At 39.1% G+C, this 72,089-nt stretch overlaps 2 protein-coding genes across 2 annotated transcripts; both read right to left on the bottom strand.

Annotated features, from left to right (window-relative positions):
- Window positions 1-449: 449 nt before the first annotated feature.
- Window positions 450-27,023, bottom strand: IL26 (interleukin 26). Its single transcript, XM_049883822.1, is given in 6 exon segments — window positions 450-543; window positions 633-691; window positions 26,420-26,551; window positions 26,727-26,783; window positions 26,854-26,903; window positions 26,906-27,023. Coding segments are annotated over 6 exon segments (510 nt in total).
- A 35,342-nt stretch (window positions 27,024-62,365) lies between these two features.
- LOC126075763 (interleukin-22-like) lies at window positions 62,366-67,946 on the bottom strand. The gene is made up of 5 exons (XM_049883820.1): window positions 67,761-67,946; window positions 66,847-66,912; window positions 66,578-66,721; window positions 65,544-65,609; window positions 62,366-62,443 (listed from the first exon to the last, which is right to left on the bottom strand). The coding sequence occupies exons 1-5, from the start codon at window positions 67,944-67,946 to the stop codon at window positions 62,366-62,368; spliced, it is 540 nt and encodes a 179-aa protein (XP_049739777.1).
- Between the last annotated feature and the right edge of the window lie 4,143 nt (window positions 67,947-72,089).

Below are 72,089 nucleotides of genomic sequence, written 5' to 3' on the forward strand. Positions count from 1 at the left end.
TCTGCTAAGAGCTAAATTCACACTGGGCATACTTAACAATCATCAAGCCTTTAAGTAAACAATGATCATATGCATAGCCATCTACCTACGTCTCAATAACTTATTGTATGCCAGAAATCTGCTATTTTCCCTCTACAAATATTACATGAGCTAACTCAAATTATACACCTTTAAGTTAAATTCATACAATGTACTTGTGAATAAGAAAACATGCTCACAGTGAAAATATTCCTTAAAAATACAAATAATACACTCGTTAGCAAGAATTTGCTTATTTCCAAAACACTATTACATTAAATTCTTCTAGTCTATTCTGAATCATTTTACTTTCTGTCAGTACTCTCCATAGAACTTTTAAAAAGAAATAAATACATGGTTAGAAATGTACTTCTCGTGGTTCTCATAGCATTTCAAAATAACTATCAAATTAATGCACTTGGCTTCTTGATTTACTTTATGCTTTCCAGGAAGTTTTTAATCCAGGAAAGAAGGATATCCAGTTCACTGATGGCTTTGTAGATTTCTTTATTTCCAATCTGCAGATAAAGTACAAATTAAATGCAGAAATTTTTCATATTTAAAAAAAATTGCAAAATTTTTCATTTATCTTTTATTAGAATATTTACCCCATAAAAAGCTCTTTTATCCTGGTAATGGATTCCCTCTCTCTAGCAGAAGAAGGGCAGAAAATCTAAGAAATCAACAGTAAATACAATAACGTTGTTGAAAAGGCACTAGTAATACTTACCCTTCCATCCATTCAACAAGTATTTGTTGAGCATGTACTATGTGCTGGGCCCTGGATACACACTGGCAAATAAATGATACATGATCTCTGTCCTCATGGAGTTTACAGCCTTATGGGGAAGGCAAATGATCAATAAAGAAACACGCATGAAATAAAATATTGTAAATTATGATAAAGCTTTGTTTGTCATGCGCAAGACTCTACGACTTACAGGGGCAACCTACTTCCAATTGGGTGGACAGGGAGGGCTCCTTTGAAGAAGGACATTTAAAATAAGACCTCAAAAATGAGAAGGAGGCACCTATGTAAGGAAGTAAAGGGAGGTTGAGGGAGGATACACAGGAGAGAATAATTAAGGCAGAGGGAAAGTTTTGCAAAGGCCCTGAGGCAGGAAAAAATTTAGTGCTTTCCTGAAACTGAGAGAAAGAAGGAATGGCTAGAGTGAGAAAGAGAAAGAGGCAAGAGAGATGTGGGCTTAAGTTAGGAGTTGGGATTTTATCATAAGTATAACTCACGGCATGAAGCATGGGGATGACGAGAATAAATTCATTTTTTGAGAAATAACACAGACTTCTCTATACAATGCACAGGACCATGTGCAGGTGTAGATCGCCAGGAGAAAGCACCCAGAAACTTAATGTTAGTTTTAAAATTAGGAGAAGTAGCAGCCTGATGTCTTGAGAAACTGGCTTGTGGGCTGTCTGAGGAATCTGCCAATCTCCTTTGTGGAGATGAATTTTCAAACCCTATCTGATCATTAGAGTCCTTGGGTACCAGAAATGTTTAAGCTCTCAACTACTAGCCAAAAGACTGGCAGCTCAAGCCCACCCAGTGGCACCTCAGAAGACAAGCCTAGCAATCTGCTTCCAAAAGGTCACAGCCTTAAAACCCTATGGAGCAGCTCTACTCTGCACGCATGGGCCCTCCAGAGTCCGAATCAACTTGACGGCAACTAACAACATCTGAGCATAGAAATTGCTTAGGAGTCAAGCATAGATAAATTAATGTCCTGCTCTATTCTCCCATAAATTTCCCATAGGGTTATTTAAAGAGAAAGGAAGAAAAAGTAAGAATGTCTAATTTGTCTATTTAGTTTTCACTCATAAACCTTAGTACTGAAATGGACCATGGAGATTGCAGATGCCAGCTCTTCTCAATTTGCAGGTAGGGAAACCAGCCCAGGTAGTTATATCACTCACCCAAGACTTCACAGGAGGTCCTGCCCTAGTGATAAAATAGCATAGGGCCATGTCAATAAAAATAACAGTTAAAACTCATAAAATTGAAGCAGTTAAAGGAAGCATCTATTAAAATGTAGGTCAAAAACCGTATATGACACAGTAAGGTGGAACTGAAACAAAGTCCACCTCCCAGTCACACTGATGAAGTGTCATCCATTAGTGCAGAGGAATCAAAGAATCTTCCATCATTCCCAGATACCCTACCTATGGTCTATATCAAGAATCAGCAAAGTTTCACTAGATAATAAATATTTTAGGCTTTGCAGGTCAAAAGACAAAACCAAGGATATTATGCAAGAAAGCAAGCAAATTCCTTCAAATCTTTTGTCGACAAAATTCCAAATATAATACTAATTTTTCTTTTGTAATGCAAATATACCAATGAAAGAATGGCATTCTCTTGAAGATAGCATTTCACTTAACTGGAATTCAAAGTTGGTCAGAATCAACTCGACGGCAATGGGTTTGGCTTGTGTTTTGTTTTTTGTATTATCAAATTGATTGCAAATGCTCATCTGTAAAAACCATTCTTAGCTTGCGAGCCATACAAAAACAGGCTGCAGGTCAGATTTGGCCTGTGGATCATAGTTTGCTGACCCCTGGTCTACATGAACAGCAAGGCTACAATGGTTAGGAGCTCCAGCTTTGAAATCAAGCAGCACTGTGTGGAAACCTTGGTTTTGTCACTAATCAGCTGTGGTGCGATGGGTCACCTTTGTGTGGCCTTTCTAGCCATGGTCTTATAACTCTAACCCAAGTGATTGGGTGGGACTGTGCAAATAAGGCAATTGTGGCCCACCAAAAAGGATTGGTTAGTTTTGCCTTAAAAGAGCCAATTCCAGAGCAGAGTGAGAATCCCACCACCACCAAGAAAGAACAGCCATGAGTGGAGAGCCCATACTTTGGACCCAGGATCCCTACACTGAAAAGCTCCTGGAACCAGGAGACAGACAGCTCAAGAAGTGGTGGCAGAGAAATGACAGCAGAAGACCACCGTGAGCTTCCCAGCCCACGGAGCAAGAAAGGTGAGTGCCTGGCGGGCCTCTGGAAACTTATCGGCAGGTGACAAAACAGCTTGTAACACTTGCCTGGGCAGGGCAGAGGCCTAGGGCCAGAGGGAGGTGTGCCTGTGGGAAAAAAAAAGCACAACTGAAAAGACGCTGTTCTGATGGAAAAACTACATCGTGAAGTGTTCCTGAGCCTGAACTGTAACCTGTTACTTCCCTAATAAACCCCATAATCATAAATGTTGTCTGTGAGTTCTGTGTGGTCATTGCAATGAATTATCGAACCCAGCAGAGAAGTAGAGAGTGCCACGGGAGGGACAGTTGGTGTCAGAACTGGTAAAGATGGCAGAGAAAGGAGGCATGACTGAACTCCACCTTATAAGAATCAGCTTTGGGGTGTTGATCTTGATTCTACTTCCCCGTTATAAAGTTAAAGCAGGTCAGACCCACTCCCACGCCATTTTTACACCAGCTTTAATTTTTTTAAGTAATAGTGGACAAGTTACTTTAACCTTTCTAAGTTTCATTTTCCTCATGTATCAAAAATAATAAAAGTGACCATTTTAAAGGTTGTTTTTTTGTTGTTTTCTTTTTAAGGAATCTATTTTTTTTATGAGATAATACATATATAGTGCGTAGCTTAATGTCTTGCAAATCATAAAACTATTAAATAATAAATGTTGGCTACTATTATTTTTAGAGCCCTGGTGGAGCAGTAGTTAAAAGCTCAGCTGTTAACCAAAAGGTTGGCAGTTCAAATCCACCAGCCACTCCTTAGAAACCCTGTGGGACACTTCTATTCTGTCCTATTGGGTTGCTATGAGTCAGAACCTACTCAATGGCAAGGGGTTAGGTTTTTTATTTATTTGTTTTTGGCGCTATTGCTTCTACATAACATAGCAAATTAAACTTTAAATGTAGTAATTTACAATAAATCCATTTGACATCCTCAAAAAGACCCAAGTAAAGAAGCCCTTTGAAATATTGTTCTATATTGTTGATGTTAGGTGCTGTCAAGTCGGTTCTGACTCATAGCAACCCCATGTACAACAGAACAAAGCACTGCCTGGTCCTGTGCCATCCTCACAATTGTTGTTATGCCTGAACCCACTGGTATAGCCACTGTGTCAATTCATCTTGTTGAAGGTCTTCCTCTTTTTCACTGAACCTCTACTTTACTAAACATGATGTCCTTTTCCAAGGACTGATCCCTCCTGATATCACGTCCAAAGTATATGAGATACAGTCTGGTTGTACTTCTTCCAAGACAGATTTCTTCATTCTTCTGGTATATTCATTGTTCTTCTCCAACACCATAATTCAAAAGCATCAATTCTTCTTTGGTTTTCTTTATTCATTGTCCAGCTTTCGCATGCATACGAGGTGACTGAAAACACCGTGGCTTGGATCAGGCGTGCGTTAGTCCTTTAAAGTGACATCTTTGCTTTTGAACACTTTAAAGATGTCTTTTGCAGCAGATTTGCCCAATGCAATGTATCTTTTGATTTCTTGACTGCTGCTTCTATGGGTGTTGATTGTGGATCCAAGTAAAATGAAATCCTTGATAACTTCAAACTTTTCTCCATTTATCATGGTGTTGCTTATAGATCCTGTTGTGAGGATTTTTGTTTTCTTTGTGTTGAGGTGTAATCCATATTGAAGGCTGTGGTCTTTGATCTTCATCAGTAAGTGCTTAAGTTCTCTTCATTTTCAGCAAGCAAGTCGTGTCATCTGCACAATGCAGGTTGTAAATGAATCTTCCTCCAATCCTGACACCCCATTCTTCCTTATATAGTCCAGCTTCTTGGCTTATCTGCTCAGCATATGGATTGAATAAGTATGGTGAAATGATACAACCCTGACGCACACCTTTCCTAACTTTAAACTACACAGTATCCCCTTGCTCTGTTCGAACAACTCCTTCTAGACCTATTAACAAGTTCCTCATGAGCACAATTAAATATTCTGGAATTCTCATTCTTCACAATGTTATCCATAATTTGTTATGATCCATACAGTTGGATGCTTTTTCGTAGTCAATAAAACACAAGTAAACATCTTTCTGGCATTCTCTGCTTTCAGCCAGGATCCATCTTACATCAGCAAAGATATCCCTGTTTCCATGTCCTCTTCTGAATCCAGCTTGAATTTCTGGCACCACTTTTGAATGATCTTCAGCAAAATTTTACTTGCATGTGATATTAATGATGCTGTTCAATAATTTCCCCATTCTGTTGGATCACCTTTCTTTGGAATAGGCATAAATATGGATCTCCTCCAGTCAGGTGGCCAGGTATCTGTCTTCCAAATTTCTTAGCATAGATGAGTGATCACCACCAGTGCTGTATCCTTTTATGGAAACATCTCAGTTGGTATTCTGTCAATTCCTGGGGCCTTGTTTTTCATCAACACCTTCACTGTAGCTTGGACCTCTTCCTTCAGTACCATCAGTTCCTGGTCATATGCTACCTCCTGAAATGGCTGAATGTCAACCAATTCTTTTTGGTGTAGTGACTCTGTACTTCCTCCATCTTCTTTTGATGCTTCCTGCATCATGTAATATTTTCCCCATAGAATTCTTCAATATTGCAACTCAAGGCTTGAATTTTTTCTTCATTTCTTTCAGCTTGAGAAAAGCTGAGCACGTTCTTCGCTTTTGGTTTTCTATCTCCAGGTCTTTGAACACGTCATTATAATACTTTGTTTTCTGGAGACCACTTTGAAATCCTCTGTTCAGCTCTTTTACTTCATCATTTCTTCCATTTGCTTTAGTTACTCAACCTTCAAGAGGAAGTTTCAGAGCCTTTTCTGGTATCCATTTTGGGCTTTTCTTTCTTTCCTGTCTTTTTAACGACTTCTTACTATATTCAGGTGGAATATACTCAAGGCGGTACTTTGGCTCTCATGGATTTGTTCTAATTTTCTTCAGTTTCAACTTGAACTTGCTTATGAGTAATTGATGGTCTGTTCCACAGACAGCCCCTGGCCTAGTTGTGACTGATGATATTGAGCTTTTTCATTGTCTCTTTCTGTAGATGTAGTCGATTTGATTCTTGTGTATTCTATCTGATGAGGTCCACGTGTATAGTCACTGATTATGTTGTTGAAAAAAGGTACTTGCAATGAAGAAGTCTTTGGTTTTGCAAAATTCTATTATGCAATCTCCAGTATCATTTGTATTACCAAGGCCATATTTTCCAACTATGGCTCGTTCTTTGTTTCTAGCTTTCACATTCCAATCACCAGTAATTATCAATGCATCCTGACTGCATGTTTGATCACTTTCAGACTGCAGAAGCTGGTAAAAATCTTCAATTTCTTTATCTTTGGCCTTAGTGGTTGTTGTGTAAATTTGAATGATAGTCATATTAATGGGTCTTTGTAGGCATATGGACATTATCCTATCACTGACAGTGTTGTACTTCAGGATAGATCTTGAAATGCTCTTTTTGACAATGAGTGCAACGCCACTCCTCTTTCAAGTTGTTATTTCTAGCATAGTAGGCCACATGGTTGTCCAATTCAAAATGGCCATTACTAGTCCATTTCAGCTCACTAATGCCTGGGATATCCATGCTTATGTGTTCCATTTCATTTTTGATGATTTCCAATTTTCCTAGATTCATACTTCAGACATATTTCACGCCCTGATTATTAATGGATGTTTGCAGCTGTTTCTTCTCATTTTCATTCATGCATGACTCAAATTATTCTATATACATACTTAAACCAGATTATTAATAGTAATAATAGGCAACATTTCCTAGAAACTTATTATGTGCCAGGCCTGTGATATGTACTTTATATGGATTCTCTCATGTACTCCTCATCATACATAATAACTTCATGACTCTAACTATCAGAGTCAAGATTGTGTGCCTGAGTGACCAGTTAAACACCTGCTTTTGAGAATACTCTCTGGGAATATTTCCTGTTATACTTCCATCAACTCCTGCTACATGGACTCCTCCTTCCCTGTGAGATGGGCAGAATACTTTAATCTGTCAATAGTGTGTATGTGAATTCACAGAAAAATTTTGTCTTCATTGTCAATGACGCTAAGTATCTTTTGATAATAATAGTGCCATTGTTCTTCTTGGTATAAAACTTCATTTCCCTCAAAAAAGTAAAATTACTTCACAAGTCTGTTATTTTCCTCACTGTGTTATAAGGTTCCCTCTCTTTCCACAGGCAATAAAATTGTATTATACTAAATGACTACACACCAGTAATGGACAAAGCTCTTAATTCAATACAATCAAAACACAATTACTTCCATTGAGGCAAACCGTGTTCTTAAAGTTAGTTAGTTAAGTAATCTAACCTGGTAGGCTCTGTTCCTACAATTCAAGGCTTAACTTTTCTATGTGAAAACTTGAAGAACCCATTGGTATTACATTAATCAACAAATAGATTCATTTATTTCTCCAAAGAAAAATGTTCCAGGTGCTGATCTTCATAAATCAGTGCCCGGGTCAATAGGCAGAGAAGTGATCCCACCCACTGTGGATGGTGCCAGCCAGTGTCAGAGAACACAGTCAGAGAATTCATTCATTAAACAACCTTTCATGAAGTGCCTGCTATGTACCAGGCCCTCTGCTGGACACTGAAGATATAATGATGAGCAAAGCAGAGTCATTAAACAAAATAGCTGTAAATAGGAAAATTAACAACCTACAAGATCAAGATCAGAAGGAAAAAATTCAGCAGTTCCAAAAGCTCTCTATTTTATTTCAATTTCCCTTTAAGGGAAGCCAGAAATACTGAAAAGACTGTTAGGTAAAAACGATCATTGTCAACATTTATTTTGTTAGTATTATGTGCCAGGCATTAATGTAAAGATTTTAATTATATTAGCTCATTCAGGTCTCACTACAATCCTACGAAGTAGTCACTATTAATATCTCCATTTAACAGGTGAGGAGATTGATGTATAGAGGTTACACTGTTCACACAGCAAGTGAAAGTACTGATATCTGAACCTAAGAAGTCTGGCTCCAGTGTCCATATTTATAGCCACTATGACTGGAAGTCCCTGGCTGGTGGGAACGGTTAAAACACTTAGCTGTTAACAATAGGTTGGAGGTTCGAGCCCACCCAGAGGCTCCTTGGAAGAAAGACCTATGTTTTGTTCTGTTATACATAGGGTCGCTATGAGTCGGATTGGACTTGATGGCACCTAACAACAACAACAACATATTTCATTGTATAGTTGCAGTTGCTGAAAAGGAGGCCAGTGGTTTTATCGTGAGCATGGCTGATCTATTTGACAAACTCAACTAAAGCATATATGATCAAGACTAGAGGCAATTTATTAGTGAAAAAAAAAAAAAGTGTCATTGAGTTGATTCCAATTCATAGCTATCTTGTAGGACAGAGTAGAACTGCCACATAGGGTTTCCAAGGCTGTAATGTTTTACGGAAGCTGACTGCCACATCTTTCTCCCCCAGAGAGTCTGTGGGTTCAAACTGCCAACCTTTTGGCTAGCAGCTGAGAGCTTAAACGTGGGTCACCAGGGCTCCTTTAATTTACCAGTAGTGCTAGAATAACTTTTTTCTTTGATGAGTTCAAAGTGTGAAATAATCATGTTAATAAAAAACACAACAGCCTAATTATTCATTAAGTCAACACCTATTTATTGTGTACTTACAATATGCTGTTGTAGATGCTGTCAATCCAATTTTGACTCAGAGTGACCCCATGTGACACAGTAGAACTTCCCCATAGGTGTTTTGGCTGTAATGTTTACGGAAGCAGATCGCCAGGTCTCTCTCTTGCAAAGCTGCTAAAGCAAAAAAAAAAAAAAAGCCAAACCTGTTGCCCTGGAGTCAATTCCGACTCATAGAAACACTACAGGGCATAGTAGAACTGCCCCAAAGAGTTTCCGAGGACAGCCTGGTGGATTTGAACTGCCAATCTTTTGGTTAGCAGCAGTAGCTCTTAACCACTGGGGCCACCAGGGTTTCCAAAGTTGCTAGGTGAGTTCAAACCACCAACTTTTCTAATAGCAGTTGAGCTCTTAACTGTCAGTGCTAAGATCCTCAGGTGCAGAAAACAGTTTGTACTCAACTGCTAACTGAAAGGTTGGAGGTTCAAACCCGCCCAATGGTACCCCAGAAGAAAGGCCTGGTGATATGCCTTCTTTAAGATTACAGCCAAGAAAACCTTATGGAGCAGTTCTACTCTGTAACACATGGAGTCCCCATGAATCAGAATCGAATAGGCTGCAACTAACAACAACGGATGTAGAATAGTGTCTGTGCCCATATAGTATTATTTCATTATTTCATTAATAAAAAGTGTCCTGTGTGATGAAAATTACCTCGGGGCACAAGGAATGGCTCACAATCTACTGAGAGTCAGACCAAAGCAAAACCAAACCTGTTGCGGTGAAGTCGATTCCTACTCATAGCAACCTTGTAGGACAGGGTAGAACTGCCCCATAGGGTTTCCAAGGAGCAGCTGATGTATTCAAACTGCGACCTTTTGGATAGCAGCCAAACTCTTAACCACTGCACCACCTGGGCTCTGTCGAAAGTCAGACAGCTATGAGGAATTACAATACTATGTGATAAATAGTGTAATAGGGGGAGAAAAAAAAAAACTGCTCTGGGAGACAGAGAAGGGACAACCAGACGGGGGCATCCCAGCAGGCTTCCAGAAGGAGAAAACAGGTGAATTGCAACTTGAAGCGTGAGTGGGATCCAGCGAAAGGAGCAGGGACAAAGGAAGAGTAGGCAGAGGGAGTGAGATGTTCCGAGGCTGGAGAGAGCAGAGATGGGACACCCTTCAGGTCTCCGCTGAAATCCCTACTAACGGATCTAAACACCGCCCCACCCCTAGCCCTGCTGCGGCACATCCTGGCGTTTGCTCCTTCACAGCATCCATCATTAGCTGAAACTGGTTGAAAGCATGGTCAGTCCTCTCTGGGAGGACAGTGACAATCTCTATCCATTTCCGCCAAACCCAAAGCATCTGGAAGAGTATTCAGCAAATACTAAACTCAAAAACCCACTGCAATGGAGTTGATTCCGACTAGTAGCAACCCTACAGGGCTTCCAAGGCTATAAATCTCTAAGAAAGCTGACTGTCACATCTTTCTTCCTCGGAGCCTCAAGTGGTTTGGAACCGGCGACCTTCCAGTTACCAGTCGATCGCTTTAATCACTGCAGCCACCAGGGTTCCCCGGCAAATACTAGATCCGGAAGAAATGTCTGTTGAGTGAATGAATGAAGAATCAATGGATGAATGAAATGCAAGTATCAGATTACTGGTTCGAGACCCACAAAAGCCTACTGGTTTAATAATAATTTGAAGCACACCATAGGCAATAGTGGTCGTTTGTACCTTTGTTAAAAGCAATGGGATGACCAAATAATTAATACAAACCTTAGTTGTGTCCCCAAGCTTCTAATGTGTTTAAAAAACATACAAATTCCCATTGGGTTTTTTTGGTGGTTTTTTACGACAGCTAAAGCAAAAATGGAAACTTGCTCTCCATCAATAATTCTAATGCAACAAGACCCATGGGTCAATGTATTAGACAGCTACCTGCTACAGTCCCTCAGACAACTAGTTGAGCATACTATATTCTCACAAACAATGGACTCAATAGGATCATACAATATGACAAACAGATATAGTATTCTCACAGTCAACACATACATAGATACATACCCATTGCCATCAAGTCAATTCTGACTCACAGGAACCCTATAGGACAGAATAGAACTGCCCAATACAGTTTCCAAGGAGCACCTGGTGTATTCAAACTGCTGACCTTTTGGTTAGCAGCTGTAGCTCTTAACCACTATGCCACAAGCGTTTCCATCAGAGTCAATAGGAGAGTATAAAACCATACATAAGATCATCTGCATTTTACTCATCTAAGCATACAACTTCAGATTACAATCATCTTTACTTATTTTTAAGTTTAGCTAAGTGGCTAAGATAGTTCCTACTCGAGCCACACATGGCCTTGGTTTTCTGAAATGTATATTTTTCCCCAAAATACAAATAATAGTTAAAGGATTAGATTAACAGTTAAATTAATTAAATTTTGTTAAATGACAGCAGATACAGTTTTAAGTAAATCTTGTAAACTAACTTTTGCACAGTTTTTTATTAAGGATTTATAAATAATATCTAAGGTATATTTAAAACAGCAGTTGAGAAAAGTGCCTTAGTACAGCCTGTTTTGAAAACAGACACACACACGAAATTAAATGTCACTTTGGCAAAAGTGCAGGCACTAGGACACCTACACAAAACCATCAAGACCAGGAAACTTAGAAAGAAAAGAATAAAATTAGCATTGTTGGAGGAAAGCATGACTATATTTGCAACCAAGTGTTCATGAAAGGAGGAAAGAATGACTAAGTGTCTCTTTGCAAAACTGAATTCACAAACAGATACTGCTTTTAAAAATCACAAATATTCAACACCAGCATAAATATACATCAGAAGAGTTTACAAAATATTATCTCATTTCTGTATTTCCTATAACTACCAGAGTCATCTGATATTAATATGTTTATATAGTCTCACTTACCTAGAATAATCTTACACCCTCACAGAAAATTTCTCAGTGCTCTAATCACTGAAAAAAGAACTAGAAAAAGTCCTTAAATACCTTGAATGCAAATAAATACTAGTTTAGGGTGACTTTATTGTAGATTTATTTTAATTCTCAGTGTAAATATCATTTATCTGAGTGAATTTATGTAATTTAACACATGAAGAAAACTCCTGAGTGATAGAGCTGTGTCCCATGATTTTGACAGAAAAGTTATATATCATTAAACAAGGAATGACTTTGTCAGCAAAGAGATTGCATAACATAATTAAAGAACGTATTTACCAAGATTAAAACCAATTACTCGCAAATGATCTCTTTTCTTTAAAGTACTACTATAAACTATATGCATTACACGTGGTAATGCTAACATTAAGCACTAAAAAGGCATTTGATTGCTTAAGAGAACCACTCCTTTGGAAATTGTTGGAAAAACGTAATCTAAAAAAGATTAGTGTTCTATGTATGGAAAGCAGTAAGGAAAGGCACTAACAATTCTTCAGAACTACTGCGTGCTAGACACCCCCACTTTAACATATTATTTCATTTAACTGTTCCAAGAACTACAAGATGAGATTATTATATTATTGTTAGTCCTTAATAAGTTAGGAAACTGATGCTGAGGGACATCACCAGGGAATTGCAGAACTGGAATTTGAACTTAGATCCATCTGTACTACCAGGCTGCTAAATTCAAAGTCTAATGTACACTCAGAAGTTTAAAAACTAGGATTTTTTAACTTTGCAGTTAACCAAAGAATAAGAGAGTGTTGGTCTCACATTCCAATTCTTGTTTTATTAGTTAAACCAATTGCAATTTTATTAAAAAAAAAAAATTTTTTTTGAAATCATGAGACTGAATAATTGTCAAGGTTTCACAGGTTGATATGTTAGTTGTAACTGATGATAAAAGTTACTTCACAAAACCATTACAAAAAATGCCAATACAAATCAAACCTTAAAATAAATTACACACAATCAACAAGAAGAAATATATCTCTCGAATTAGCAATTACTGTTCAGGCTCTAAAAATGTTAATCAAAAAGATGATGAAATCTTGAAAATGAGTGAAATTTTTTTTTTTTTCAGTTTAAAGTTTGATCACTAGCAATCAGGCATAATTGTTTTATAAATTCAGATAGTCACCTGTCAAGTTCCCTTTCAAGGCTGAGAATATTTGAGCCCTATAAGAATTTTTTTTTTTTTACTAGGTATAAGAATCTGGAAAATGTTTTCTTGTGTATACATAGGCCAAATTTCCAAGTACCATGGTTAGCAAAGATCATAAAAATAATTTTTTTCTCTCAGAATAATTGTACCAAATCAGAGCACTATATTGTTAGATCCCGCAAAATGTCTGAATGTTGCCAGAAAAAATGAGATGTCATGCAATTGCAGTGGTACTGGGGATTTCAGACCTTGAGGTCTACCATGATACTTACCATAGTGCTATATCTTAAAAGTGGCTCAAGAAGATACCAGTCTTAGTGGACTTGCAAAGAAGCCCAAAAGCCAGGTAGCTTAAAGAAATCAGAAAAGTTTCATAAAAATTAAAAATAATTTAAGAACATGAGTTAATAAGGATAAAAAATAAAATAAGGATACTAAAGGAAAATGAAGCAAAAATGACAGCAATTCATTGTTCACCTTGGGAGAATGTTAGAAAACCAATTCCTTATACTGAAAATTGGTAAACAAATAAAAAGAATCAAGTATTTATCCTGTATTTTCTTTATATAAATAGTTCCTTAGGACAGCCAAATAGTCACAAGTGCGTTCAGTTTACAGAATTATTCCAGCTTATAAATAAATAGAGAAGGTACAATAGAGCTTAAAAAATATCATTTTACAAGCCCTTATGAATTAATGGATCTCGATAATAATCATCAGGACTTGCTAACATCTCAAAAATAAAGACCATGTGCCTCTCAATGAAAGTACACAACAGTACCTATAAAGTGTTCTTACCAAAGCATCAAGCCTGATTCTGACTGAGTCATTCTATATAATACCAATATATGAGAAATAAACAGAAAAACATATTAAATGACACTATGGAAATGCAATCAGACAGAGAATAAGACAAATGACCCAATTTCTTTAGCAAATAAATTCCAAAAAGAATGAAGAGGGAAAAGAGAAGCAGGAGGAGAGAGTGAACAGGAGGAGAAGGAGAAGACAAAGAGAAACATGGAGAGGGAACTTTCAACTAAAAGAAACTTAAAAGATATATTAATCAATTGCAATGTCTAAACCTCGTTTGGATCCTAATTCAAACACGGTAATTTAGAAAAATTATAAGACAATCAGGATGTTTGAATGCTGACTCAATATTAAGGAATCAATGTTAATATTTTAGGTGTGATAAAGGCAATGTAGTGTGCATTTTTATAAATCTTTTGGAAATAAATAATGAAATAGGATGAAATAATATCATCTCTAGTATTTTCTACCAAGCAATCCAGGGTAGGAAGAATTGCAGGGGTGGGCTGGAGGTGCAGATGAATCAAAACAATCTGGATGATGTTTCCTATTCTCTCTCTGGTTTTGAATATGCTTGAAATTTTCAATAATAAAAAAATAGTGAATAAAGCATGGTTAACAATAAGCAACATAACAGATGAAGCAAGAGGGACCATATTTACATTCCTAACTGAAAGAACTAAAAAATATATGAAACAATAGTTTACAATATCTTAGACATAAGGCAAGAAAAGAAGCAAATAAGGTGGCCCTACTATTTCCCCAGCTTTACTAACCTAACTTCATGGATAGGTTTTGCAAGTTGGAGAATTGGGAGGGAAAATTACAGGTGGAAGCCAGCACTCTTATTTAGCTCAGGACAGAGTACCAGGAAGGAGAAAGCTCCAGATACCTGCAGAAGGGTCCCCTTGAGTCTTCAGCTGAGAACTGATCAGAGGATGCATGTGAGGAAACTACCCAGGGAAAGAACCACCAAGAGTGCTTAGAAAAACAATCCCCAGAACTCACAAATAAACTGAAATAATTCTTGTTGCCACCAGCCAGAGTAGAAAAGCTTATAAATCACAGGGAACTGAGTAGAGTTCACAGAAATATATTGTCTCAGTGGAAGTGCAAAACTAGCACTAGACTAAACATTGCTTTTGTTTTGCTTAACAAAACTTAAAAACAAGATCTGAATGAACAAATCTGTTTTCAAGTAATTTAAGTGGATTGTAGAACAAAGCTCAGTAATATTTCCAAGAACACTAAAATATCCAGGACACAATGAGGTAAAATGCACGATGCCTCGCATTCAATCAAAAACTGCCAGACACGAAAAGAAGTAAAAACATTTTACAGTGTGGAGTAAAATGAATTAATTGAAACCAGTGTAAAACGTCACAAATGTTAGAATTAACAGACAAGGATATTAAAAGAGTCACTATAACTCTATTCCCTATGTCTTAAAAGCACAGGAAAGATAAAACATGTTAAATACAGAAATGAAAAATATTTCAAAAAGACCCAATAAAAAGACTTCTGGGAATAAAATCTATAATGTCCCAGGTGAAAAACGAACTGAATGGGATTAATAGCAGATTCGACATTGTAGAAGAAAAGATTAGTTAAACACGTAATGATAGAAACTTTCAAAATGAAACACTGAAAAAAGAAATAAACACAGCATTAATGTGTTATGGGACAACTTAAAATGGCCTAATATAGGTATGATTTGAGTCCCAAGAAGAGAGGAGATAGAAGGGGGTAAAGAAATTGTTTTGAAAATATAATAGCTGAAAATTTTCCAAATTTGATGGAAACTATAAACTCACACATACAAGAAACTCAACAAATCCTAAACATAAGAAACATGAAAGAAACTACAGCAATGCACATTATATTCAAATTGCTTTTAAAAAGTGATAAAAAGTAAATCTTCAAAAGAAAGAGAGGGGAGGGAGGCATATGACATACAGAGGAACAAAAAAAGAGAATGGGAGTAGATTTCTTCTCAGAAAAAATGTATGCCTAGACACCCTGAAGCAACATATTGAAATTATTGAAAGAAAAAAATGCTATAAACCTAGAGTTCTGTATAGCAAAAAAAAAAAAAAAATTATTTTTAAATAAAAGGGAAACTAGAACAACTGTGTGCCCACATGCAAAAAAGTGAATCTGGAGAGAAAGCCTAGATCCTTTGCAAAAAATAAATGGATCAGGGGGTGAAGCCAACAAGGGGCTATAGATAAAAGTACCATGCCACCTCCCCACAGTAAAAACCTGAATAAGTAAAACAGAGACAAACATCAATCCTGGAACCCTAAGTGTCAAATGAAGAGATAAAGAACTCAGCCAAGCACCAAAAGGAATAAGAAACTGACAGAGAACAGAGAGCCAGGAGATATGAGCAGAGGTCGCCTTTCAGCTAACGCAGCACGAATACGCCATCTTGAACTCCTGTTGGAGATCGGCAGACAGGGCAGCCTTCATGGAGTTCACAGGAGGAGACAGAGTACTTGGTAACCAACGATACACTCTTTCCTGCTCCCCACTCTTCTTCCCTCTGCTCAGACTCCACCCCTTCTTAGTGGGCCAAGGTCACGTGACAGGGAGGCACCAGCTCTGTGCCACTTGGATTTGCCCTGCCCACACCAGCCAGCTCCTTCAGTGCCATTTGTTTTGTTGCTCCTCTTGCTTTTTTCAGCTTCTTTTGGTTTCTCACCTCCTCCCACTCCATTCTCTTGAACACCTGGCTCCATGTGCATTTTTGCTTCTTCTTGACAGTCTGTGAAGCGCCGCTCCACTGAGGAACTGCTTCCTCTGTCCACGCCACCACACTGGTGGGATTCCTGGAGCGTTTTTTTTTTGTGTTGTTCTTTTTGTTCTTTATTTCTCAGTTTCTTGTCTCTCTCTACTTTCTCTCTTTTCCTGTCTCCTGAATACCTGGTGCTGTGTGCCATCTCTGCCCCTTCTAGACAGACTGTACCCTGAGGCCTGGGAGCCACTTCCCCGGTTGCCAGTGGGATCCTTGGGGACATTTCTCTCCCTATCTTTTTTTTTATTTTGTTTTGTTTTTCTTTTTTCCATTTTGTTTTTCTTCATTTCTTAGTTTCTTCTCTCCATTCCAACAGTAGTCTCCCTCAGCATTTTTTTTTTATTAGCTCCTGCTTTTCTCTCCTCTCTCTTCTTTCCCATACCCAAATTAGCTCCACACATCACAACCTCCCCGCTCCCTCCTGCCTATTTGCACCATGCGCTGAACATCGCATCCCCAAGCAGCACATGGCCTACTGGAACCTGACCTGCACTGGCCCTGGCCCACCTTGTTGGCCCCAGTACGTGCCACAAACAACCCATTCCAGCCCCTCCCCTTCAGCTGGACCTACCCTGCTGCACCATAGCTGAGCAACTGGCCCCGTTCATTGAACAAGAAGGTAAAAAGTATTGTGCTCACAGGCAAGAAAACAACAAAGAATGTACAGCCTGCCTACTCAGACATGACCAAATAAAACAAAAAAGCTGGACAAAACAAACAAATCTGCAATCAATAAATGAAGAGAATAACTACCGAATGTCCTGAAGGAAGCAGACAATATCAAAACATATTTTAAAAACAGGACAGGATGGTTCCAGTAGGCATTCAAAACAAAACACCAGAGGACTTTCCAGTAGAAGAAAAGGCACTGGAACTATCTGATAAGGAATTTGTATCTCTAATTTTTTATTTTAATATTCAGAGTCAGGCAAGAGTTGAAGCAAAAACCAGACAAAAATGAGAAAAAAATAGACAAATTCATGGAAAAAGCAGACAAATTCATGGAAAATACAGAAAAAAGAATGGAAGAATTCAAGAAAATAAAATAGGAACAAACTGTCAAAATAAGTCCACAGCTAGGAATCATACAAAACCACAATTAGAAACCGAAACATAAACAAGGTTTCAGAAATCGACAGTGTCATAGAAGATCTGAGGACCTGGTTTGAAACAACGGAAGACAGGATCAGCAAAATTAAAGACAAATACTTGGATACGACTTTATTTGTGGAAGAATCAGAGAAAAGAATGAAGAAAAATGAGGAAACCCTGAGAACAACGTGGGATACAATCAAAAGCAAAAATATGCATGTGATTGGAGTTTCAGAACAGGGGAAGAAAACAAAAAACACAGAGAGGATCATTGAAGACTTGTTGAGAATCTGAACAGATCCATGACAAGAGATTGAAAACATTAAAAAATAAAATAAACTCCCAATAAAAAAAAAAAAAAAAAAAGCCTTAGTCCAGATGGCTTCACTGGGGAATTCTACCAAACATTCAGAGAAGAGCTTACACCAGTACTATTCAAAATATTTCAGAACATAGAAAAAGAATTCTATGAAGCCAGTATGACCCTGATACCAAAACCGGGTAAATAACACCACAAAAAAAGAAAATTACAGAGCAATATCTCTGTAATATAGATGCAAAAATTCTCAACAAAATTCTAGCCAGTAGAATTCAGCTTCGTATCAAAAAAATAATACACCATGGCCAAGTAGGATTCATACCAGGTATGCAAAGATGGTTTAACATTAGAAAATCAATCAACGTAATCTACTACATAAATAAAAGAACCACATGATCATCTTAATTGACACAGAAAAGGCATTTGACAAGGTCCAACATCTATTCCTGATGAAAACTCTCAATAAAACAGGTTTAGAAGGGAAATCTCTCAACATAATAAAGGGCATTTTGTTGAAGGTTGCTTTGTGGCCTAAGATGTGGTCTATACTGGAGAATATTCCATGTGAGTTGGAAAAGAATGTGTACTTTGAATTTGTTGGGTGGAATGTTCTGTATATGTCTGAGTTCAAGTTGGCTGATTGTGACCTTTAGGTCTTTTATATCTTTGTTGAGTTTCTTTCTAGATGTTCTGTCCTTTATCGAGAGTGGTATGCGGAAGTCTCTTACTATTATTGTGGAACTGTCAATTTCTCTTTTCAGTGCTGTTAGAGTTGGTTTTATGTATTTTGGAGCCCTGTCATTGGTTGTGTAGATATTTATTATGGTTATGTCTCCATGATGGGTCATCCCTTTAATCATTATATACTGCCCTTCTTTATCTTTTATGATGGGTTTTGTTTTAAAGTCTGTTTTATCTGCTCTTTTTTTGATATCTGTTTGCTTGATATATTTTTTTCCATCCTTTGATTTTTAATAAATTTATATCTTTGTTTCAGGAAACCCTGGTGGTGCAGTGGTTAAGCGCTACAGTTGCTAATCAAAAGGTCCACAGTTCAAATCCACTAGGTGCTCCTCGGCAACTCTATGGGGCAGTTCTACTCTGTCCTTTAGGGTCGCTATGAGTTGGAATCAACTTGGATTCAGTAGGTTTAGTTATTTTTTGGATTATACAAAACCAACAGGCAACATGATTCTTAACGGAGAGAGGCTGAAAACATTTCCCTTGGGAACGGGAACAAGACAAGGATACCCTTTATCACCACTACTATTTAACATTGTGCTGGAAGTCCTAGCTAGAGCAATAAGGCAAGAAACAGAAATAAAGGGCACCAAATTGGTAAGGAAGAAGTAAAACTGTCCGTATTTGCAGATGACATGATATTATACATAGAAAACCCAAAAGACTCCACAAGAAAACTACTGGAACTAATAGAAAGATTCAGCAGAGTAGCAAGATACAAGATAAATACACAAAAATATGTTGGATTCCTACACACCAATAAAGAGAATGATGAAAAGGAAATCAGGAAAACAATACCATCTATAATAAAAACCAAACAAGAACACTACAAAACACTACTGAAAGAAACCAAAAGGGATCTACATAGAAGGAAAAAAATACATGCTCATGGATAGATAGATTCAACATTGTGAAAATGACAATTCTACACAAAGCAATATACAAATACAATGCAATCCCAATCCAAATACTAACAGCATTCTTTAAAGAGATGGAAATCTAATCATTAACTTTATATGGAAAGGGAAGACACCTCGAATAAGTAAAGCACTATCGAAGAAGAATAAAGTAGGAAGATGCACACTACCTAATCTTAGAACCTACCATACATCTATTGTAGTCAAAGCAGCCTTGTACTGGTACAACAACAGATACATTGACCAATGGAACAGGATTGAGAACCCATATGTAAATCCATCCACCTATGGTCACCTGATCTTCAACAAGGGCCCAAAGTCCATCAAATGAGGAAAAGACAGTCTTTTTAACAAACAGTGTTGGCAAAACTGGATGCCTAGCTCCAAAAAAAAATGAAACAGGACCCATACCTCACTCCATACACAAAAACTAATTCAAAATGGATCAAAGACCTAAATATAAAACGCAAAACTATAAAGATCATGGAAGAAAAAATAGGATCAACACTAGAAGCCCTAATTCACGGTATTAACAGGATACAAACCATAACTAACAACACACAAACTCCAAAAGATAAGCTAGATAACTGGGATTTTCTAAAAATTAAACACCTATGCTCAAGAAAAGACTTCACCAAAAGAGAAAAAGAAAACCTACAGACTGGGGAAAAAAATTTGGCTATTACAAATCCGACAAGGCCTAATCTCTAAAATCTACAAAAAAACTCCAACATCTCCGCAACAAAAAGACAAATAATCCAATTTAAAAAACAGGCAAATGAAATGAACAGACACTTAACCAAAGAAGACATTCAAGCAGCTAATAGACACATGAGGAAATGCTGGTGATCACTAGCCATTAGAGAAATGCAAATCAAAACCACAATGAGATACCATCTCACCAACGTTACCGGCACAAATCAAAAAGACAGAAAATAACAAATGTTGGAGAGGCTGCAGGGCGATTGAAACTCTTATGCACTGCTGGTGGGAATGTAAAATCGTACAATCATTTTGGAAAATGATATGGCACTTCCTTAGAAAGCTAGAAATAGAAATACTATATGATCCAGCAATCCCCCCACTCCTAGGAATATATCCTAGAGAAATAAGAGCTGTCACACAAATAGACGTATGCACATTCATGTTCATTGCAGCATTGTTCACAATAGGAAAAAGATGGAAACAACCTAGATCCCCATCAACAGATGAATGGATAAACAGACTATGGTACATACACACCATGGACTACTACACAATCTTAAAGAACAATGCTGAATTTATAAAGCATCTCACAACATGGATGAATCTGGAGGGCATTACACTGAGTGAAATAAGTCAATCACGAAATGATAAATATCCTATCAGACCACTACAAGGTTTACACACAAAAAGAAATAATCTTTGATGGTTACGAGGGAGGGATGGGATAGGGATGGAAAAACACTAACAGACAGTAGATAAGTGGTAACTTTGGTGAAGGGTAAGACAGTACACAACACTGGGGAAGCCAGCACAACTTGTCCAAACCAAAGTCATGGAAGCTCCATAGACACATCCAAACTCCCCGAGAGACTGAATTACTGGGCTGGGGGCTGTAGGGGAATATCTAGCTCAATTGGCATAACATAGTTTATTAAGAAAATGTTCTACATTCCACTTTGGTGAGTAACATCTGGGGTCTTGAAAGCCTGTGAGTGGCCATCTAAGATAATCCACTAGTCTCACCTCTTTGGGAGCAAGGGAGAATGAAGAAAACTAAAGACACAAGGGAAAGATTAGTCCAAAGGACTAGGGGACCACAACCACCACAGCCTCGACCAGCCTGAGTCCAGTACAACTAGATAGTGCCCTGCTACCACCACTGACTGCTTTGACGGGGATCACGATAGAGGGTCCCAGACACAGCTGGAGAAAATTGTAGAACAAAATTCTTATTCAAAAAGAAAGACCAGACTTACTGGTCCAACAGAGACTGGAGAAACCCCAAGAGTATTGCCTGCCCCTGGACACCCTTTTAGCTCAGTAATGAAGTCACTCCTGAGGTTCACCCTTCATCCAAAGATTAAGCAGGCCCATAAAACAAAACGAGACTAAAGGGGCACACCAGCCCAGGGGCAAGGACTAGAAGGTAGGAGGGGACAGTAAAGTTGGTAATAGGGAATCCAAGATTGAGAAGGGAGAGTATTGACATGTCATGGAGTTATTAACCAATGTCATAAAACTTATATGTGTACTAACTCTTTAAGAAGAAGCTAGTTTGTTCTGTAAACCTTCATCTAAAGTACAATAAAAATAAATAAATGGATCAAAGCCCTAAATGTAATACATACATCTATACAACTTCTAGAAGATAACATAAGAGAAAATCTAGGTGACTTTAGGTATGGCAGTGACTTTTTAGATACAACCACAAAAGCATGATCCCAAACCATAAAATAAAAAAATTATAAGTTAGACTTTATTAAAATTAAAAACATCTGCTCTGCGAATGACACAGTTAAGAGGATGAAAAGACAAGCCACAGACAGGGAGAAAATATTTGCAAAACACAAATCTGCTACAGGACTTGTATCAAAAATATACAGAGAATTCAAACAATTCAACTACAAAATAGGCAAAAGATCTTAAAAAGAACTTCACCAAAGAAGATACACAGATAGCAAATAATCATATGAAAAAAATGCTCAGCATCATATGTCATTGAAGCCAAAACCAAACCAAACCCATTGCCCTCAAGTCTATTCCAACCCTGAGTGACCCTATTGGACCAAGTAGAACTGCCCTATAGTGTTTCCAAGGAGCTGCTGGTGGATTCGAACTGCCAACCTTTTGGTTAGCAGCAACAGTTCTTAACCATTCCACCACCAGGGCTCTGATATGTCATTTAGGGAATTGCAAATTAAAACAATGATAAACCACTTATTAGAATGCCTAAAATCCAAAATACTGACAACAACAAATGCTGACAAGGAAGTGGATTACCAGGAATCCTCATTCATTGCTGACGGGAACACGAAATGATACAGCCACTTTGAAAGATGGTCTGTCAGTTTCATAGAAAGCTAAGCATAAGCTTAGCATAAGATCAAGCAATCAAGACCAAAGGAGAGGAAAATATATGTCCACATAAAAGTGTACACGTAAATATTTGTAACAGCTTTGTTGATAATTGCCAAAAATTGGAAACAACAAAGATGTCCTCCAATAGGTAAATGGATAAACTGTGGCACATCCATATAAGGGAGTATTTTTCAGTGAAACAAATAAATGAGCTATCAAGCTATAAAAAGATGTAGAGAAACCTTAGCATATTGCTAAGTCAAAGAAGCCAGTCTGAAAAAACTACATTCTGTATGATTTCAGTATATGACATGCTGGAAAAGGCAAAACTATAGAGACAGTGAAAAATCAGTGGTTTCCAAGGATTCAGGGGTAGAGGGGTGAGGAATGAAGGGGTACGGCACTGGGTGTTTTCAGGACAATGAAACTGTTCAGTATGGGACTGTCATGGTGGAGACATGACATTATGTACTTGTCAAAACCCACAGGGCTATACAACACAAAGAGTGACCCCTATATGGACTTTAGTTGATAATAATGGGTCAGTATTGTTCAGGAATTGTAACAAATAGCCCCTACCAATGTAAGACGTTAATAACTGGAAGAAACTGTGTGCAGAGGGGAATAGGGTATATGGGAACTCTCTGTACTTTCTGCACAGTTTTCTGTAAATCTAAAACTGCTCTAAGAAGTAAAGCATATTTAGAAAAAGAAAGGTTGGAGGTCCTCAGAAGAAAGGCCTGGAGATCTACTTCTGAAAAAATCAGCCATTGAGGCTTTTTTTGTGTGTGAAATATCTTCTCTGACATACATGGAGTAGTCATAAGTTGGAATGGACTCAACAGTAACGGGTTTAATTATTTTCCATATATTGGCTGTTTATACACTATGTTTAGTGTCCATTTTTAGTTAAGAAAATATCACATTTAAATTAATGTTGCCTACTTCTTTTTCACCACTTCATGCTGGAAGAAGTGCAACCAGAATGCTCCTTAGAAGCAAGGAGGGCAAGACCGTGTCTTACATACTTCCGACACGTTGTCAGGAGGGATGAGTCCCTGGAGAAGGACATCGTGCTTGGCAAAGTACAGAGTCAAAAAGAGGAAGACCCTCAACGAGGTGGATTGACACAGTGGCTGCAACAATGAGCTCGAGCATAACAACGATTGTAACGATGGTGCAGGACCGGGCAGTGTTTCGCTGTTATGCGTAGGGTCGCTGTGAGTCGGAACCGACTCGACTGCACCTAACAACAACAACACTTCATGCTTTATAACTTCTCACTGGTAAACTCTGCCCCAGCTACTAACTTAGAGTTCTACATAGACAGATGCTCAGTAAATTTATATTAAACAGCAGCCTCTGCTGGCAAAAATGCAAAAGTATGACTGGCCAAAAGATTAAACACTATTTTCCTAAAGCAATGTCTGAGGAGATTTTCTAAAGCTCAGGTTATTCCTATCACTTTCTTTTTTACAGTTTCACAGGAGTTCTTGGTTTACCCCAGGGCATAAACTCCATAGCTTGTGAGACAAAGTAACAGAAGCTAACAATGGTAGACTTGAGATGGGAGAATGTAATAAAGAAAGCACCAAATTAGGTGGGTTTTGGGGACGTAGTGGCTAAGCATTCGGCTGCTAACCGGAAGGTCGGCAGGTTGAACCCATCAGCTGCTCCTAGGGAGAAAGATGTGGCAGTCTACTTCCGTAGGCCTCAGAAACCCTACAGAGCAGTTCTACGCTGTCCTATAGCGTCGCTGTGAGTCAGGATCTCTGCGGCAAAGGGTTTGGTTTTGGTGTTGATTGGATGGTGTTCGCATTTGGCCATAAGGGGGAGCCAATCACTTTGGTAAGCCAAAACAACTAGCCAGAAAGTGCCACTCTGCTTGAAATTACTGTGGCTCAAGTCCTAAAAAAGCATTTCAATTAATAGATTTACATCTTTTTGGAGAAAAAAAATATATTCTTAAAAGCTGCTTCAAAAAATCCAAAGTTCCTAGACAGATCTATATTTTCTAAGCTTTTTATTTTATTATTTCTTTTGGAATACTCCTCGTTTGGATTATAACTAACTCTTTGAGTCAGGAAATAGAATCAGTGGTAGAAACAGATGTGAATTTGGGTGTTTGAGGTGTCCAGATACACTGTACTGTGTATACCACATGAGAATTTCTTCTAGTGCTTAATCATGATTAACAAATTTCACTTGTAATGACATTAAATAGGATGGCTAATACGCCTAAACAGAGGAACCAAGGACTCTAGCATAGAGGGAAATAGGAGGAACTTTTTAGAAATTCCATTCCTAAAAGGCTGCAGAGGCTCCCTGTCCTTCAGATACTGAATTGGGAAGGACTCTGTTGTCCCTTTGTATGACTTCCCCCAAGCCTACAGTGATTGCCATAGTTTTCATAATTTTCCCCAGTATTGAGTCTTTCAGTCTCTTCCTCTCAGAGTCTTTAGTGACAAAAACTCTCTCTTACTGGGGTGATAATAAATAACCTAATCAGCTGGTCATAAAGGAAAAATAAAATTAAATAGTTATTCAACTTAAATTTAAGAGAATATTTGTAACGATTCACTGCCTTAATAACATAGCTTTATAGGTTAAGTGGAGCCCTGGTGGCGCAGTTGTTAAGAGCTCAGCTGCTAACTAAACGGCTGGCAGTTTGAATCCACCGTCTGCTCCTTGGAAATCCTATGGGGCAGTTCTACTCCATCCTGTAGGGTTGCTATGAGTTGAAATTCATTCAACAGCAACAGTTTGGTTTTTGATGGGTTAAGTATAGAATAAACCAAAGTTAAATGTTGATCTTTCCATTATTTCAGGGAAAAGAATATGGTCCAGACCATTATCCCTGTGTTCTACGAAGTGGTACTAGTTTGTAATTTTTATTGTTGCTAGTTTAATGGAATATGAGAGTTTATGAAAGACCATATCACCTAAGCCCCCCGAAAAGAAAAAAACTTCAGTATGAACTAACCAAAGAAAAAGAGAAGGTAAACTTGCCAAAAACTTTTACCTAACTGACCATCTCACACTCGAATGTGCCACTGTACTATGTGCTAGAATTTGGGTTACTGGGCACTTAATGGACCCAAGAAGAAGACATTCTAACTTTTAATGGAAAATCCACCTGCAACTGCCCAGTATTACAGTCTCAATTACCATGATTTCCAAGGGAAGAAAATTCTTCACCTGGCATCCCAAGAACAACCTCACCTTGCACGATCTGCAAGGCACAACCGCAGGAGCCTGGAGGGAATGTATGTGGATCCCAAACAAGGTCACACAGAGGCAATTCATGTAACATTGCACAGAGCCTAGGTTTTTTTTTTTTTTTCTTTCCCTTCACTGGTCTATTATTAATGTGGATGTTTTGTAGAAATGTGGTCACTTTTACCTCCTTAGTTAATTCACCGTTGCTTCCTGTGACAATGACATTACTGTAACTTCAAATAATTCAGATATCGAAGAAGACATACCCCTCTCTTTTTTTATTTTTGTTTTACCCAAGACTTTTTTTTGGTTTTTGGTATGCCTTAAAAAGGGGCCCTGGTGGTACAGTGGTTAAGCGTTTGGCTGCTTATCAAAATGTCACAGTTCAAATCCACTAGCCACTCCTTGGAAACTCTATGGGGGCAGTTCTACTCTGTCCTGTATGGTTCCTTTGAGTCAGAATCAACTTGATGGCAGTGGGTATGGATATGCCTTAAAAAGGGTACCACTATAAAACTTATATAAATAGATAAGAAAAAGACAATTAAAAACTCTTATTATGGGACTTTAAAGAAGAAAGAAAGAAAAATAACAGTCTAGAATAGTGTCTGGCACACAGTTGGTGCCCAAGAAATATTTGTTAAATAAATGAATGGATTACTTGGAAATCATATAATGAGGGAATGATTATATGCATATTGCTGCCCATACTTACACAGCGACTCGGTTTCTGCCTAAGACTATGGAAGTCTTCCACAAAGTGTATTTCCTTGCAAACTTGTAATTGGAGGTGACCAAAAACATCTTCCGTGAAGAAGGACAGTTATTCTTGAAACTGGCAATTTTTCTATAAATAAGATATAAGATATTGCATAAGGTAAACCATGAATAGTTTTATTTTTTAAACGTCACTGACACGCCCCCTGATTATTATGTAACGACCATCTGAAAAAATAAAACTGCAGGGAAAAAAAACATCAAACAAGTAGAAAAGTGAAAAAGAGAAAGACTTTCTGGCTTACCGTAAACAGCTTTCTTGTTTTCTTTTTTAGTAGTCTTATATTTTTGACGCGATCTTCCTAGAATAAATCAAAGAGAACCAAGTTTTATACAGGATCATGAGTGTTCTACGGAGTGCCTGATACTTACTGGAATTGTTGCTTTGAGCCACGCCGCCTTGACAAAGAGGCCGTCCACACTTGGGTCAAGGTCGCCTTTGAGTAGCAAGTTTTGGTGCAGGAAGGTGGCTTGTGCTTGGCAATGGCAAGAGACAGAGTGACAAATAGCAACCCAGACCTCAAACTGCAATTCACCCACATTTCTCTCTGCCCTAGTCTGAGCTCGTGTCACTAACAGCAGCCAGACAGCTACTTGTGTTGGTTAGATAATAGGATAACCTACTTATTTTAGCCCTCAAAGCCACCTCTCCAGTGATGTTATGACAGATAACTTACAGTTAATATACAAGAAGATCGCTTCGGTCGCTCTATTTTTTGGAACTTGCTTTGCAATCACAAAAAGTTGACCGCACCACCTGTGACATTAAGTAAGAGCTCAAGTTTACTGGTAAGTTTGGGCTACATTTTCAAAACAACAACAACAAAAAAAATTCAGAACTTCAGTTCCGTATCACAACAGATTTCATTATTTTAACAGTCGTGACATACCACGCCAATGAGTGAGCCTGATCTCCAGGAGACCATGGGATATATACATATATGTTATCCTCATATAAAAAATCTTCTTCTCTGAATCTCAGAAAACTTAAACAAAGGAGCAGAAATGAAATGTCCTCTGTGACTTCTCATAACTCCAAATGGTTTTATATTTATCCCTTGCCAAATCTGTCTTCTGGCTCCACCTCTTCCCCTATTAACAAATGTTTATTAAGGATCTATCTATGCAAAAAACTGTGCTAGGTACTAGGGAGCCACCAAAGAGGATGCCCCGTGGACTCCCATCCTCAATTCTGTCCCAATTCTCCCTATGCCAATGAGGGTGGTGTAGGGCAGGTGTGAGCCCTCATCTCAGGCAGACACAGCATAGAAGCGCAGATTGCTCACCACAGCATAGCATGAATAGAGTTACATAGTAACAAGTGCAAATCAGCCTTAGGAATCTGGTTGTGAGTTCCAACAGATTCATCAGGACTAGGTAAGAGATCAAACATCAGAACCCAAGACTAAGCTCTAGATCAAAGCAAGCAGGACTGCCAAAGCAGCAAGGAAAAGAAGTATAATATGAGAGATGCAACAACTTAGGGGTGTTTTCTCCTATTTCATAAAGGGAGTGGGTGTCTTTGAAGGCCCCAAGCTTTTTTTCCACAGGAGCACCTCTTCTGGGCTTAAAGAGGGGTTTGGTGAAGGACACACCCCATCAAATGAAATAAGAACTGCTCACAAAGAGCTAAAATGGAACACAGCTGCTGGGGAGTACAAAATGAGGTTCATTGAAATTTTTTGTTAAAAAAAAAAAAGGAATTAGTTTTAGAATAGCTTAAGGAATGTTTGGACTGGGACATGAAAAACCTAAACATTTTTGATCAGAGGAATGCCTAATATTCAAAATCCCTTAGGAAGAAAAGAATGTGAACACCAGAAATCAAATTTCAAATGCTGTCAAAGGGTGTGGGATTAACACCCCAAGTGAGTGTACATAGACAATTAGAGCTAAATTACTTACATTGCCACCAAGCCCAAAGTCTGGCTAATTACACAGCCTATTAATACAGTGTGTGGGTGCGATAAAAGGACCACACAAAATACCTCCAGGAATCACATACAGTTTTGAACAGGCAACCTGGGGTCCCTGATGTGTACAAATAAAACTTAGGTACAACTCAAATTGCAAATATTGATAAATGAAATTGATATGGGTCCTGGCTGTTTTTTAAACTCCAGTAGTTGCATTTCCATAAATATCTTACATCCCTCAAAATCATCATCACCCAAGGAAGACCATACATAGTCCAAAGATGCCTCTGTTTTGGTTTACAGCTAACTCAGGAAAGCTGTGGTCGTTTCTTTTTGTTCTGGAAACTGTACGTCTCCTTTGATCATAGTCATCCTACACCTTAGTCAGCAGATTTGCCTCCTTAAGGTCTTTTAAACAGTCATATCTGACCTCAAAGGAAAATAGTGACCAATATAAAAGATATCCAAAACGCAGATCCTAAAGCTAATTCTAAAGGAAATTTCCAAAAGGGTCCTAAGTAACAGGAGAACCATTAGAATAAGTGCTTAATATCCTTGGGGGCACTAATTTGAAAGAAAATTCTCTGCCATTTGGGTGTATGTTTATCATATCACATTCACATATCCCTTACAGAGAAATGAATAAAAATCAGTATTAATTGCAGAGACATTTGGTTTTGAAACTCAGATCTACCACTTATTAGTTGTATGTCCTCGGGAGAGTTATTCCTCATCTCTAACCTTCAGATTTTTTCATCATTAAAAAAAGACAGTAATTATACCTATTTCAGATGAATATCATGAGCAAAAAGAATATGGCCATATAAATACAGTGTTTAGCACAGTGACAGCTGTAGAGGCACTCTGGAAGTGGTAGTTGCTGCAGTATTATTTATCAAGTAATAAATGCATGTGTAATACTCTGAATAATGTTAAAGTTCGTTATCTTGAGCTTTCAGAACCTTTGAAAAATGATTAAGGTGAGGAAAGTCAAGGATGATCAATGACCTGACAATATTTTAAAGAGTATGTGGGCATGAAGAATTCAATTTATCCCACACAAGTCCAGAGGGCAGACTAAGACTATTAAGTGGATAGTTTAGGGAGGCTGCTTCTGTGTAAAGTATGGGAGAACATTGTAACAATCAATCTACTCAAAAACATAATTGAGTGCCCCAATTCCCAAGTACTACCAGGGCAGTTAGTTCTCTTGAAATTCAAGTCCCCTCCCACTCAAAAAAATCCTAGCTGCCATCTCTGATGCCCAAGCATATTCGATGAGCAAAATAAGCTCACCAACTCATCCAGAAACCACAGCTCTCTTTGATCTCTCGGTGGCTTACTTTTGTATCTGCTCTTCTATGGGAGAAAAAAAAAAATTGGGATTCCTAACCTTAGTTGCTCTAAGACACACACTTTTTCAATTTAATGTCTCTGAATACAGAATGTGTGTTACATGTAGTCTTATAGTTGTAGTTACCCAGTCAGTCGTCCAGATGCAGTTGTCCCTTCCTGTGTAGTTGCCAACTTGTTCATAACTGTTAATGATGTCATCACTTCAACTGAACTGTGTACATCATTTTACTAAAGGAGTTGCGTTGAATTGCTGTTTTAATGTGTCTTCAGAAAGATTACACTATGATTCAACACTGAAAGAAACATTGCTGTGTTCACAGAAAGGCACAGAATAGCACTGGGGTATAAATTTGATACTCTTGCTGTTGTCAGTTGCTGTCAAATTGGCATTGAGGCCCGGTGACCCCATGTACAACAGAATAAAATGTTGCCCAGTCCTGTGTCATCTTCATGATCGTTGTTATGCTCAAGTCCATTGTTGTGGCTACTATGTATTTTGAGTGTCTTCCAACCTAGGGCGATTATCTTCCAGCACTATATCAGACAATGTTTTGTTGTGATCCACAAGGTTTTCATTGATTAATTTTCAGGAGTAGATTTTCTGGCCATTTTTCCTAGTCTGTCTTAGTCTGGAAGCTCTGTTGAAACCTGTCCAGCATGGATGACTCTGCTAGTATGTGAAATACTGATGGCATAGCATCCAGCATCACAGCAACATGCAAGCCACCGCAGTTCAACAAACTGACAGACAGGTGGTGGAAAATTTGATACTAGAAAAGTAAATATTTGTCTTTGATGGAAGGACAAAAATTACGTATTTTCTTGCAAAGCAACAACCAGGTGTTAAATGTTAAGTAAGTATTACATCATAGTTTAATCAGTAGTGCTTCTTCTCCTTTCTTAGTGGTAAATGAATAATGGTGCAACTTCCAACAAGTGACATCTTAAATTCATTGAAATACAACTTAGTATTTCATAGGCTGCTTGGGGGAAGGCAATTTTCATATCCTAAAATTCAGGAGTAGGGGGCATAACTAAATGCTTCATATTATATTTGAAGAACCTGAAAGGATTAGAGGGAATAGTAACTGGTGTTCACACAGGGCCAAGAATGGTGCCTACTCTGACCAGCCAGACTGTCTTCAGAAAAGGTGGTATCTCTCCATGTTACAGAGGAAGAATCTAAGTAAGGTTCATTGAAGTTCAATCACATGCCCAATGGCACACAGCTTGTAAAAGGCAGAAGATTCCAATCTATGTGGGATGCCAAAGCCCGTGTGTCTCCCACTATCTGTGTGGCCTCTCACCACACTGCAGAGCAGGGCTCAGGGAAGGTCTAAGAAAATAAGAGACAAGGGAGTTACCTAAGAAAAAAGGAAGGGATAGAACAAAAGGGAAGAACCTAAGGAATACTAAAGCTTACATTTTTGTGCATGTTATAGCCCTTGTATATAAATTATAACAATATCTAATTTCACATGGTACTTCACAAAGCATGTTGGTGGTTTGAGTCCATCCAGACGCATCTCAAAAGAATGGTCTGGCAATCTACTTCCAGAAAAATGAGCCATTAAAAACCCTATGGAGCATAGGTCTACTCTGACACACATGGTGTCACCATGAGCTGGAGTCAACTTGATGGCAACTGGTTTTGTTTTGGTTTTCTTAAAGACATTCCCTTACTTAGCACTTCTATAAAGGGTAGAGGAAGTCTTGTTTTCTCCAGTTTACTTTGAGAAAGCTATCACTGAGAGTGGTTAAGTGATGTGCCCAAATTCACTATTATGGATTGAAATGTGGCTCCCAAAAATATGTGTTGTAAATCCTAATCCCTATACCTGTGTTTCCCCGACATGTCTGTTCAGTTTGTCGTACTGTAGAAGCTTGCATGTTGCTGTGGTGCTGGAAGCTATTCAAATACCAGTATTCAAATACCCATGGTGGACAGGTTTCAGCTGAGCTTCCACACTAAGACTGACCAGGAGGAAGGACTCAGGAGTTTACTTCTGAAAAGAATTAGCCAGTGAAAACCTTATGAATAGCAGCGGAACATTGTCTGATATATGCTGGAAGATGAGCCCCTCAGTTTGGAAGGCACTCAAAATATGACTGGGGAAGAGCTGCCTCCTCAGAGTACAGTCGACCTTAATGACATGGATGGAATAAAGTTTTTGGGACCTTCATTTGCTGACGTGGAGTCATGGATTAAATTATGTCCCCCCAAAAATGTATCAACTTGGTTAGGCCATGATTCCCAGTATTCTGTGGTTGTCCTCCATTTTGTGATTGTAATTTTATGTTAAGAGGATTAGGGCAGGATTGTAACACCACCTTTACTCAGGTCACCTCCCTGATCCAATGTAAAGGGAGTTTCCCTGGGGTGAGGCCCGCACCACCTTTTATCTCTCAAGAGATAAAAGGAAAGGGAAGCAAGCAGAGAGTGGGGGACCTCATACCACCAAGAAAGCAGCACTAGGAGCAGAGACGTCCTTTGAACATGAGGCTCCTGCACCTGAGAAGCTCCTCGACCATGGGAAGATTGAGAACAAGCACCTTCCTCCAGAGCTGACAGAGAAAGAAAGCCTTCCCCTGCAGGCGAAGCACTGAATTTGGACTTGTAACCTACTAGACTGTGAGAAAACAAATTTTTCTTTGTTAAAGCCATCCACTTGTGGTATTTCTGTTATAGCAGCACTAGATGACTAAGACATGCAGTATGACTGAAAATGAGAAGAAACAGCTGCAAGCACCCATTAATAATTGGAACATGGAATGTACAAAGTATGAATCTAGGAAAATTGGTATTCATTAAAAGTGAAATGGAGGGGCAGGGCCAAGATGGCAGACTAGGTAGACGCTACCTCGGATCCCTTTTGCAACAAAGACTCGGAAAAACAAGTGAATCGATCACATACATAACAATCTACGAACCCTGAACAACAAACACAGATTTAGGGATGGAGAAAGAACAAATACGGGGAAGCAGCGACTGTTTTCGGAGCCTGGAGCCAGCATCCCAGTCAGGTAACCTTGGCGCCGGGCTTAGGTCTGGACCCAGGGGAGTTGAACACAAAATCTTGTGATGGCCCAAACAAGGGGCACAGCCCTACCCCCCTGAACTGACCCCGGGAGGGGGCCCAGCTGGTCCGCGTAGGTGGCGTGGCGACGCGGCAGGTGGGAGAAGTCCCTGGGAGGCAGTGACTGGTTTTGGAGCCAGGAGTGCAGCATCCCAGCAGGGGAACATTGACACTGGGCTTTGGACTGGCAGCGGAGGATCTGACTGCTACTTCAGCGGGCCAGACCCTCAGGGGCAATCTCCACACAGCCAGCACACATAGGCAACACGCCCCTTGGGAATCTCAGGTAAAATAGTCATTCCAAGCAAGATAAGCAACTTTGGCTATATTCCGGGGTGCTACTCTCCTGTTTCTCTGAACCCTACCCCACCCTTCCCAGGTGGCTTCATTAACATTGGAATTTCCTGAGCCAGAGGGAGAACGGCTCTGGCTCCGCGGCGGCTTTGCTTTCCCCCCTTTTTTTTATTGGTCTTTTCCTAAACCATTCTTCCAGCCTGAGAGAAGGAACCACAAAAAACCCAGGGACCAAAAATCCATCCCTAATTGGACTAAAAACACAGAAACAGCTACAGCCAAGCATATATGATCCAAATCTCGGACTTTCATCCTTACAGGGAACAAGGTGGCACTTATAATCAAAAGGGAGTTCTGATAGGGATCTGACTGCATTTTTTTTTTAGCGGATTTTCTGGAAAAACACGTTTCCCAGGTCTGATATCTCTGCTTATTCAACAGAGCTCTAACTGACCCACAACAGGGAACTGAGGGCTGAAGCTCCCCCCAGACCACCTAGCCTCTTGCCTTAGGGGTCTAAGGAGGGTGACACCTACCAATCAGTAGAGGTACTTGCATTGGGGGCCTAAGGTACAGCTGCAGTGCCCTCCCACCAAGGTGCTATAGAAATAGAGACACACCTACCTCACTGACACTTGGGGGAAGCCTCTGAGCATCTTGCCCCACCTGGAGGGTGAACCCCAGCTGCTAATAGAATCTGGTGCACACACCTATCACCACTACTTCTCGAGGTGGATAGGTGTTAGGGTGAAGCACACACTTGATGACCCAAAATCAGAATCTACTCAAGAATAGTGAATAGACTCAGGCATACATATCGGGCAACAGCCCAAACCAGCTGGTAATAGGTCATAAGTAGGTCAAGGGCTACAACAAACAAGACAGCACAATCTAGTAGCCCATCCACGTATATTGAAAGAAAACAAAACAAGATAAGACTCAGTGAGCAATTATAGAATAAACCACTACTATATTTTTTTTTTTATATCTTAGTGATGGCTCAGAGACAGCAGTCGATATCAAACCACATAAAGAAGCAGACCATGACAGCTTCTACAACCCCCCAAACAAAAGAATCAAAATCTTTTCCAAATGAAGATACAATCCTGGAATTATCAGACACAGAAGATAAAAAACTAATTTACAGAATGCTTCAAGACATCAGGGATGACCTTAGAAACGAAATAAGGCAAACTGCAGAAAAAGCCAAGGAACACACCGATAAAACAGTTAAAGAACTCAAAAAGATTATTCAAGAACATAGTGGAAAAATTAATAAGTTGCAAGAATCCATAGAGAGACAGCATGTAGAAATCCAAAAGATTAACAATAAAATTACAGAATTAGACAACGCAATAGGAAGTCAGAGGAGCAGACTCAAGCAATTAGAATGCAGACTGGGAAATCTGGAGGACCAGGGAATTAACACCAACATAGCTGAAAAAAAATCAGATAAAAGAATTAAAAAAAAATGAAGAAACCCTAAGAATCATGTGGGACTCTATCAAGAAGAATAACTTGCGTGTGATTGGAGTCCCAGAACAGGGAGGGAGGACAGAAAACACAGAGAAAATAGTTAAAGATCTGCTGACAGAAAACTTCCCTGACATCATGAAAGACGAAAGGATATCTATACAAGATGCTCATCGAACCCCATTTAAGATTGATCCAAAAAGAAAAACACCAAGACATATTATCATCAAACTTGCCAAAACCAAAGAGAAAATTTTAAAAGTAGCCAGGGAGAAAAGAAAGGTCTCCTTCAAGGAAGAATCAATAAGTTCAGACTACTCAGCAGAAACCATGCAGGCAAGAAGGCAATGGGATGACATATACAGAGCACTGAAGGAGAAAAACTGCCAGCCAAGGATCATATATCCAGCAAAACTCTCTCGGAAATATGAAGGCAAAATTAAGATATTCACAGATAAACACAAGTTTAGAGAATTTACAAAAACCAAACCAAAGCTACAAGAAATACTAAAGGAAATTGTTTGGTCAGAAAACCAATAATATCAGATACCAGCACAACACAAGGTCACAAAACAGAACATCCTGATATCAACTCAAATAGGGAAATCACAAAAACAAATTAAGATTAATTAAAAAAAAAAATGCTCATAACAGGGAATCATTGAAGTCAATACGTAAAAGATCACAATAAGCAAAAAGAGGGACTAAATACAGGTGGTATAGAACTGCCATATGGAGAGTGATACAAGGCGATATAGGACAATACAAGTTAGGTTTTTACTTAGAAAAATAGGGGTAAATATTAAGGCAACCACAAAGAGGTATAACAACTCCATAACTCAAGATAAAAGCCAAGAAAAACGTAACGACTCAACAAACATAAAGTCAAATACTATGAAAATGAGGATCTCACAATTTACTAAGACAAACGTCTCAGCACAAAAAAGTAAGTGGAAAAATGAAATTGTCAACAACACACAGAAAAAGGCATCAAAATGACAACACTAAATACTTGTTTATCTATAATTACGCTGAATGTAAATGGACTAAATGCACCAATAAAGAGACAGAGAGTCTCGGACTGGATAAAGAAACACAATCCGTCTATATGCTGCCTACAAGAGACACACCTTAGACTTAGAGACACAAACAAACTAAAACTCAAAGGATGGAAAAAAAAATCAAGCAAACAATATGCAAAAAAGAAGAGGAGTAGCAATATTAATTTCTGACAAAATAGACTTTAGACTTAAATCTACCACAAAGGATAAAGAAGGACACTACATAATGATAAAAGGGACAATTGATCAGGAAGATATAACCATATTAAATATTTATTCACCCAATGACAGGGCTGCAAGATATATAAATCAAATTTTAACAGAACTTAAAAGTGAGATAGACACCTCCACAATTATAGTAGGAGACTTCAACACACCACTTTCAGAGAAGGACAGGACATCCAGTAAGAAGCTCAATAGAGACACGGAAGACCTAATTACAACAATCAACCAACTTGACCTCATTGACTTATACAGAACTCTACACCCAACTGCTGCAAAATATACTTTTTTTTCTAGTGCACATGGAACATTCTCTAGAACAGACCACATACTAGGTCATAAAACAAACCTTTGCAGAATCCAAAACATCAAAATATTACAAAGCATCTTCTCAGACCACAAGGCAATAAAACTAGAAATCAATAACAGAAAAACTAGGGAAAAGAAATCAAATACTTGGAAAATGAACAATACCCTCCTGAAAAAAGACTGGGTTATAGAAGACATTAAGGAGGGAATAAGGAAATTCATAGAATGCAACGAGAATGAAAATACTTCCTATCAAAACCTAGCAAAAGCAGTGCTCAGAGGCCAATTTATATTGATAAATGCACACATACAAAAAGAAGAAAGAGCCAAAATCAGAGAACTGTCCCTACAACTTGAACAAATAGAAAGTGAGCAACAAAAGAATCCATCAGGCACCAGAAGAAAACAAATAATAAAAATTAGAGCTGAACTAAATGAATTAGAGAACAGAAAAACAATTGAAAGAATTAACAAAGCCAAAAGCTGGTTCTTTGAAAAAATTAACAAAATTGATAAACCATTGGCTAGACTGACTAAAGAAATACAGGAAAGGAAACAAATAACCCGAATAAGAAACGAGAAGGGCCACATCACAACAGACCCAACTGAAATTAAAAGAATCATATCAGATTATTACGAAAAATTGTACTCTAACAAATTTGCAAACCTAGAAGAAATGGATGAATTCCTGGAAAAACACTACCTACCTAAACTAACACATTCAGAAGTAGAACAACTAAATAGACCCATAACAAAAAAAGAGATTGAAATGGTAATCAAAAAACTCCCCCCCCCCCCCCCCAAAAAAAGCCCTGGCCCGGACGGCTTCACTGCAGAGTTCTACCAAACTTTCAGAGAAGAGTTAACACCACTACTACTAAAGGTACTTCAAAGCATAGAAGATGACGGAATACTACCCAACTCATTCTATGAAGCCACCATCTCCCTGATACCAAATCCAGGTAAAGACATTACAAAAAAAGAAAATTACAGACCTGTATCCCTCATGAACATAGATGCAAAAATCCTCAACAAAATTCTAGCCATTAGAATTCAACAACATATCAAAAAAATAATTCACCACGACCAAGTGGGATTTATACCAGGTATGCAAGGCTGGTTTAATATTAGAAAAACCATTAATGTAATCCACCACATAAATAAAACAAAAGACAAAAACCACATGATCTTATCAATTGATGCAGAAAAGGCATTTGACAAAGTCCAACACCCATTTATGATAAAAACTCTCACCAAAATAGGAATTGAAGGAAAATTCCTCAACATAATAAAGGGCATCTATGCAAAGCCAACAGCCAACATCACTCTAAATGCAGAGAACCTGAAAGCATTTCCCTTGAGAACGGGAACCAGACAAGGATGCCCTTTATCACTGCTCTTATTCAACATTGTGCTAGAAGTCCTAGCCAGAGCAATTAGGCTAGACAAAGAAATAAAGGGCATCCGGATTGGCAAAGAGGAAGTAAAATTATCTCTATTTGCAGATGACATGATCTTATACACAGAAAACCCCAATGAATCCACCAGAAAACTACTGAAACTAATAGAAGAGTTTGGCAGAGTCTCAGGTTATAAGCTAAACATACAAAAATCACTTGGATTCCTCTACATCAACAAAAAGAACATCAAAGAGGAAATCACCAAATCAATACCATTCACAGTAGCCCCCAAGAAGATAAAATACTTAGGAACAAATCTTACCAAGGATGTAAAAGACCTATACAAAGAAAACTACAAAGCTCTACTACAAAAAATTAAAAAGGACATACTTAAGTGGAAAAACATACCTTGCTCATGGATAGGAAGACTTAACATAGTAAAAATGTCTATTCTACCAAAAGCCATCTATACATACAATGCACTTCCGATCCAAATTCCAATGTCATTTTTTAATGTGATAGAGAAACAAATCACCCACTTCATATGGAAGGGAAAGAAGCCTCGGATAAGCAAAGCACTACTGAAAAAGAAGAAGAAAGTGGGAGGCCTCACTCTACCTGATTTCAGAACCTATTATACAGCCACAGTAGTCAAAACAGCCTGGTACTGGTATAACAACAGACACATAGACCAGTGGAACAGAATTGAGAACCCAGATATAAATCCATCCACATATGAGCAGCTGATATTTGACAAAGGCCCAGAGTCAGTTAATTGGGGAAAAGATAGTCTTTTTAACAAATGGTGCTGGCATAACTGGATATCCATTTGCAAAAAAATGAAACAGGACCCATACCTCACACCAAGCACAAAAACTAACTCCAAGTGGATCAAAGACCTAAACATAAAGACCAAAACGATAAAGATCATGGAAGAAAAAATAGGGACAACCTTAGGAGCCCTAATACAAGGCATAAATAGAATACAAAACATTACCAACAATGATGAAGAGAAACCAGATAACTGGGAGCTCCTAAAAATCAAACACCTATGCTCATCTAAAGACTTCACCAAAAGAGTAAAAAGACCACCTACAGACTGGGAAAGAATTTTCAGCTATGACATCTCCGACCAGCACCTGATCTCTAAAATCTATATGATTCTGTCAAAACTCAACCACAAAAAGACAAACAACCCAATCAAGAAGTGGGCAAAGGATATGAACACACACTTCACTAAGGAAGATATTCAGGCAGCTAACAGATACATGAGAAAATGCTCTCGATCATTAGCCATTAGAGAAATGCAAATTAAAACCATGATGAGATTCCATCTCACTCCAACAAGGCTGGCATTAATCCAAAAAGCACAAAATAATAAATGTTGGAGAGGCTGCGGAGAGATTGGAGCTTTTATACACTGCTGGTGGGAATGTAAAATGGTACAACCACTTTGGAAATCTATCTGGCGTTATCTTAAACAGTTAGAAATAGAACTACTATACAACCCAGAAATCCCACTCCTCGGAATATACCCTAGAGAAATAAGAGCCTTCACACAAACAGATATATGCACACCCATGTTTATTGTAGCTCTGTTTACAATAGCAAAAAGCTGGAAGCAACCAAGGTGTCCATCAACGGATAAATGGTTAAATAAATTGTGGTATATTCACGCAATGGAATACTACGCATCGATAAAGAACAGTGACGAATCTGTGAAACATTTCATAACATGGAGGAACCTGGAAGGCATTATGCTGAGCGAAATGAGTCAGAGGCAAAAGGACAAATATTGTATAAGACCACTATTATAAGATCTTGAGAAATAGTATAAACTGAGAAGAGCACATACTTTTGTGGTTACAAGGGGGGGAGGGAGGGAGGGGGGGAGGGGGTTTTTTACTGATTAATTTTTTTTTTTTTTAGTAGATAAGAACTGTTTTAGGTGAAGGGAAGGACAATACTCAATACATGGAAGGTCAGCTCAACTGGACTGGACCAAAAGCAAAGAAGTTTCCGGGATAAACTGAATGCTTCAAAGGTCAGCGGAGCAAGGGCAGGGGTTTGGGGACCATGGTTTAAGGGGACTTCTAAGTCAAATGGCAAAATAATTCTATTATGAAAACATTCTGCATCCCACTTTGAAATGTGCCATCTGGGGTCTTAAATGCTAACAAGCGGCCATCTAAGATGCGTCAATTGGTCTCAACCCACCTGGAGCAAAGGAGAATGAAGAACACCAAGGTCACACGACAACTAAGAGCCCAAGAGACAGAAAGGGCCACATGAACTAGAGACCTACATCATCCTGAGACCAGAAGAACTAGTTGGTGCCCGGCCACAATCGATGACTGCCCTGACAGGGAGCACAACAGAGAACCCCTGAGGGAGCAGGAGATCAGTGGGATGCAGACCCCAAATTCTCATAAAAAGACCATACTTAATGGTCTGACTGAGACTAGAGGAATCCCGGCGGTCATGGTCCCCAAACCTTCTGTTGGCCCAGGACAGGAACCATCCCCGAAGACAACTCATCAGACATGAAAGGGACTGGACAGTGGGTAGGTGAGAGATGCTGATGAAGAGTGAGCTGATTATATCAAGTGGTCACTTGAGACTGTGTTGGCATCTCCTGTCTGGAGGGGGGACGGGAGGATAAAGAGAGTTGGAAGCTGGCAAAATTGTCACGAAAGGAGAGACTGGAAGGGCTGACTCATTAGGGGGAGAGCGAGTGGGAGTACAGAGTAAGATGTATATAAACTTATATGTGACAGTCTGACTTGATTTGTAAACGTTCACTTGAAGCTCAATAAAAGTTAATAAAAAAAAGTGAAACGGAACACAAAAAGATCAATATGCTAGGCATTAGTAAGTTGAAATGGGCTCATATTGGCCATTTTGCATCAGACAATCATATGGTCTACTATGCCAGGAAGGACAAATTGAAGAGAAATTGTGTAGCATTCATCATCAAAAAGGACATTTCAAGATCTATCCTGCAATACAATGCTGTCAATGACAGGATAATATCCACACAACTACAAAGAAGACCAATTAATACAACTATTATTTAAATTTATGCACCAACCATTAAGGCCAAAGATGAAGAAACTGAAGATTTTACCAACTTCTGCAGTCTGAAATTGATCAAACATGCAATCAGGATGCATTGATAATTACTGGTGATTGGAGTGAGAAAGTTGGAAACAAAGAAGAAGGATCAGTAGTTGGAAAATATGCCCTTAGTGTTAGAAATGATGACGGAGATCCCATGATAGAATTTTGCAAGACCAATGACTTCTTCATTGAAAATACCTTTTTTCAATGACATAAACAGCAAACATAAAATGGATCTCTCCGGAATACATAGGACTCAGATTGACTGTATCTGTGGAAAGAGACGATGGAAAAGCTCAATATCATCAGTCAGAACAAGTCCAGGGGCCAACTGCAGAACAGATCATCAATTGCTCATATGCAAGATCAAGTTGAAGCTGAAGAAAACAAGTCCAAGAGAGCCAAAGTATGACCTTAAGTATATCCCACCTAAATTTAGAGACCATCTCAAAAATAGATCCAACACTATGAACACTAATGACTGAAGACCAGACAAGTTGTGGAATGACATAAAGGACATCATACATGAAGAAAGCAAGAGGTCATTAAAAAGACAAGAAAGATAGAAAAGACCAAAATGGATGTCAAAAGAGACTCTGAAATTTGCTCTTGGATGTAGAGTTGATAAAGCAAACAGAAGAACTGATGAAGTAGAAGAACTGAAGAGAAGATGTCAAAGTGTAGCTCGAGAAGACAAAGTCGAGTATTATAATGACATGTGTAAAGACCTGGAGTTAGAAAACCAAAATGGAAGAACACGCTCATCATTTCTTAAGCTGAAAGAACTAAAGAAAAAATTTAAGCCTTGAGATGCAATAGTGATGGATTCTATGGGCAAAATACTGAATGACACAGGAAGCATCAAAAGAAGATGCAATGAATACACAGGGTCACTGTACCAAAAAGAATAGGCCAGTGTTCAATCATTTCAGGAGGAAGCGTATGATCAAGAACCGACTGTACTGAAGGAAGAAGGCCAAGCTACACTGAAGGCACTGGTGAAAAAACAGGAATTGACAAAATACCAAATGAGATGTTTCAACAAATGGATGCAGCACTGGAAGTGCTCACCCATCTATATCAAGAAATATAGAAGACAGCTACCCGGCCAACTGACGGGAAGAGATCCATATTTGTGCCTATTCCAAAGAAAAGTGATCTAACTGAAAGTGGAAATTATCGAACAATATCATTAATATCACACACAAGTAAAATTTTGCTGAAGATCATTCAAAAGGGACTGCAACAGTACATCAACAGGCAACAGCCAGGAATTCAAGCCAGATTCAGAAGACATGCAACTAGGGATATCATTAATGATGTTGGATGGGTCCTGGCTGAAAGTAGAAAACACCAGAAAGGTGTATTTTATTGACTGTACAAAGGCATTCAATTGTGTGGATCATAACAAATTATGGATGACATCGTGAAGAATGGAAATTCCAGAACACTTAATTGTGCTCATGAGGAACCTATATATAGACAAAGAGGCAGTCATTCAAACACAACAAGGAGATACTGAGTGGTATAGTCAGGAAAGGTGTGCATCAGGGTTGTATCCTTTCACCATACCTATTCAATCTGTATGCTGAGCAAATAATCCAAGAAGCTGGACTATATGAAGAAGAACATGGCATCAAGACGGGAGGAACACAACCTGCATTATGCAGATGGCACAGCCTTCCTTGCTGAAAGCGAAGAGGACTTGAAGCGCTTACTGTTGAAGATGAAACACTGCAGCCTTCAGTATGGATTACACCTCAACATAAAGAAAACAAGAATCCTCACAACTGGACCAATGAGCAACATCACATCAGTGGAGAAAAGATTGAAGTCGTCAAGTATCTCATTTTGCTTGAATCCACAATCAACACTTATGGAAGCAGCAGTCAAGAAATCAAACAACACATTGCATTGGGCAAATCTGCTGCAAAAGACCTCTTTAAAGTGTTTAAAAGCAAAAGATATCACTTAAAGTACTAATGTACATCTGACCCAAGCCATGGTGTTTTCAATCACCTCATATGCATGTGAAAGCTGGGCAATGAATAAGGAAGACCAAAGAATTGATGCCTTTGAATTATGGTGTTGGCAAAGAATATTGAATATACCATGGACTGCCAAAAGAACAAACAAATCTGTCTTGGAAGAAGTAGAACCAGAATGTTCCTTAGAAGCACATACTTTGGACATGTTATCAGAAGGAATTAGTCCCTGGAGAAGGACATCATGCTTGGTCAAGTAGCAGCTCAGCAAAAAAGAGGAAGACCTTCAATGAGATGGACTGACATAGTGGCTGCAACAATGGGCCCAAGCTTCACAAGGATCATGAGGATGGCACAGGACCGAGCAGTGTTTCATTCTGTTTTACATAGGGTTGCTATGAGTGGGAACCAACTTGTGGCACCTAACAACAACAATGCCTGTGGTTATAATCCCATTTAGAAATGGCTTTTCTTTGTTCTGTTAATGAGGCAGTATTAGTGTAGGGTGTGTCTTAAATCAATCTCTTTTGAGATATAAAAGTACAAATTAAGCTCAAGCAAAAAAGGAAGCACAGCTGGGGGAAGATAGATGCCATGCCACATCAACATCACCATTGTCGCCAAGGAATAGAAGCTAAAAGGAAACAAGGATGTTTCTGCAGTGCCAACAGAGACAGAAAACCTTCCCTTAGAGCCAGCACTCTGAATTTAGACTTCTAGCCTCCTAAACTGTGAGAAAACAAATTTCTGTTTGTTAAAGTCACCCACATATGTTGTTTCTGTTATAATAGCACTAGATAACTACGACAGTCATCAATCCAGAAGGGAGCAAATCTGGACCTGACCCAGTTCCTTCATCTACAAACCCAATGGCCTTTCCACTGTACCCTCTTGTCTCTAGGTTAATAAATAAGCATTACTTATGTGTGATTCCTGGAGCCCTGGTGGCACGGTGGCTAAGAACTCGGGTGCTAACCAAAAGGTTGGCAGTTCGAATCCACTAGCTGCTCCTTGGAAACACTATAGAGCAGTTCCACTCTGCCTTATAGGGTCACTATGAGTCAGTATCAACTCAATGGCAACAGATTTTTTTTGGTTATATGTGTGATTCCAAGATCTTCTTTTGGGCAGTATGAAAACATAGGTTTATTAAAATCTTTGCACATTTCAATAGCTACTATGTACTATTAATACTATATATAGCTTTGTAGGTTTTTGGTTGTTTTAGTATTTTCAGGTTTGACAAATTGCTACCATCAACAAAACCTGCAAAAAATATGGTAATCTAATCATAATTTCAAAAACATACACAAAAACATGTCGGAAGCAGGTTTTCCATAATAGCTCATCACATAGAAAAAAAAATTTTTTTTTCCTTTTTTTTTTCCCATCACATAGGATGATGGAAAATAGACTTCTGTTGATCTCCCATCACTTAGCCCAGCAAATTAAAAGGAATAAAAGCAGGCACAATGCACAAATCCAAAGCATTCTCCAAAGTTTTATTTCCACATGTATGACTTAAGAATAGCCTTTCTGCCTCATTTTCTAAGTGCATCAAAAAAGAATGTTGTCAGTGATAGAGTAATAACAGCAAAAATGGAGGCAGAGTTTAGGAATCACAAGAGCGAGAGTCCTAGAAATAGATATATCTTTTCTGTCAAAAAGTGTTCATTGCTTTCATTTTTAGAGCGCTTCTGACCCTGGGACAGTCAGCATGAGCACCTGATAGATTCTCCTTGAGCTCAGTGCATATGAGCTTGAATTTGTGGATCACTAGCAACATAATTTCTGCCTTAAGGACTTTTCATTGCGCTCAGAGTAAAATTCAAGGTCCTAACAATAGCGTGAGGCCCTACATGATTTGGCTTATTCCCTTTACCTTTCTGGCCTCTTCTACTGCTCCCCTCCTTGTTCACAACTCCAGCCACAATGGCCTATTTTCTGTTCTTCAGACTCACCAAGTATGCTTTGCACTTGCTGTTTTCTTTGCCTGATATGCCTTGCCCCCAAATATCTGCATGGCTAGTTCTTTCAACCCTTTCAAGCCTTTGGTCAGATACCATGTAGGGCATCTCTAAACAGGCTTTATAAGAAACACTGTGTTTTGGATCAGATCAAGAGAAGGAGGGAAAGAGATGAAAATTATATGCCAGCTTCCTTCCATGAAGGCTTGCCCCATCATGAGTTAAGTCCTCACACTTCTGGACATTAACTGGACCATACAGCAATCAAGGAGTCCTGGTAGCACAGTGATTAAGTGTTCAGCTGCTAACCAGAAAGTCAGCAGTCGGAATCCACCAGCTGCTCCTTGGAAACCTAAGGGGCAGTTCTACTCTGTCCTGTAGGGTCTCTATCAGATAGAAATGACTCAACAGCAATAGGTTTGGTTTTTGATTTTATAACAGTCAAAGGGAAGACAGATCCTACAACCTGCCCATGATGCTTTATCTGTATGTAGAGTGGTAGAAGGAGTCAGAGTCTTTCACTGCATTGGCAAGTGGGAATTAGAGAGGCCATGTGACATGACACATAAGATACAATATAGAGATTTACTTTCTATTGTAACCAAAAAAAAAGGATTGTTTAAAAAAAAAATGACAAAGAAGATGACAAGGACTTTCTGTTTGTTGAAGCCATCCACTTGTGGTATTTCTGTTATAGCAGCACTACATGCATGTAAAGAAACTACCTAAGGCTGGGTGTCTTAGTCATCTGGTACTGCTATAACAGAAATATCACAAGTGGGTGGCCTCAACAAACGGAAGTTTATGCTCTCTCAATCAAGTGAGCTAAAAGTTCAAATTCAGGGCATCATTTCCAGTGAAGGCCTTCTCTCTCTGTCACCTCTGGAGGAAGGTCCTTGTCATCAATCTTTCCCTGAATTAGTAGCTTCTCAGTTCAGGGACCCCAAAGGACATTCTTTTCTCCTAATACTACTTTCTTGGTGGTATGAGGTCCTCCTGTCTCTCTGCTCACTTCTCTCTTTTGTATCTCAAAAGAGATTGGCTCAAGACAAAATCTAATCTTATAGATTGAGTCCTGCTTCATTAACATAACTGCCACTAATCCCATCTCATTAACATCATAGAGACAGAATTTGCAACACATAGGAAAATCGCATCAGCTGACAAAATGGTGGACAATCACACAATACTGGGAATCATAGACTAACCAAGTTGACAGATATTTTGGGGAGACACAATTCAATCCATGACACTGGGGAAGAGCCACCTGAGAGGATTAGAGGGGACAGTAACTGGAGCTCTTACAGGGCCAAGAAGGGTGACAGATTCCACCAGCCAGATTAAAAAAAAAAAAAAACTAATAATTCACAGGACATTGGGTAGGGTACTCAAAAGCGTTAGATTGTTGTTGTGAGGTACCATTGAGTCAATTTTCAACTTATAGTAAACTCATGTGACAGAGAAGCCCCATAGGGTTTTCTAGGCTGTTAATCTTTGAGGAGTGGATGATAGCTCTTTCTTCCTTGGAGCCACTGGATGGGTTTGAACCAACAATCTTTTAGTTAGCAGCCAGTTGCTTAACTGTTGTGCCACCAGGACTCATTCTTATCTCAGGTTGTTGTTGTTAGGAGCTGTTGAGTCACCTCCAACTCATAATCACCCGTTACTGCACCATCCTCACAATCTTTGTTATGCTTGATCCCATTACTGCAGCCACTGTGTCAATCCATCTTGTTGAGTGTCTTCCTCTTTTTTGCTGATGCTCTACTTGACCAAACATGATGCCCTTCTTCAGGGACTGATCCCTTCTGATAACATGTCCAAGGTATATGAAACATTGTCTCACCATCCTTGCTTCTAAGGAGCATTCTGGCTGTACTTCTTCCAAGACAGATTTGTTTGTTCTTTTGGCAGTCCATGATATATTCAATATTCTTTACCAACACCACAGTGCAAAGGCATCAGTTCTTCTTCAGTCTTCCTTATTCATTGTCCAGCTTTCACATGCGTATGAGGAGATTGAAAATACCATGGCTTGGGTCAGGCACACCTTAGTCATCAAGATGACATATTTACTTTTCAATACTTTGAGACCTTTTGCAGCAGATTTGTCCAATGCTATGCATCTTTAATTTCTTGACTGCTACTTCCATGGGCGATGATTGTGGATCCAAGTAAAATGGAACCCTTGACAACTCAATCTTTTCTCAATTTATCATAATTAACTCTAGAATAAATGCTACCCTTGTCCTGCGTAATAAACCTTAAAACCAAGACCCAATAAAATCAAATGGTTTGCAAGAAAATTAACTTGGATCCAGAAAAAAAAGCTCAAGAATATTTATACGAACAGAAAAATATCCAGCACCCTCAGTTTCCTCATCTGTAAATGGTAATGAAAATATTCTCCAACTGTAGGTTCATTAAGGAGCCCTGGTGGTGCAGTGGTTAAAAGCCCGGCTGCTAACCGAAAGGTTGTTGATTCGAACCCACAAGCCACTCTGAGGGAGAAGGATGCAATGGTCTGCTTCGGTAAAAATTACAGCCTTGGGAACCCCATGGGGCACTTTTACTCTGTCCTATAGGGTGGCTATGAGTTGGACTCAATGGAAACGGGTTTGGTTTTTTTTGTTTATATGTTCATGTGGACATTAAATGAAATCATACACAAAGCACTTAGCACATTGCCCAGCACACAGTGATTATTCAACAGCATTAACTATTTTGTGATCACTGCTGTTGCTGTTGTTTTAGGGGCCACTTAGATTCCTCAGTATTAAGGTATACCCAAAAAAAAAAAAATCATTTTTCATCAAGTCGATTCGGACTCACAGCAACACTATAGGACACAGTAGAACTGCCCCACATGGTTTCCAAGGAGAACCTGGTGGGTACAAACTGCTGACCTCTTGATTAGCAGCCATAGCTCTTAACCACTATGCCACCAGGGTTTCCAAGGTATGCCAACAGTGCCATTAATATTAATGATTTTTAGAAAATTAAATCTCAATTATTATCAAATATAAAAAAGCTTTTTATGGGAAACTGGTTAGTAACTGTGATTCTACAACTTCTTGATAAGGGTAAATGGACTTAAATTTTTGCAGCAGGAATATAGGATAGAGTCAAAGAAGTGAGGTCTTCACAACTCCAGACTGTATGACTGTAATGGATTGAATCGTGCCTGCCAAAAATATGTGTTGTAATCCTAACCCCTATACATGTAAATGTAATCCCTTTTGGGAGTAGGGCTTTCTTTGTTATGTTAATGAGCCTTTGCCAGCATAGGGTGTGTTTTTAGCCAAACACATTCGATATAAAAGGAGCATATAAGGCAGAGAAGAAGCAAGCGAAAACAGAGGGGTAGATATACACCATATGAAGATCACCCAAGAACCCAGGAACAGAAGCTGAAAGGAGGCAAGGACCTTCCCCCAGAGCCAGCAAAAAAGAAAGCCTCCCCCTACAGCCAGTGCCCTGAATTCAGACTTCTAGCCTCCTAAACTATTAAAGCCACCTACTTGTGGTGTTTCAGTTATAACAGCACTAAGAAACTAAGACCATGAGCAAATAAGATTACAAGTGTCTTTCTTGTCATCCGTCATTCTTATCAGACCAGAATGGCTAACACAGATTCTTTCCTAAAGAAATTATTTAAGCCTTTTCTGTTTGTATGTTTCTCTGATCATAAGTGTTATAACTAGTCAAGTTCTCTCCCTTCCTTTTCCCCCAAAGTTTTAAATTTGCAGTTGCCTGAGCCTCTGCTTAGATGGGGAGAGGCTTCAGTGTACCGTCTGAGGAACAAATGGTGAATGATCAGGTCCAGATCTTCTAAGCTGGCCAAGGAAAGAGTAGGTGCTACCCAACTCTTCACACCTTAAAAGTGTGAGATCTTTTGAACTATAAAATATGTGCCTAAAAATAGCATCTGCAGCACTGGCAAGATGAAAATGTCACAGATGAAAACAACTTTAAAAAGCGTCTTACAGCATGCTGACCTCAAAAAGAAACAGAGCTTATTCTCCAAAGAAGATATGCAAATAGCCAACAAATGCGTGAAAAGATGTTCAACATTATTAGTCACTAAAAAAGAAAAAAAAAAAAAAAACCCATTGCCGTTGAGTCAATTCTGACTCGTAGTGACACTATAAGACAGAGTAGAACTACCCCATAGGGTTTCCAAGGAGCGGTTGGTAGATTTGAACTGTCAACCTTTTGGTTAACAGCCGTAGCTCTTAACCACTATGCCACCAGAGCCCCCTATTAGTGGAAAGTGCAAATCAAAACCACAATGAGATACTGCCTCACACCACTAGGATGGCGATTATCAGAAATAACAAATGTTAGGGGGGGATCTGCAGAAACATTCACAATAGCCAAAATAAGAAATCAGTCCAAGCGTCTGTCAACAGATGAATGGATAAACAAAATGTGGTATATTCATACAGTGGAATATTATTCAACTGTAAGGAGAAATGAAGTTCTAATACATGCTATGACATGAACGAGCCTTGAAAATGTTATGGTGAGTAAAATAAGTCATACACAAAAGAACAAGTATTGGGTGACCTCACTGATACGAATTATTGGCAACAGGCAAATGCATATAGACAAAATCTCATTAGTGGTTACCACGACCTGGTGCAAAGGGTAAATGAGGAGTTATTGCTTCTGTCTGGGGTGATGAAAAACTTTTGGAAATAGCAGTGATCATTGCGCAACGTGATAAGTGAATTTATGTCACTGAATAATACTTTTAAAAATGGTTAAAATGGCAATTTTTTGTGTGTGTGCTTTAGGTGAAAGTTTGCAGAGCAAATTAGGTTCTCATTAAACAATTAGTATGCAAACTGTTTTGTGACATTGGTTGCCAACCCCAGTTATGTCAAAACTCTTCCTTTCTCCACCTTAGTTTCCTCATTTTTCTTTCCTTTCCTGCCTTCTTGTCTTTGCTTTTGGGCAGGTGTGCCCATTTGGCCTCATATACAGGATTGAACTATGGAACACTTCCTCACGTGTGTTATTGTTTGTTTTATAGACCTGTCTAGTCTTTGGCTGGAAACCCTGATGGTGTAGTGTTTAAGTGCTATGGCTGCTAACCAAAGGGTAGGCAGTTCAAATCCTCCAGGCGTTCCTTGGAAACTCTATGGGGCAGTTCTACTCCGTCCTATAGGGTCGCTATGAGTTGGAATCGACTCGATGGCACTGGGTTTGGTTTTGGTTTTTTAATCTTTGGCTGAAGAGTAAACTACAGGAGTTACTTCAGTTCTGAGGTAGAAAGGTGTCCTCGGGCCATACTCTTGGGGTTTCTCCAGCCTCTGTCAGACCAGTAAGTCTGGTCTTTGTGTGTGTGTGTGTGTGTGTGTGTGTGTGTGTGTGTGTGTGTGTGTGAATTTGAATTTTGTTCTACATTTTTCTCCCACTCTGCCCAGGGCCCTCTTTGTGATCCCTGTCAGAGCACTATGTGGTAGTAACCAGGCACCATCTAGTTCTTCTGGGCTCAGGATAGTAGAAGCTGTGCTACTTGTGGTCATTTAGTCTTTTGGACTAATATTTCCTTTGTGTCTTTGATTTTCTTCCTTTGCTCCAGATGGAATGGGACCAGTAGATATATCTTAGATGACCACTCACAAGCTTTTAAGACCACAGGTGCTACTCACCAAAGTGAAGTAGAACATTTAGTTTATAAACTACATTGTGCAAACTGACCTAGATGTCCCCCGAGAGCATGGTCCCCAGCCCTCAACCCGTTATCACAGTCCGTCAGGGAGTCTGGATGTGTCCATGAAGCTTCTGTGACTTTGCCTTGGTCAAGTTGTGCTGACTTCCTCTGTATTGTGTACTGTCTTTCCCTTCACCAAAGTTACCACTTTTCTACTATCTAGGTAGTGTTTTTCTCTCCCCACCCCTTCCTTCCCTCGTAACCATCAAAGTTTTTTTTCTGTGTGTGTACCCTTCCTCTAGTTTTTATAATAGTAATCTCATATAGTATTTGTCCTTTTGTGATTGACTTATTTCATTCAACATAATGCCCTCCAGACTCATCCATGTCATGAGATGTTTTATGGATTCATCATTGTTCTTTATTATTGCATAGTATTCCATTTTGTGTATATACCATAATTTGTTTATCCATTCATCTATTGATGGACACTTAGGTAGTGTCCATCTTCTTTACTACCGTGAACTAAAGCTTCAATGAACATGGGTGTGCCTATGTTATTCGTGTGATAGCTCTTATTCCTCTAGGATATGGTTCTAGGAGTGGGAAGCCCTGGTGGTACAGTGATTAAGAGCTCAGCTGCTAACTAAAATGTCAGCAGTTCAAATCCACTAGCTGCTCCTTGTAAACCCTATGGGGGCAGTTCTACTCTGTTGTATGAGGCCACTATGAGTTGGAATTGACTCAACAGCAGTGGGTTTTGGGAATGGTATTTCTATTTCTAGCTTTTTAAGGAAGTGCCATATCATTTTCCAAAGTGGTTGTACCATTTTACATTCCAACCAGCAGTGCATAAGAGTTCCAGTCTCCTCACAACCTCTCCAACATTAGTTATTTTCTGTTTTTTTTTTTTTTTTTTAATTCTGTCCAGTAATGTCGAGGTGAGATGGTATCTCATTGTAGTTTTGCTTGGCATTTCTCTAGTGGTTAATGAAGTGTTGAAAAGCAAAGATGTCACCTTGAAGACTAAGGTGTGCCTGACCCAAGCCATGGGGTTTTCACTTCATATGCATGCAAAAGCTGGATAATGAATAAGGAAGACCAAAGAATTGAAGCCTTTGAATTGTGGTGTTGGTGAAGAATATTGAATATACTATGGACTGCCAAAAGAACAAACAAATCTGTCTTGGAAGAAGTATAACCAGAATGCTCCTTAGAAGTAAGGATGGTGAGACTATGTCTCTCATATTTTAGACATATTATCAGGAGGGTTCAGTCCCTGGAGAAGGACTTCATGCTTGGTAAAGAAGAGGGTCAGTGAAAAAAGAGAAAGACCTTTGACAAGATGGATTGACACAGTGGCTGCAACAATGGGCTCAAGCATAACAACAATTGTGAGGGTGGCACATGACCAGGCAGTGTTTCGTTCTGTTGTACATAGGGTTGGGTCGCTATGAGTTGGAGCCAGCTCAACGGCACCTAAAAACAACAGTAGCTAATGACCTCGAGCATTTCCTCATGTGTTTGTTAGCTGCCTGAATGTCTTCTTTGGTGAAGTGTCTGTTCATATCTTCTGCCATTTTATGGATAAAAGACCTGAGTATAAAACCAAAATGGATTCTTTGCCTTTTGTGGTTGAGGTGTTGGAGTATCTTATAGATTTTAGAGATTAGACCTTTGTCTCGTATTTCACAGCCAAAATTTTTTCCCAGTCTGTAGGTTCTCTTTTTATTCTTTTGGTGAAATCTTTTGATCAGCATAAGTGTTTAATTTTTAGAAGATCCTAGTTATCTAGTTTATCTTCTGGTGTTTGTGTACTGTTAGTTATGGCTTGTATTCTATTTATGCCATATATTAGGGCCCCTAGAGTTGATTCCTATTTTTCCTTCCTTGATCTTTATAGTTTTTGGTTTTATACTCAGGTCTTTTATCCATAAGATGGCAAACTTTTGTTATTTTTTTTTTAAAACACAATAAAATTAATTAAATAAATAAAGGACACTAAAAAAATTTATCCTTTGAAAAATAAAAAGAAATAGCACCTATTAATAAGGACCCAACTGGTCAGTTTCTATTAGGTGGTATTGAGGTTAAATGGAATATATATTGTGAGAGTAACGTACTGGATGCAAGAAGGATCCCATAATAGATTTTATTATGCCAATTGACTTAGATGTCCCCTGAAACCATGGTCCCCAAACCCAGTTGAATTCCATAGAAATAAGAAGATGACTGTGACTAGGAGAGGCATGTAGGGTCACTGTGAAAATTCTTAGCAGCCGTAACAGTGAAAGAGGAGAAAGAAGAACCACACTCAAGAGAAGCAGCGAAAAAGCGAAGTGAGGTTGAGAGGAAATCAGAATAGTTCAACTGTAACAATTCTCCCAGCTTCTAGCTGGCACAAGAGCCCTACTGAAACAAAGATTCCAATGTGTGGCACTGTGTGGGAACAGGAAATGGGGGCAAGCAGAGTCATGGAAAGGAGCCAGGGCACTCCTGGGCCAAGAGGGAGAAGAGAGCTCCGGAGGCTCCTTTAGGTAATAGGACACATTAACTTAAAAACCAAAAACCAAACCTCTCTCCTTCAAGTCTCATTAATTCCTACTCTCAGTGGCCCCATAGGGCAGAGCAGAACTGCCCCATAGGATTTCCAAGGCTGTAATCTTCTTTTTTTTCCTCTCTCTCTCTTTTTAATTTTTATTGTGCTTTAAGTGAAAGTTTACAAATCAAGTCAGTCTTTCATACAAAAATTTATATACACCTTGCTGTATACTCCTAGTTGCTCTCCCCCTAATGAGACAGCACAATTCTTCTCTCCACCCTCTATTTCTGTGTCCATTCAGCCAGCCTCTGTCCCCCTCTGCCTTCTCATCTCCCCTCCAGACAGGAGTTGCCCACCTAGCCTCATGCATCTACTTGATCCAAGAAGCTCACTCCTCACCACTATCATTTTCTATCTTATACTCTAGTCCAAACCCTATCTGAAGAGTTGGCTTTGGGAATGGTTCCTGTCTTGGGCTAACAGAAGGTCTGGGGACCATGAACTCCGGGGTCCTTCTAGTCTCAGTCTGGTCTTTTTATGAGAATTTGAGGTCTGCATCTCACTGCTCTCCTGCTCCCTCTGTTGTGTTCCCTGTCAGGGCAGTCATCGGTTGTAGTTGGGCACCATCTTGTTCTTCTGGTCTCAGGCTGATGTAGTCTCCAGTTTATGTGGCCCTTTCTGTCTCTTGGGCTCATAATTACCTTGTGTCTTTGGTGTTCTTCATTCTCCTTTGCTCCAGGTGGGTTGAGACGAATTGATGCATCTTAGTTGGCTGCTTGCTAGAGTTTAAGACCACAGACGCCACTCCCCAAAGTGGGATGCAGAATATTTTCTTAATAGATTTTATTACGCCAATTGACCTAGATGTCCCCTGAAACCATGGTCCCCAAACCCCGCCCCTGCTGCACTGGCCTTTGAAGTGTTTGGTTTATTCAGGAAACTTCTTTGCTTTTAGTTTAGTCCAGTTGTGCTGACTTCTCCTGTATTGTGTGTTGTCTTCCCTTCACCTAAAATAGTTCTTGTCTACTATCTAATTAGTGCATATGCCTCTCCCTCCCTCCCTCCCCACTCTCATAACTATCAAAGAATATTTTCTTCTCTGTTTAAACTATTTCTTGAGTTCTTATAATAGTGGTCTCATATAATATTTGTCCTTTTGTAACTGACTAATTTCACTCAGCATAACGCCTTCCAGATTCCTCCATGTTATGAAATGCTCCACGGATTCATCATTGTTCTTTACCAATGCATAGTATTCCATTGTGTGAATATATCGTAATTTATCCAGTTATCGTTGGTGGGCACCTTGGTGGCTTCCATCTTTTTGCTATTGTAAACAGTGCTGCAATGAACATGGGTGTGCATATATCTGTTCGTGTAAAGGCTCTTACTTCTCTAGGATATATTCCAATGAGTGGGATTGCTGGATCGTATGGTAGTTCTATTTCTAGCTTTTTAAGGAAGCACCAAATTGATTTCTAAAATGGTTGTACCATTTTACGTCCGCACCAGCACTGTATAGTGTTCCAGTCTCTCCACAACCTCGTCAACATTTATTACTTTGTGATTCTTGGGATTAATGCCAGCCTTGTTGGAGTGAGATAGAATCTCATTGTAGTTTTCATTTACATTTCTCTAATGGCTGATAATTGTGCACATTTCCTTGTGTATCTGTTAGCTACCTGAATGTCACCTTTACTGAAGTGCCAAGGCTGTAATACTTATATATGTATGCATGTATGTAGCACATGATCAGGAACCAGTGGTACTGAAGGAAGAAGTCCAAGCTGCACTGAGGACATTGGCGAAAAACAAGGCTCCAGGAATTGATGGAATATCAATTGAGATATTTCAACAAATGGTTGTAGCACTGGAAGTGCTCACTGGTCTATGCCAAGAAATATGGAAGACAGCTTCCTGGCCAACTGACTGGAAGAGATCCATATTTATGCCTATTCCCAAGAAAGGTGATCCAACCAAATGTGGAAATTATCAAACAATATCATTAATATCACACATAAGCAAAATTTTGCTGAAGCTCATTCAAAAGTGGCTGCAGCAATATATCAACAAGGAACTACCAGAAATTCGGGCTGGTTTCAGAAGAGGACATGGAACCAGGGATATCAGTGCTGATGTCAGATGGATCCTGGCTGAAAGCAGAGAATACCACAAAGATGTTTATCTATGTTTTATTGAGTATGCAAATGCATTCAACTGTGTGGAGCACAACAAATTAAGTATAACATTGTGAAGAATGGGAATTCCAGAATACTTCATTGTGCTTATGGGGAACCTGTACATAGATCAAGAAGCAGTTGTTCAGACAGAACAAGGGGATACTGAGTGGTTTAAAGTCAAGAAAGTTGGGCGTCAGGGTTGTATCCTTTCACCATACCTATTCAATCTGTATGCTGAGCAAATACTCCAAGAAGCTGGACTATATGAAGAAGAACAGGGCATCAGGATTGGAGGAACACTCATTAACAACTTGTGTCATGCAGGTGACACAACCTTGCTTGCTGAAAGTGAAGAGGACTTGAAGCACTTACTAATGAAGATCAAAGACCACAGCCTTCAGTATTGATTATACCTCAACATAAAGAAAGCAAACATCCTCACAACTAGACCAATAAGCTACATCATGATAAATGGAGAAAAGATTGAAGTTGTCTAGGATTTCATTTGACTTGGACCCACAATCAACACCCATGGAAGCATTTGTCAAGATATCAAAAGATGCATTGCACTGGGCAAATATGCTGCAAAGGACCTTTTTAAAGTGTTGAAAAGCAAAGATGTCACCTTGAAGACTATGATGCACCTGGCCCAAGCCATGGTGTTTCCAATCACATCATATGCATGTGAAAGCTGGACAATGAAGAAGAATTGACGCCTTTGGATTGTGGTGTTGGCAAAGAATATTGACTATACCGTAGACTGCCAAAAGAATGAACAAATCTGTTTTGGAAGAAGTACAGCCAGAATGCTCCTTAGAAGCAAAGATGGCGAGATTGCATCTTACATGCTTTGGTCATGTTGTCAGGAGGATCAGTCCCTGGAGAATGACATCATGCTTGGTAAGTACAGGGTCAGCAGAAAAGAGGAAGACCCTCAATGAGGTGGATTGACACAGTTGCTGCAACACTTGGCTCAAGCATAACAATTTTAAGGATGGCGCAGGACCGGACAGTGTTTCGTTCTGTTGCGCAAAGGGTCCTTTTGAGTTGGAACCGATTTGACGGCACCTAACAACAACAACACCAACAATCTTTACAGAATTAGATTGTTGCATCTTTCTCCTGTGGAGCCACTGGTGGGTTCAAAATGCTGACCTTTTGGTTAGCAGCCAAATGCTTCACCACTGCACCACCAGGACTCCTTCACATTGACCTAAGCACTTCTATTTCCCTGTGAAGAAAGCTACTGGATAAATACAAAAAGATTTTTTTTTGTTGTTTTGTTTTAAGCTTTTTTTAATTACAGAAAGTATTTTAACTTTAGAAATCAAAATACTATTCTCTCCTTTTGTTTATTGCAGAGTAAAAAATTTACACACAACACAGATATGCCAAAACCTAGCTTTGTCCATAAGTGATCTGTTTAAATTACCAGACTTCATCCTGCTTGCAGGGAAGCAGGCGGCGCGAGGGGAGAGGAGCATAAATAGGTAAAAGTTCCGGAAGAAAACATATGGCATGCTCAAACTGGGTAATGGAGAAGAATTTAAGAAAAGATTGGTATTTTTAAAGATGTGGAAAGGGTTTAAGAAATTCCACAAGAAATCGTGCAATGCCCAAGGCTAATAATAGCTGGAAGCCTGTTAGGGGCAAGAGTTGAGAGCAGTTTCCAGAACTGGGACAGAGCTATGTGGGATGAGGGCTGCCTGCAAGAAGCTGGGTCTTCTTGTAGAAAGATACCATTAACCTGCATGGAAACCTGGCAGAAGGGATTCAGGGAATAAATCCTCTGACCTTATTCTTCTTTCACCCTTCCATGTCCTGCCATCTGCTGCCATTAGCAAATGCAATCAAAAGCCAGAGAGAGAGGACATATATTGGTCAATTTCTATAGGTCAGCCTATCTGGGCACAAAATAGAGTGTATAAGGGTAGAATATGGATCTAGAAGGCCAGATATGCACAATCTATCCCTTTCAGCCTCAGCATCCACTCTCTTCCTTGTCTAGGTGAAAAAAAAAATTGAGTCTCCAACACAGGTGACATATAGAATCTCATCAGCTACAATATCATCTATTTGGTCATAGTCCCACCTGAAAACTAAACTAAAATATTAGCCAGCACAAGTACTCTAAATATCAGTTGGAGGAAAGGAGAAGAAAGGACAATTAACATAAAATACTTCTGCTACAGTTCCTACTTTTATAGCTGTTTGCAAGATCTAAGTTAATTAATACACGGATTCCTTCTTCCACAACAGATTCCAAGTTGCCCTTACTCTCTGGCTGCACCTCAGCTGGATGAAGTCCTTCACTGGTCAAGTGACTTAAACCCTCACTCCCATAAGAGTCAAGTACTTAACAATCCTGTCTTTTTTGAGTGATGTAACTTTCCATTGATCAGACTATTGAGCAAGGAAGAAACTCAGTGAATCTTCTTGGTCCAGTTTCAATATGCCTAACCCTCATCGTGTAGCAATAATACAATTCCTCCCTATCTAGAAATCAGAATGAGTCATTTTAGCCTTCTCTGCCTGTTTTTTCAACAGTAAACATTCCTTGAAAGTATGCTTTAAAGACAAATTCCCTGTGGTTGTCTCAGAGACAAACAGACCGTTGGAACTATCTTCATCTGATACAAGTGTCTTCACGCAAATCTTAAAATCTCGACCTCCTTTTAGAACAAAATTGTCTGCCTGTCTTCAGTTCAATTCCTAAGTGAAGCACTGCATATTAATGAATAATATAATGTAAATTGAAGACTAGAAGAAATACTAAAGAAGTACTTTTCTTTCATGGTCCATATGTATGTAGCTTTATTTCCCAGGCAACCCAAATTGAGTGTCGCAGTAATAGGCACACACCTGTTTTCTCTGGCTTTTCTTCCATCTACTCCAGTGCCAGGCCCCCTGAGAGTCCTAAATAGTGCTTAGCATGTTTAGTGGATATCTCTTGCAAACTCATAGATTAGTTTTCTTGAATACCTAAGCGTTGCCATCTGCCACTGGGTGAGGAGATATTCAACTCTTCTGCCAATGCGAAGAGCAGCAGCAATGCTGACAAGCCAGCCAAATGCTAGCCACTGCTACTGATGTCCAAAAAACAGGCTTGCTTCAGCAGATGCCAACAAATGACTATGAGCAATTGACACTCTCTCATGTGGCTGCCAATATTGCCAGAACTGCCCTCCAGAAATGAAGAAAATATAGGGTCACTATGAGTCGGAATCAACTCGACAGCACTGGGTTCACAGGTACCTTATGTCTTGTATCCACTGGCATTCAGAATTTTTAAAGTTCTTTATTTCAGACTCCTTGTCCTAGGATTAAGGCATTTGTGCATCCGTGAGGGCTGGGCTCATTGTATCAACATTTATTTTAATAATCACCCATTTTTATTATTTCCAACTCTTTGCTAGTTTTAAAATTCTGCAATTCACTCATTCATTCAACAAATAATTATTGTGCACCACCTTGTGCCAGGGACTGTCCCAGGCTTTGGAAATACAGAAGTAAATAAAAGAGACAAAAAACCCTGCCCAAATGGAGTTTACATTCCAGCCTTGGAGACAGAACACTTCCTCCTTTTAGAAATGGTTTATTTTGTTCTCTTTTACTAAATCTTCCTTCTGTTCTCACCTCTAAAGGTTGGAGGGCCCAAAGGTCAGACCTCAGACCTCTTCTCCTCTGTCCACATTAATTTCTCAAAGGGAAGAATTGTTATGGATATTGGTGGAAAAAAATAGGCTTTAGAGTAGGACTCAAGTTTGAATCTAGACTCTGCCATTTATTAGCTGTGTGACCTCAAACAAGTTACATAACATTTTTGTGCATTAGTTTTCTCACATGTAAAATAAAAACAATAATATTACCTACCTGTTATGGATTGAATTGTGTCCCCCCAAAAATGTGTGTCAACTTTGTTAGACCATAATTCCCAATGTTGTGTGATTGTCTACCATTTTGTCATCTGATGTGATTTCCCTCTGTTTCGTACATAAATCCTACTTCTATGACATTAACAAGGCAGGGTTAGAGGAAATTATGTTAATGAGGTAGGATTCAATCTACAAGATTAGGTTGTATCTTGAGTCAATCTCTTCTGAGATATAAAAGAGAGAAGCTAGCAGAGAGACACGGGGACCTTATGCTACCAAGAATGAAGAATGAAGGGACCGTATCTTTGGACCCAAGGTCTCTGCAATGAGAATCTCCTAGACCAAGGGAAGACTGATGACAAGGACCCTCCTCCAGAACCAACAGAGAAAGAAAGCTTTCCCTTGGAGCTGGCAGCCTAAATTCAGACTTCTGCATGTCCTTCTCCTGACCAACTCTCTGGCTTCATCTTCAACTTTCCCCTTGCTTACCCTGCTTCAGCCCTGACCTTCTTGCTATTACTTGAATACTTTGAACACGCCAAGCTTGTCCCCATCTTAGGGCTTATCTCTTGCTGTAGGACAGCTGTTCACAGAGTCCATGTTCTCACTCCGCTCAGGTTTCTAATCCTCAGAGAGGTCTTCCTGATCTCTCTATTTAAAATTACAGCCCTCCCCGTTAAGTCTGATCTCCATAACCTGCTCTGTTTTTCTTCATAGCACTTATCAGTATGTGTTACCATATAATTATCTGTTATATTTATCCAAGAATGTAAGTTCCATGAGGACAGGGCTTTTTTCGTCACCATGTTCCTTTGCACAAACTTGGCACTTGGTAAATATACAGCAAAAATTAAATGAATGACCAAAGTAAGTAACCAAATTATTTCACGTGTGGTAAGTACTATGGAGAAAAACGAAATGGGTTAACAGGAGTGGGAGGGGTGTGGAGATATGGTGAGGAGTCTATTTTTGGTAGGATGGCCAGGGAAGGTTTCTCTAAGGAGGTAACATTGGAGCAGAGATCTTAATGAAGGAAGTGATCACGAAATGCTTGCAGGAAGAGTGTTCTGGGCATAGTGAAGAGTGAGTTCAATGACTCCCAGGCAGGGATAAGACTGAGGTATGTGAAGATCAGCAAAGAGGCCAGTGTGGCTGCAGCAGACGGAAAAAGGAGAAGGGTGGTAGAAGATGAGATTGGGGAGGGGGCAAGGACATAATCAGAGCTTTGGATTTCATTCTTAATGTGAAGGGAAGCCATTGGGAAAGCAGGGAAGTGCCATAATCTGATGTTTTTGTTTTATGTCTACTATAGCTGATGTGTTGGAAACAGTAGGAGCACTTGTAGAAGCTATTGCAGTATTCAGAGGAGAGATGAGGGCGGTTGAGTAGAACTGAGCCAAAGAGGATGTAAGAAATGGGCAAATTCAGCCCTTTTTTTGAAGTTAAAACTGACAGAATTCCTGATTGGTTCAATGCACAGAGTTGGGGAAGGAAAAGCCAAGGTTACTACACCTGCTTTTGAAATATATATGACATTACGTGAAGGGTTTAAAAATCTCTTAGAAAATCCCTCCAATTTGGGGGATAAAACTTCTTTCATTTACGGATCACTTTCCCGAAGGTTGGTCAAAAGGAAATACTGTGCCAAGTTTTGCTCATGTCATTACACTGAGACTTATTTGGAAGAAGAGAGGAAAGAGTCCTAAAACCAAGCTTATTCCAGAAATCATCAAAGTTCTTTCATCTCTTAGCATTCATCATTTGAGGCTCAAATCCAGAGGTATTGACTCCACTTTATCCTCGAGTGAACCTGCATTTTAGGCGATATGTGCTCATCAATGAGGTTAGCTCACGACAAGGCTTGACTTAATCCTCAGCAAATAGAAACTTAACAGTCTTAGAAACCCTATGGTGAGTGGTGAGTGACAACTGGACAAACAACTGGGGAGTAGCCTGTAAAATAAACCCATGGCTTCTATTTGTTTGGAGAAGGAAACACTTTAGACAGCTGACCACTGACGTTCACTGTCTGTAAAAAGACCTACACGATCTCTTGAAGCCCTTTCCCCCAAGGAACCACTCTTCAGTGCCACTCTTCATCTGCCCACTTCTCCTTGGTAGGACTAATCCAACCTTTATCTTTACCTCTGCTCTCTCCACTCTGTACCACTGTATAAATATTAAAGATATACAGCCAATGTGTTTCATAATATCGTGTCCATCTTCCTTCCACCCCCAAGACTTCTCTACCAATGCTAAGCTCCACTACTAGAGAAGAACCCCAAAACACAGTCAAAAGCCAAGCCCATTGCCTTTGAATCAATTCCGACTCCTGGTAACCCTATAGGACAGAGCAGAACTGCCCCATGGAGTTTAAAAGAAGCACCTGGTGGATTTGAACTGCCAACATTTTGGGGTTAGCAGGCATACCTCTTAACCACAGCTCTCCATTATCTTATCGTCTGACTTTTGGGAACAGTGGAGAATGCCCCCACTACTAGGCTAACCAGAATTAAAGCAGTTCATCTACAGCAATGGAGGCTGCATGTATTTCTCCTGAGTTATATCAACCTTTTATCCACAAACTGATAATGATGCAAATGGGTTCTTTTCAGCTTCTTACCTTTTTCAATTTCAGAGTTACATGCTGAATCAACTTCATAAATCTATATAGTCAGTATAGCAAAGAGCCTTGAAATCAGAAAGACCTAGTTCAATAAGGGCCAACTACTTATAGTTAAACAATGTGTCTCATCTTCAAAATGGGGAAAATAATAATACCTACCTCACTTGCTCGTACTGAACAAGAAAGTCATTTATATGAGGTTCTTGGCCCAGTTAATAAGTGGGAATGATGATGATGATTTTGAAGGGAAAAAACCACAAAGCCACAAGATTTAGGAAATCAAAGTATTTATTGAGATTGAACAAACACCTCTCCAAAATTATTTCATAAATATTAATAACAGCCTTAAAATCAAGTAGCAATATCATGTATTTCCGCAAATAAATTCATATTAGTAAAATGGCATAAATAGAACATATGCTTATAACAATAAATAAATTAATAAATATAAAGTATTTTTTATATGGCAGCATGAAGTTCTTTAAGTTTCTTTTCACCCCCTAAAAGGAAAGGTAAGCAATCCTTTTTTGTGGGAATAGATAATTGCTTAAAAGAAAATATTTTCTGTGTGTAAGACACCAGTTACAATAAAATGTTATCAATAAATCTCTTTACACTTCAAAGTTTCACCTTCAAGTCAGACAGGCACAAATAACATTATTCCTCTTTTTAAGCTAAGCAGGGGTTCATTTGGAATCCACCCATGATGGTTGAGTTTGAGTTCCCATTTTCTTTTAGGTGAAAAAAAAAAAAAAGTGTGCATCTTATTGTTATTTCTAACAGGCAAGACGGGTTATTCATTTTTCATCTGTGCTCTGGTCAAACACAGGCATCCCTCAGGGCCATGAACAGCAAACCCAGTTCTCCAATTGCTTTAATCGCTCCATTCTGTCCAAGCTGTGAAATAAGAACACAGAAGTATTGAGTATTTTAACCTTGTTTTCCAAGAGGAACAAACTAGAATGAGATGGCATGATTAGGTTGCTGGAGACACAAATAAGGCTTTACTTAGCCTTTTGAAAAAGACTATGATAAGGATGTTCTTTTAGCAAGAGTATCATAGGACTTGCCAAAGACCTTAAAACTGTGTTTATTGGAACTGAGCAGGCACCAGCAGGCATCATCACAACTGCACTGCACATGAATGAAGATGTTTAAAACCTGGCCAGAGGCTTGGCCACCCCTTTCCTTGCCAAAGCAAGCATATCAGTTATGCTGGTACTTGGGGATCCTGAATGCCATCCATACGGCTTGCCCTGTGTCATAGTCCCACAGCCGTCTATGACCAGTATTCAAAACAACTCAGCTCAAACAGCCTAAATCAAAATCACACATTTGCCAACTTTGGCTTTATTTGTTCTTTACCTTCTTGACAAACAAAAAAGGTTTCACTTTCATGGGAAAAATACCAATTAAGTCCTTTCCAGTTGCTTTAATTAATAGAAAGTCAGATACAGGTCCTAACACCCAGCCCCTTTCTCCTCCTTCCAAGTTGTATACAGATGAGGCTCTCAAATGCAAGGGGGCAGAGAAACCAAGTTCAAACTCAAGCATCCTCCACTGAAGATCATCTATTAAATCTATTCTAGATTATTTCAAGAAAAATCCTCAGTCACCGTGTCCTCTACACTTTGTTCTTCTCTCTATCCCTCCTTTCTTCCATCACCCTACTTTTCCCTCCTTCCTTTGACATAGTGCCAAAGGATGCTTTTTCTGTCTCAGACTCCCGAGACCATGAAGAGTTTTGAAGCTCACCTAGCCCTGCTCTCATACACTCTGCTGCAGCCTGGCTCCCTGTTGTCTCCAGTGATGGGGAACTAATACCTCCCAGGACTGCCCCTCCCACTCCAGACCAGGCGAGCTTTCTTTAAATAACTTTCCTCTCTTGCATGTGCTTTCTGGGGCTACAGAAAAAAAAGTACAATCACTCTTCCACGGGGCAAATGTGGGAGTTGATTCTCCGTAAAACGGATTAAAGGTTTTAAAATCTCTGTTTCCCCATACAGATCACCATCAGATTTTCCTCACTTCACTTTTATTAAGACAACAAAATATGCTGACATTTAGGATATTTCTAAGCAAAAAGTACAAAACACTTCTTGGTCATGGCATGCTAATATTCAGCCCTCTGTATCTAAGTAATAGTTCTATAACAAGAGAATTATTCTTCAAAATGAAATACTGCGAAGGCTCCGGTATAGATAGATGTTAAGATCAAAGAAAGAGGGAAATGAGGTCAAGTTTGATACTGAAAATTCCATCAACTAAAGCCTGCATATTTCTGAGAGTTTAATTGTACCTACTTGCAAGAGCATCACTTTCTCATCTACTTATCATTCCTCAGAGTCCCTGAGGGGTGTAAATGGTTAACATCCTTAAATGATAGGTTGGAGGTGTATGTCCATCCAGAGGCACCTCGGAAGAAAGGACTAGAGACCTACTTCTGAAAAACCAGCCAACTAAAGCCCTATGGAGCACAGTTATACTCTGACACACACGTGGGGTTGCCATGAATCAGGATCGACTGGAAGGCAACTGGTTTAATCATTCCTCTGGATTTTGGGTGAGTCACAACAGTTAGTTTGAGTCTTTTGATGTTGAATCTTATCCCTGTCTAGACCACCCAAGAGTATCATTCACTGTAGAAACATACACTGGTCCATGATAGATAGATGCTCGTTACAGATTTGCTGAGGGAAAGAAGGAAGAAACCAGAAAGAAAGAGGAGAAGGAGAGAGGAAGAAAACGTGACTTCCAATTCAGATTTCTTTCTCACTAAAATAAATTAACCTTTGCTAATGTTTTCATTCTATTTAAAACTCTGGGAAAAAATCCGGTTTTTGTTTTGTTTTTTTCATTTTTGCTTATAAACAGAAACCAATAGCTGCTGGGTGTTACATCAGGATAATTAAATTTAAGTATCAATCATTCCAGTAATTTTCCCTTTGTGCAATTCCAGCTCTTTTGTTATTGCTGCTCTGAGTTTATATCTTCAAATTTTAAATCATCAAATTAATGTTTTTAAAAATCACTTCAAATTAATCTGCCTCAGGCACTTATCTACTTTTGAGCAAGTTTTTCTCATATTACATTAGTCAGTTGGAAACGGAAATTCTTATGAGAATTAATAATACTAAAACTAAGTATGTATTGCAGCTGGGAAAAGTGCTGGCCTGGAATTCAGGACACCTGTGTTCTAGCCCTGACTATGTCACTGAATGTTTGAGATCATGAGGTAATGAGACTAGATAGCCTAAGTTCCCAGCAAGTTCTAGAATCACATGATTTGCAAAACTTAGAAATTGATTTATAAGTATATAGGCACCGTCATGGATTGAATTATGTTCCCCCAAAAAGTGTGTACATCAACTTGGTTAGGCCGTGATTCCCAGTACTGTACGGTTGTCTATATTTTGTGACTGTAATTTTATGTTGAAAGGATTAGGGTGGGATTGTAACACAACCCTCACTCTGGTCACCCCCCTGATCCAAGGTAAAGGGAGTTTCCCTGGGATGTGGTCTGCACCACCCTTTATCTCTCAAGAGATAAAAGGAAAGGGAAGCAAGCAGAGAGTGGGGGGCCTCATGCCACCAAGAAAGCAGCACCAGGGCCAGAGCACGTCCTTTGGACATGGGGTCCCTGCACCTGAGAAGCTCCTTGACCTTGGGAAGACTGAGGACAAGGACCTTCCTCCAGAGCTGACAGAGAAAGAAAGCATTCCCCTGCAGCCAATGCCCTGAATTTGGACTTGTAACCTACTAGACCGTGAGAAAATAAATTTCTCTTTGTTGAAGCCATCGGGTTGAGGTATTTCTGTTATAGCACCACTAGATGACTAACACAGACATATTTATACACACATGCAACTAAATAATCAACCTGATGGTAGAAGAATCAAATAGAAATCAGAGTGGAAAAAAGAAAGAAAGAAAGGAAAAAAAGACAACATCTGTCTCTCCTATTTAACAATTTAGCGTTAATAGTTATCAGTAGTACCTTTTTCACAGTATCCTTCAGCTTTTGCACATTTTTCTGAATATGCTGGTCGTCATCCTGAATGCGCTACAAAATGAAAACAAAAGTAACTATTTTAATGTGGTCATGCCGAAGCTTAGTGAGCCACAGTCTCTCTACCTGACGCGTGTTACAAGTCACCCGGGATTAAAAAGCTTCTAGTAATTTTGCCCACAGTGACCCAGATTTTACCAGCGACCTAGATTTCTCAGCCTTTTGAATTCCTTTGGACACCAAAATCCAGTCACTTTCTTTACATGGGACCTCTCTTCAACCTTAAGAAATCCTACTGAGGTTTCAGTTTGTGAAAAAAGTTAAATGGTTTATGCAAATTCACTCAGGAATAAAACCTAAAAATTGTGCCTTATGAAAAACGTGTCCTCAGAACAAGAAAAGTACATAAACACCGTTGTGAACAGTAGCCCCTCTATGATAAATACCAGGTGCCCATTCCACTGAAAACTTTTCTCAGAGTGTTACCTGTTCAGAGTCATCAAGTTCACACACCTCTGACTCCGTCACTTCCCTTGACATCAAAAGGGGCAACAGTTTCTGCACTCCCACCCCAAACGTTAAAACTTTCAACTTTTCTCTTTTTTACTTTCTTTTTGTTTCCTATCCCCCTCCCCCAACAACTTTAACTCAGAGGGTCCATTTTCTCACCTAGGCTTTGTACCTTAAAGCTCCCAACACTTTCCTCATCACATATAACCTGAATTGCTGTTTTCTAGGGACAAGTGAAGCTTCAATGCACTTGATTTTTTAGACCTTGTTCACCACCATAAACTCAAAATGTGACTCAAAGCAAAAACAAACAAACATTCTCTTATTCCAAATGACTTTTGGCAATAGAGTTGCAGAGGCACCTCTTACTGCCAATATCATGGGAGTAGAGGGGACAGGAGAGGAGGAGGGGAAGAGTAGAGGTTAAGGTGGAGAAGGGGACTTTAAATGGAAGGAGAGAAGTAAGGAAAGCAGCTAGGAATGGGGGGACTTGGGCTGAGAGGAGAACTTACACATTGGCTTAGCTTGTTGCTCAGTCTGTCCAGGAAGGACACCACCTCCTGCATATAGGGCTGGAATCTATCAGACTGTGGAAGCAGCACTTCTACCAGGGTGAAGTTCAGCACCTGCTTCATCAGATAGCAGCGCTCACTCATCTGCAGAGCCAAAGATAAACAGCAGGAGTCACAAAAGGCAGAAATCCAGAAGACCCAAACCATCATCACCACCCTTCAAAAAACCATGACTGGCACCCTGCCCAGCTCCTCTTGACTAGGCTTACATGGACTCCATGAAACAGTTTCTCCCCAATGAGACGAACATCAGTGTTGTTATCTGCCAAACTGGCCTGGAAAAGAAGGAAAGACTAAGTACCTGGACATTGAGAAGATAGAAGAGAAGTCCGTAAGTAGAGGTATACCCCAGCCCTTCTCCCCAGAGCAACCTCAGTAAGACCAAAGCAAGAATCCAGATACGTGCATGAGTTTAATAAAATGTACCAAGGAGTGAAGTAAAAAAGAAATCATTAGATGGGCTACCAAATGGCTCCTCTTTGAGTAAAACTCAATGTTATAAATCCTAAAGGCCAAAGTGAAAGGTCCTCTGATAAAGTCAGCTCTCCAGTCTATAACTTAAACAACCTGTTCCTGTTGAGTTGACACCAACTCTTAGTGACTCTACAGGATAGAGTAGAACTACCCCATAGGCTTTCCACGGTGCTACTGGTGGATTTGAACTGCCGACCTTTTGGTTAGCAGTCAAGCTCATAACCGCTGCACCAACAGGGCTCCAAAGAGTATCAAAAGGGAAATGGAAAACTATCACACTCTACCAGTGGGTATAAGTGTTGTGTATTTCAAGGCCTTAGAAAGGCTCTGAAAAAAATTATACAAACTATTCAGGTTCCTAGTAAATAAAATGAGAAAGAGAAATTGAAACAGACTAGAACTGCCCCACATGACTTCCACGGAGCTACTGGTGCCTTTGAATGGCCACCCTTTTGGTTAGCAGCCAAGCTCTTAACCACTGCACCACCAAGGCTCCAAAGAGTCTATAGAGGGACATGGAAAACTATCTCTGTTCTACCAGTGGGTATAAACATTGATTTTGAAGGCCTTAGAAATGCTCTGAAGAAAATTGTACAAACTATTTAGGTTCCAAGTAAATAAAATGAGAAAGAGAGATTGAGATGAGTACCTCCTTAGCCAGCATGAAGGTGCGGTTGGTGATATAGGACTGCTGGAAGTTGGCCTTGTCAAGCCTGCAGTGAAAACTGATGGGTACAGCTGCCCCTTCCTGCACCAACAGGGCAAGGAGCAGGAGGCAGCTGGCGGCCAGAGTCCCCATAAGGGAAGTGCACACAGACTTCTGCACGGTGGCCATCGTAGACAACTCAAACTCCAGCAATTGGCGATGAGGGCAGGAGAACCTGGTATCAAGAGAAAAAGAGGCAGAGATAACATGAGCGAAAAAAAATTAGTCAAGGAGTATCATGCCAAACAAGCCAGTTATACCAAGTTTGCTTGAAACATTTACCTGTTTCGATGATTCTTCTGTGATATGAAGGGTAAAAATTGCTGCTTTTATAGCCCCCAGGACACTAAATATTTTTTTGTGTGTGTGAAAAAAATGACATCAGCAATAAGCTTATTTCCAGTATTGTCTTCTGAGAACTACCTAACCACCATAGGAGCCCACAAAACACCACCTCCTATTCTTCCCATCTTGCGATGCGAGTGTTTCCCTAAGACGTCACTATCAGGGCCTAAAGGGTGCTTTCACAGATAAATCCCAGAAATTTTCTAAACCCTACATAGTTTTCAAAGAAAACAGTTGCTTTGTCTTAGTAGATTCCAGGTTTAGTATAATAGTCTTTGATCTCCTAGAGTAACTGAGTAAGCATTTTGGTCACGGACTCATTTTCCTACCAGTTTCTCAGATTTTTATCTTAGTAGCTGTGATCATAAATGAAGGACCCACGTCTTATATCCTCTACTTTAAGGTAATGGCATCTTGGAGGTAATTTTGAAATATAATTATATCTCAACTATTTTAACATGCTTGATCCAAAACAAGGACTTATGTTTTAAAAATAACAGTGTTGCCTAATCACTGTTTTCTTCCCATATTGGGACTTTTTCTTAAGCAATCATAACAATAGGTACAAGTGCATCTTAAAATTTTATTCATTGAATTATAATCAATATCAATTTAAGCTTAGAAACAGAAATTCTGAACAATCTGATCACCATTTTTTTACCATGCAAATATTTTTTAACAAAAGAATATGATGGATTCAGTAGATATGAGCTTATCTTGAAATTTTGTGTGTTTATTCTAAACGAGACATGAGTTAAGTTTCTAAATCATATTTACAAGCAATCTTACCAGTGTTTTTATTATACATGTGGATTTCTGAAGAAGGGAATTTGGCAATACAATGGACAAAAGTTGACTTCAAATTGTTAAAAATACATTGAATACTAAATGATACCTAAAATCTAGATGGGAAGAGAAACAAATGTTAGGTAAGTCTCTCAGTTCTAAAGTGACAAAAGAGAAATGGAAAAAGTTAAAACCCTTCAGTGGAGCTGACGCTGAGCACGGATGTCCAGACAGAGAGGGCCACCTTGATTGTTCCCCTATCCAAGGTCATCTTCTCCTCACTTACAAAACTTACTCGTTTTCTTTCCACAACTACATATTTGTCATTAAAGGTATTTTCGGTAAATAAGCAATCTGCTTTCAAAACACAGTTCATCTATTGGTGGAGGGAGAAATAAGAATTAGGAAAATTCAGTTTAAAATTTGATTTTTCTCCTCACAACTAGTTAAGATTGAGAGTATTGAGGAACTGGGAGAAGGGAAGTGAATAACTAGAATCTTGAGCATTTTGTGAGGTGGTACTAATCCACAGGAAGTACCACAGTGAAGGGTTAGGATGGCGTGAGGACACAGCGTTTGGGAAAGTGGCCTTTGGTGAAAGATGCAAAAGGGAAGGTGAGAGAGAGTAAATAAAAACACATTTATTCCAAATGTTTGTTTGGGGCCATTCATAAAGATGAGAAAAATTTTCTTTACCCAATTTTCTATTACATGAGATACAGCCACTTTTGCCCAGAACCCTGTACAATAGCACCTAGAAGAATGTCTGGCATACAGAAGGTGATAAATGAATATTCACAGAGCCCTGGCTCTGTCACTGGTCATCTGGAAATCATGGGATAATGAGACTAGATGGCTTAAGTTCTCAACAAGTTCTAGGATCCTGTGATTTGCAAAATTTAGAAATTGAATTACAGATAGACACATCTGTATACACATGTGCCTAAATAATCAGCCTGGTGGTAGAAGAATCAAATAGAAATCACAGACTGGAAAAAAGAAAGACAACATTTTTCTCTCCTGCTTAATGACTTGGCAGAAATATGCTACAAAATGAAAACAAGTGTAACTATTTTAATGTAGCCATGCTAAAGCTTAATGATTGAGTTTTCATTTAATTTACAGATTAATTTGGGGGGAATTAATGTCTTTATAATGTGAACTCATTCCATTCAAGACCATTGACCATCTCTCTACTACTCAAGATTATCTTTCATACCCTTGGGCAGATTTTCAATATTTTCTCCACTGAGGTCTTAGGTATTATATTTAATTCCTGCTTACTTTATAAGAGAAATAAGGTGTTAAATTGTAATAATCACTTTCACCTAGGTGTACATGAGCACCAAATTGGCATGGAGAGACTGCTGGGAGAGACTATCTCTTGAAAACATGGAAAGAAAGTGCTTCTTGCTATATAGTCAGAGAAGATGAGGAAGTAGAGGTACCAGGCAAAGAACAAAAGTCAGAGAGACTGAAGTTTCCAAAGATAAACTTTGTTTTACTTCACAGTTCTGCCCTAAGCTGACCCTGAAGAGACCCAGGACCACTTCCTACAATGGCTACTCCACCCCACCCATCCCTGCTATACTCTGACCACAAAGACACTTGTCAACCACAGCCACCTTTCTCTTCTTCCTGAGGGCTAAAGCTTATGAATTAATACCATATCTCGTCTTAAAGGGAGGGCTATACCCATGGGAATGTGTCATAATATGAACAAGTGTATTTTCTTCTCTAGTAGTGCCAAGTACTGAAATCAATTTAAAAGACAGAAGAAAACAACATTTATGCAAATTTCTCATTACTCTTGTGCATACAGCAAAATTTGACATTTGCTTCCTACTGCCTGTTGTCATGGATTGAATTATGTCCCCCCCAAAATGTGTGTATCAATTTAACTGGGCCAAGATTTCCAGTATTGTGTGGTTGTCCTCCATTTTGTGATTGTAATTTTATGTTAAATAGGATTAGGGTGAAATCGTAACACCCTTACCCAAGTCACATCCCTGATCCAATGTAAAGAGAGTTTTCCTGGGGTGTGGCCTGCGCTGCATTTTATCTTACAAGAGATAAAAGGAAAGGGAAGCAAGCAGAGAGTGGAGGACCTCATTCCACCAAGAAATCAGTGCCAGGAGCAGAGCACATCGTTAGGACCTGGAGTTCCTGCTCAGAGAAGCAACTAGTCTGGGAGAAGATTGATGAGAAGGCCAACAGAGAGAGAAAGCCTTTTCCTGGAGCTGACATCCTGAGTTTGGACTTTTAGCCTACTTTACTGTGAGGAAATAAATTTCTCTTTGTTAAAGCCATCCACTTGTGGTATTTCTGTTATAGCAGCCCTAGATAACCAAGACACCTACCATCTACTGTCATTGATTTAAGGGGCTATTCCATTCTTGTCCTGTATTATTTTGACTAGTAAATAAGTATAAAGAATCATAAGTCACATCTGCTTATACCACCAGAGATCCAAAGACATAATTAACTGATATCAATGAATAATTTATCCCAGTTCTCCAATCAGTACTAGGATTATTATTTTTTGTCAAAAGCATTTTGCTTAGGCTAAATATTATTTAATATTATTTAAAAACCTAACTTTAAAAATTCATATTCTAAACTCTAGATATCTTGAAGAAGTTTTACCAGACCTGCTCAATCTCTTGATAGGAAAGTTGTGGACCAGATAAACTAGACATTTCTTATATTTTCATAACTCTGTTGAAGCTTTGAAAATATGAATGATGAGCCCGTTCCAATTATGCGGTGATTTGGTTTTGAAATATCACAAAGGTTAATCCTGAGAAAATGCTCATTTTCTCTTTTGTCACTGTGCTAATTCAAAGGCTGTGTGTGGCTATAAGTTAGGGGAAAAATTACTAATTTGGGTTAGTTGGTCATGATGTCAGTTTGAACCAGTGGCAAGTTTGAAATGCATTCTGTTTTAAAAGAGATACAATTTGGTTATGACTTCCAAATTATGGCAACCAAATGAACTAAGCTAATAAAATTTCATTTTGTTTAAAAAAAAAAAAACTATTTTGTTGCTATTAGAATATTTTACCAGGAAGGGGTTCTTGGAGGCAGAGCCAACACGGCGCTATAGACAGAAGCAAAGACCTGGAACACTAAGTAAAACAG

This window comes from Elephas maximus, chromosome 4 (genome assembly GCF_024166365.1).
Source record: "Elephas maximus indicus isolate mEleMax1 chromosome 4, mEleMax1 primary haplotype, whole genome shotgun sequence".
In the NCBI taxonomy this organism is placed as follows: domain Eukaryota; kingdom Metazoa; phylum Chordata; class Mammalia; order Proboscidea; family Elephantidae; genus Elephas; species Elephas maximus.

Excerpts from the sequence above, each read along its gene's own strand:
- LOC126075763 (XM_049883820.1), bottom strand. The coding sequence starts at position 67,946 with ATGGCCACCGTGCAGAAGTCTGTGTGCACTTCCCTTATGGGGACTCTG. Across the intron at positions 65,610-66,577 it reads GCAACAAGCTAAGCCAATGT|CGCATTCAGGATGACGACCA; the intron begins GTAAGTTCTCCT and ends TTCATTTTGTAG. Across the intron at positions 62,444-65,543 it reads TGAAGGATACTGTGAAAAAG|CTTGGACAGAATGGAGCGAT; the intron begins GTACTACTGATA and ends CTTATTTCACAG.